This window comes from Chiloscyllium plagiosum, unplaced genomic scaffold, assembly GCF_037043375.1.
Source record: "Chiloscyllium plagiosum isolate Xiang-an unplaced genomic scaffold, Cpla_swu_hap1 HiC_scaffold_37, whole genome shotgun sequence".
In the NCBI taxonomy this organism is placed as follows: Eukaryota; Metazoa; Chordata; class Chondrichthyes; order Orectolobiformes; family Hemiscylliidae; genus Chiloscyllium; species Chiloscyllium plagiosum.
Window position 1 is genome coordinate 7,793,641 of NW_028270175.1, and position 72,089 is coordinate 7,865,729.

Consider the following 72,089-nt stretch of genomic DNA (forward strand, 5'->3'; position numbering starts at 1 on the left):
TACCTTGTGGATAATTTTGGAGTGAGCAAGCAGCAATGCTTCTCCTGTTAGTTAGCGATGTATTACTGGCCATCACTGGCAACTTTCACCCCACTTATAGACAGAACATTTTTGTGTTTATGAAGATGGAGGAGGTCATTGTTGAATTCTGGGTCTGTTTTATTCCTGTACAGTTAGAATAAATGGAAACTCCAGCTTATATTGGTTTGCATTAACCAGGAACACCAGACTGAGTCTCCACAGGACAGCAAGCCTGTCTTATCCTTCAGCAAACTCTAAAAGAGGCAAATTTTACATTTCAGAATGGCTTTAATAATCTGTTTCCTTCATTCATTTAAAATCTTATTCCAGAAGCTTTTTCTGTAAATTAACATTGTGAATTAAGCCTGGAACTGTCCTCAAAGTCACACAGCACAGAAACAGACTCTTCGGTCCAACTCGTCCATGCCAACCAATTTTCCCAAACTAAACTAAATCCAGTTGCTCACATCCCTCTAAATCTTTTCAATCCATGTACCTATCCAAATGTCTTAACTGTACCCACATCTACCGCTTCCTCTGACAGTTTATCCCACATACAAACCACCCTTATAGAATCTCTACAGGGTGGAAGCAGGCCATTTAGTCCATCACATCCACACTGACCATCCAAAAAGCATCCCTCCCTGTAACCCTGCATTTCCCATGGCTAATCCACCTAGCCTACACATCCCCTGACACCATGGGGAAATTTAGCATGGCCAATCCATCTAACCTGTAAACTTTGGACTGTGGGAGGAAACCCACACAGACACGGGGAAAATATGCAAACTCCACACAGACAGTTGTCCAAAGGTGGAATGGAACCTGGGTACCTGGCACTGTGAGACAGCAGTGTTAACCACTGTGCCTATCTTTGTGCAAAAAAGTTGTGCCTCAGGTCCCTTTTAAATCTTTCTCCACTCACATTAAAATGATGACCCGAGTTTTGAACTCCTATAGACTATGTGCAGAATGGAGCTGTGTGTCAGGATAGTTAGAAACATACATTGTGCATCAGGAATTCAGGAGAGGAATAAGATGATCCAACTGTTTGAACCTAATCAGTTGTTTCCCCGAGATCCTGACTGGCCTGTGACCTGACTTTATGTCCCCAACTTTGCCCTTTATCCCTTAATAATTGCAGCTAACAAAAGTGTACCAAGTTCAGATTTTAAAATAATAATTGATTCAGCATTTAGAGAGTCCCAAACTTTGTATGTGGAAAAGGTTGATAATTTCAATCTGGTTTTAATTTTTTGACTCACCCTTGACCTGGACTCCCCTGAACAGCAGAAACAGTTTCTCTCAATCTTCCCTCGCTGTTCCCCTTCATATTGTGAAAACTTTGATTTAGATTAGATTAGATTACTTTACAGTGTGGAAACAGGCCCTTCGGCCCAACAAGTCCACACCGACCCGCCGAAGCGCAAACCACCCATACCACTACATTTACCCCTTACCTAACATTACGGACAATTTAACATGGCCAATTCACCTAACCTGCACATCTTTGTGACTGTGGGAGGAAACCGGAGCTCCCGGAGGAAACCCACGCAGACACGGGGAGAATGTGCAAACTCCACACAGTCAGTCGCCTGAGGCGGGAATTGAACCCGGGTCTCTGGCGCTGCGAGGCAGTAGTGCTAACCACTGTGCCACCGTGCCGCCCACAAATCACCCCTTAGCTTTCTAAGTTCCAGCTGGTATGACCTAATATTTAATCTTTCCCTGTAGAACTAACCTTTGGAGCTCAGGGATCATTCAAAGTCTACCCTGAACTCTCAAGGTCAATATGCCCTTCCTTAAGCATCTGTCACGGTACTCCATTCAACCGAATCACTTCCGAATATTCAAGAAGATTAGCAAAACATTCCTCATTCCAACTTCCTTCTTCCCACATCTAATTGACTGCTCTAATTCAACTTTTGAAAGCCATAGTTAACTCCTCTCCCTATAAACCATCATCTCCATATCTCTACGGTGCTAACTAGAGATACCAGACTCCTTCCCTCCCCTTGTATCTCAACATAAATTGAAAGACACTTCACTAAGTAATGTGCCAGCACCCTCCTTCCCCATTCATATCATTCAACAAATATTTTTCAAGACAAATTATCCCCCGATAGTTAGGGTGGGGCAAGGAGTGTTCAAATTTCATTGTGCGCAGGACTCACCATAAGGTCTGATAGAAAAAGGGAAAGATGCCAATAACAAAGAAGAGATCATTCTCTTTCGTGACTGCCAGCATTTAATATATATTTTTGATTTTAATGCTACTAGTAATCTTCCTTTTACACAAACATTAATTATATTTCTTTGTACTTGCGATGCCTGTGGCAATTATTTATTAGCCAGGACTGCTGGTATCTAAAGACAAATTCTCCAGGCATCTACTCATCAACCACGAGAGCAATCTGATCAAACAACTGTCCTTATTAGATAGTCCCTCCAACCAGACTTGTTCTACACGTGGATCTTAACTCTTGCTTTGCCATTAAAAAGTTCACTAATTTATAGGCATAAAGTCATACATCATGGAAACAGACCCTTCGGTCCAACAAGTCCATGCTGGCCATAATCCCAAACTAAACTAGTCCCACCTGCCTGCGTTTGGCCCATATCCCACCAACATTTCTTATTCATGTATTTATCCAAATGTCTTTTAAACATTGTAAATGTATCTGCATCCACCACTTCCTCTGGAAGTTCGTTTCACACGTAAACCACACTCTGTGTAAAAGAATTACCTCTCATGTGCTTTTTAAATCTTTCTTCTCTCATCTTAACAATATACCCCCAGTTGTGAAATCCCCCTCCCCAGGGAAAAGACACCTACCACTCACCTTATCTATGCCCCTTATTATTTTATAAATCTCAATAGGATCGTCCCTCAACATCCTACACTCCCAAGAAAAATGCTCCAGCCTATCCAACCTCTCCTTATATCTCAAACCCTCTATTCCCCTCAACATCCTGGTAAGTCTTTTCTGAACCTTTCTCTAGCTTAATAAAATCCTTCCGATAACAGGGCAATCAGAACTGGACAGAATGCTCCAGAAGTGGTCTCACCAAAGTCTTGTAGGAGAAAGTGAGGACTGCAGATGCTGGAGATCAGAGCTGAAAATGTGTTGCTGGAAAAGCGCAGCAGGTCAGGCAGCATCCAAGGAGCAGGAGAATCGGCGTTTCGGGCATGAGCCCTTCTTCTGCCTGACCTGCTGCGCTTTTCCAGCAACACATTTTCACCAAAGTCTTGTACTACCTCAACATAACGTCTCAACTCCTATACTCAAAGATCTAAGCATCTGGAATTTCTCTTCCTGAGATCCAATTCAAATATTTAAGTTGGTTGAAAGCCTTCCCATTTGGTGCCAATATGTGATCACAATCAGACACATCTTGACATCTGATCAATTGTAAACTGATTTTTGGATTTTTTTTCTTTTTGCATTCTTGTTTCAGAACTTGAATGGGTAGTAAATTAAACTAAAAGATAATTGTAGATTCTTAAAAGCAACAAAAAGAAACACAAAGGTAGCATGGATGCCACAGAGACTATAGTTAGAAAAAAGGCAAGTTCAGATTAAAGAGACGGAGAGGTAGGAGAGGGCAAATAGGAAGGAAAATGATTGTGAAAGCACAAGTAAATTAATTAACTGTCAGATTTTAATGACAAATTCAAGTTTCAAAATTCTTAAACAACGATGCAAACAATTATAAATCAGTGCCCAGCCTGAAAAATGTTAGCTGTGTGTTTTATTGATAGTGGCACTAAATCACACAGAGAAGGAAAATGTTCTTACCTTGCCAGTCGAAGCAGTTAGAATCCAGCAAAGGATGAGTAAAGAAGAGCCAGTGTCTCTTTCAGAAATGAATCACAAATGTACTCAACTCACATCCAGAATAGGGATGAGACGAGAGAGTCCACTCCAAAATACATTGGGAGCGTGATTCACTTCAGTCAGTGGGAAGTCAAAGACCAATAATATTTAAAACTGCAGTGATCTTCCCTGTATCTTGTTGAACACAAGTCTGTCAGGTTGTTACCATGGGAGAGCATAATGAAATGAAGGGTCACCTCTGCAAAGGTCAGGAATGGCTGGCAATTGAACTTGGACGAGTTCCTGAGGATTTCATCACATGAGCTTCTCTCTTCAAATGCCCTGTCCACTCAGCCTTTTCTTCCTACCTTCAACATCTGTCCATATCTCATAGAATAATTCATAACTCATTGAATGGTGGAGCAGACTTGATGGGCTGAATGGTTTACTTCTGCTTTGACGTCTTATGGTCAAGGAAAATCAACAAAACCTCCAACATTTTACAAAGAGAATGTAAGAGCAGGGAGACTCTGGTGGAGCTGCCCCATCCAATAGTTAGGCCACACAGATGGAGTAGCTGTGTGGGCTTATGGTCATAGACAGGATGGAATCTCAGGAAAGGGGGCTCCCTTGATTTGGGATTTACCAGGACATTGCTGGATCTGGAAAAATGCAGCTATAATGGAATATTGGATAGGGTAAGGTTGTCCACTTGGAATAGAGGAAGCTGAGAAGATGTTTAGTGAAGATGTACAAAAACTAGGAAGGGCCTGGATAGATTTGAAGGGGAGGGACCATTGACCTTGGCAAAGAAGACATGGATTTGAAATGATTAGATTAGAGGATAAATGAGGAAAAAGCGGCTTCAGCCAGAGAGTGGTTGGGGTTTAGAATTCCTTGCTTGAAAGGATAGCGAAGGCGAAAGCCCTGGATTCATTCAAAAGGTGTCTGCAGATGTTTGTCAAGAGGCTGTAACCTGTAGGGCTATGAGATAGGTGCTGGATAGTGGAATTAGTCTGTGTAACTCGATTTCCAGCCGACGCAGACATCCTAAGATTCTAAGGTGAAGGTCATCAGGTCCTGAGAACTGGTCAGCCTTTCGGTCCGATAGTTTTCCCAGTACTTTTTCCCAGTGAATGCTTTACTCCTGCTCTTAATTCCTCCAGTCTTTTAACAAGAAGGCAGCTATACAATAAAAACAGAAATTGCTGTTGAAACTCAGCAAGTCCAGCAGCATCGATGGACAGAAAGCAGAGTTAACTTTTGCGACCCCTCTTCAGAATGGGTAATAGCAAGGAAAGGGTGGTATATTTTCTGAAGACAGGGAGTGAGTGGGGAGGGAGTGAATGGTTAGCTAGAGCTCAGAGAATCAGAACAACAACTAGGAGGCAGACAAAAGGATGGATAATGGATAGTCAGGGAGAAAGGAAAGCTGACAATGGAGACCATCATTAGGTGGAAGTGGGTTGGCAGGGATGGAAGCAGCTCAGATAATGATAAGGCCAGGGGCATGGCTCTGAGTGAAGGACATAGAAGAAGGTGTTCAGATTCTGAAGTATTGTATTTTATACTGTGCCCTGAAGGGTGCAGGGTTCCCAAGCAGATAATGTGATGCGGTTCTTCCACTAAAGTGCTGCAGAAAGCCTGAGACAGCGAACATTGGGGAGGCAACTGGAAACGCAAGGTCATACCTACCTGAAATATCGTATATTTGCTACATTATCACAATCTCCGTGATGCTGGAGTAATCAGTTGAGGGTGTGAGTGAGAAGGTTCTCTGTCAGTAAGTTTTACTTAAGGCAAAGCTGCATTTTTATTTAAGTGATTTATGGTGCAAATGAAGTATTACATTAATATGCATACCCCCCGCATTATGTTTCTATTACTTGGTGTGCATTTATACATTGATTATGTGGCGCTCGTGATCAACCAAATGTCCTGGTCCTTTAGGTGCTGGTTGATAAAAGGGTTGTTTTCGTATAAATGAAGCCTGAGTGTTATCCATGCCTCAGTTAGTTCCTAAGTACATAAAAACCAGGAACAGGCCATTCAGCCCCTCCAGCCTGCTGCATGATTTAATATGATGGTGGCTGAGCTCATCTTGGCTTCCATTCCACTTCCCTGCTCACTCCCCATAACCCTTCAACCCATTACTAATTAAGAATCTGTCTATCCCCTCCATAAATTTATTCAGTGTCCTTGTGTCCCCTGCACTCGGAGGAAGTGACTTCTACAGATCTATGACCCTTTGAGAAAAATAATTCCCACTCATCTCTGTTTTAAACCCATTACCCCTTATTTTAAAATTATGACCTCTTATTCTAGATTACCCCAGAGGGGGAAAACGTTCTTCCTATGTCTACTCCGTCAATCCCCTTTAGCATCTTATGTACCACGATTTGATCTCCTCTCATCCTTCTAAACTTCAGAGAATATCGTCCCAAACTGCTCACTAGGAGACAGTGAGGTCTGCAGATACTGGAGATAAGAGTTGAGAGTGTGTTGCTGGAAAAGCACAGCAGGTCAGGCAGCATCTGAGGAGCAGGAAAATCGACATTTCAGGCCAGAGCCTTCATCAGGAATCCTTCATCCTGATGAAGTGCTCTGGCCTGAAACATGTATTTTTCTGCTCCTCAGATGCTGCCTGACTTGCTAAACGACTCACTCCCTTCAGTGGTTCAATGGTTAACACTGCTGCCTCACAGCGCCAGGGACTCAGGTTTGATTCCACCCTCAGGTGACTGTCTGTTTGGAGTTTGCATGTTCTGCTGGTAGACAGACAGGCCATTTAATAGTTCCTCTGGTGGGGTCTGCATTCCTGTTTAAAAACAGTCATGATGCGGAGGTGCTGGTGTTGGATTGGGGTGGACAAAGTCAAAAGTCACACGACACCAGGTTATAGTCCAACAGGTTTATTTGAAATCACCAGCTTTCAGAGCATCCCACCCCTTAATTATGATGGTGATGAGCAGAAATCATTTCCTTTGAAAGGGGAACAGGCCTGTGGTCCTCCCTTCCTCAGAGGCAAAACTTGGTAGATTCTTGACTAAGAAGAGGGTCAAAGGTTACTAAGGGTGGGTGGAAATCTGGAATAGACATACTGAGTGGGAGAGCAGTTTGACGGCTGAATGGCCTATATCTGCATAATCTATATGATTCCCTAAAATGATTGCATGAATGGAGACCCGCAGTTGTAAGGAGACACTTGAGATTTGGGAATCTGTTTCACTGAAGTGGAGAAACTTGGGAGGAGACTGAATAAAGATATTTGAAACTGTTTTATGAATTTGTTTTTGTTGCAATGACCAGGGAAAGACTGTTCCCCTGAGCTGGATGTTAATAACAAAGCTAAAAGTGAGAAGAGAGGCTACAATTCATTTTTTTTTTAATTTATGGAACGATTGGAGTATGGAATGCATTGTCAAAGGGAATAGATTAGGCAGACACCATTGAGATTTTAAAAGGAAGAGTTTTGAGTGTCCAAATGAGAGAAAGACACAGGAACTTGAGGAGAATGTGATGGTGAGATTATTTTAGGACTGGTCTAAGCAAATAGTTGACACAAACACAAAAGGCTTTTTCAGAAAACATTTTCTGAAATTTTCTGACATTTTCAAAACCAGCATTACGTAGAGTCATAGAATCCCTACAATGTGGAAACAGGCCATTTGGCCCAACAAGCCCATGCCAACCCTCCAAGGAGTAACCCACCCAGACCCATTCCCCTACTACTCTAAGTAGATTAGATTCCCTACTGAATGGAAATGGGCCCTTCAACCCAACAAGTCCATCCCAACCTTCCGAAGAGTAACCCACCCGGACCCATTCCCATTTACCCCTGACTAATTACCTAACACTGTGGGCAATTTACCTGACCTGCACATCTTTGGACTATGGGAGGAAACCAAAGCACCTGGAAGAAACCCTCACAGACACAGGGAGAATGTGCAAACTCCACCCGAAGATGGAATCAAACCCGGGTCCCTGATGCTGTGAGGCAACAGTGCTAACCACTGAGCTACTGTGCCACCCTAAGCTAAACAGATTCTAGGTCCATTTCAGTTAAGAGTCAACCACATTGTTATGAGTTTAGAGTCACTTGTAGGTTGGACCAGATAAGGGTGGCAAATCTCCTTCCAATGGGGATATTAGTGAACCAGTTGAGTTTTTACATCAATTAGTAATGGTAGTCATGGCCACCAGATTTCAATTCCAAATTTCCTATTGAATTCTGATACTTGGGATTACTAATCCCGTGTCTTTAACACAGTGCCACCATCTCCTCTCCTGGCCTCGTTCTGTGCCTTAAATCTTGAAGACTCTGAGACTTTAGATCATGAGGAAAGTCACACAGATTTCCTGTAACCTGTCGCCATGTATAAACATAATTCCGTGCAACTCCAAGGAACTGAACTTCTCTATAAATAATATTGCTAATTTTAGTAATAAGACAAATGCTTTTGTCTAACACCTCATTAAGTACAATGTCTGTTTTACTTTCATTTCTCAGCTCCACAATATCAACGACAGATCTGAGCGTGGGCCACAGCACCCAACCCCCAAAGTGCCATCTTTCAGTCACTGATAGGAAGTGTGCAAGACTTGTTAACCTCGCTTTTAAACCTTTCCATTCTGCCCTCAGACAGGAAACAGTTTGAGGAACAAGGCAACCCGAGCAGATGTGGGGAATGCCACCTCAATCAAGCCATTGTGTCAGTCTGACGAGTGGCTGTACTTTTGGGAATCAAAGAAATTAAGACACTCACATAACACTTGCAGATGACCATATAACAACAACTTGCATTTGTGCAGTGCCTTTAACATAGAGCAGTGTCTCGATTGAACCTTGCTTCTAACAGATTTCCAGGCAGTGTATTCCAGACCCTTGATCACATTTGCAAAGATAAGAGTTTTTCGCCAGGCTTGAACACTTGACCTATCCAATCAACTCCTTGGAGATTCCATTGAGAAAAACGCTCTGTAGTGAAATTACTCTTATTTAGAAACCAGCTTTTCTGAATGGAACCAACACTTGGCATGTGAGGATATTTGTTGAAGCATCCCTACAATTTCTTAAGTGTGTACAAAACAATTTTCTGATTCACGAGAGAAGGTGCAAACCTTGACCTACTCTTGGGAAATAAGGGAGGGCAGGTGACTGAGGTGTCAGTGGGGGTGTCCTTTGGGGCCTGCGACCATAATTCTATTAGCTTTAAAATCGTAATGGAAAAGGATAGACCAGATCTAAAAGTTGAAGTTCTAAATTGGAGAAAGGCCAATTCTGACGGTATTAGGCAAGAACTTTCGAGGCAGATGTTCGCAGGTAAAGGGATGGCTGGAAAATGGGAAGCCTTCAGAAATGAGTTAACAAGAATCCAGAGAAAGTATATTCCTGTCAGGGTGAAAGGGAAGGCTGGTAGGTATAGGGAATGCTGGATGACTAAAGAAATTGAGGGTTTGGTTAAGAAAAAGAAGGAAGCATATGTCAGGTATAGACAGGATAGATCGAGTGATTCCTTAGAAGAGTATAAAGGAAGTAGGAGTATACTTAAGAGGGAAATCAGGAGGGCAAAACAGGGACATGAGATAGCTTTGGCAAATAGAATTAAGGAGATTCCAAAGGGTTTTTACAAATATATTAAGGACAAAAGGATAACTAGGGAGAGAATAGGGCCCCTCAAAGATCAGCAAGGCAGCCTTTGTGTGGAGCCACAGAAAAATGGGGGGTATACTAAATGAATATTTTGCATCAGTATTTACTGTGGAAAAGGATATGGCAGATATAGACTGTAGGGAAATCAATGGTGACATCTTGTAAAATGTCCAGATTACAGAGGAGGAAGTGCTGGCTGTCTTGAAATGATTAAAAGTGGATAAATCCCCAGGACCTGATCAGGTGTACCTGAGAACTCTGTGGGAAGCTAGAGAAGTGATTGCTGGGCCTCTTGCTGAGATATTTGTATCATCGATAGTCACAGGTGAGGTTCCGGAAGACTGGAGGTTGGCAAACGTGGTGCCACTGTTTAAGAAGGGTGGTAAGGACAAGCCAGGGAACTATAGACCAGTGAGCCTGACCTCGGTGGTGGGCAAGTTGTTGGAGGGAATCCTGAGGGACAGGATGTATATGTATTTGGAAAGGCAAGGACTGATTAGGGATAATCAACATGGATTTGTGCCTGGGAAATCATGTCTCACAAACTTGACTGAGTTTTTTGAAGAAGTAACAAAGAGGATTGATGTGTAGTAGATGTGATCTATATGGACTTCAGTAAGGCATTCGACAAGGTTCCCCATGGGAGATTGATTAGCAAGGTTACATCTCATGGAATACAGGGAGAACTAACCATTTGGATACAGAACTGGCTCAAAGGTAGAAGACAGAGGGTGGTGGTGGAGGGTTGTTTTTCAGACTGGAGGCTGTGACCAGTGGAGTACCACAAGGATCGGTGCTGGGTCCTCTACTTTTTGTCATTTACATAAATGATTTGGATGCAAGCATAAGAGGTACAGTTAGTAAGTTTGCAGATGACACCAAAATTGGAGGTGTAGTGGACAGCAAAGAGGGTTACCTCAGATTACAACAGGATCTGGACCAGATGGACCAATGGGCTGAGAAGTGGCAGATGGCATTTAATTCAGATAAATGTGAGGTGCTGCATTTTGGGAAAGCAAATCTTAGCAGGACTTATACACTTAACGGTAAGGTCCGAGGGAGTGTTGCTGAACAAAGAGACCTTGGAGTGCAGGTTCATAGCTCCTTGAAAGTGGAGTCACAGGTAGATAGGAAGTGAAGAAGGCATTTGGTATACTTTCCTTTATTGGTCAGAGTATTGAGTACAGGAGTTGGGAGGTCATGTTGCTGCTGTGCAGGACATTGGTTAGGCCACTGTTGGGATATTGCGTGTAATTCTCGTCTCCTTCCTACCGGAAAGATGTTGTGAAACTTGAAAGGGTTCAGAAAGGATTTACAAGGATGTTGCCAGGGTTGGTGGATTTGAGCTACAGGGAGAGGCTGAACAGGCTGGGGCTGTTTTCCCTGGAGCATCGGAGGCTGAGGGTGACCTTAAAGAGGTTTACAAAATTATGAGGGGCATGGATAGGATAAATAGACAAAGTCTTTTCCCTGGGGTCGTGGAGTCCAGAACTAGAGGGCATAGGTTTAGGGTGAGAGGGGAAAGATATAAAAGAGACCTAAGGGGCAACTTTTTCACGCAGAGGGTGGTATGTGTATGGAATGAGCTGCCAGAGGATGTGTTGGAGGCTGGTACAATTGCAACATTTAAGAGACATTTGGATGGTTATATGAATAGGAAGGGTTTGGAGGGATATGGGCCGGGTGCTGGCAGGTGAGACTAGATTGGGTTGGGATATCTGGTCAGCATGGACGGGTTGGACTGAAGGGTCTGTTTCCATGCTGTACATCTCTATGATTCTATGACTCTAAGTGTTGATACCATTCAGAAAAGCTGGTTTCCAAATCAGCGTGATTTCACTACGGAGCGTTTGTCTCAATGGAATGTCCATGGCGTTGATTGGATAAGTCAAGTGTTCAAGCCTGTCTGAAAACACTTTTAAGGAAGGGGACCTGGAAATGTCCATGAAATACAAGAAATAAATTGTTTTAAATGAACAGTGTGAACTTCATATGACGTCTGACAGGCCCCTCAAGGGAAATAGTCAGCCTGAGATGAGAGAGGTGCAAGATGAAATAATCTAAATCTGACCTTTTAAAAGCAGATTAAACACATTCAGAATTTCATTGTGCAGCTATGGGACATGGTACAGAAAAGAAAAGGACACAAGGTTACTATTAACCCAGAGGCAAATTGTAAAAGTTTGTTTCCAGCCCAGCAGGTCTGGCAGCATCTGTGGAGAGAAATCAGAGTTAACATTTCAGGTCCAGTGACCCTTCTTCAGAACTGGGTATTGTCTGCATACAATCTCCCAGTTTCTCAGGTGTACCACCATGTTCAGTATCAATTTGAAACAGAAAAACGCTTTCAGGAATTAAATATTTATAAGATCAGTTTGTGCAAAGGGGATATATTTATTCAATTGAACAGTTTCATAGAGTCATACAGCACGGAAACAGACCCTTCAGCCCAACCAGTGCATGCTGACCATAATCCCAAACTAAACTCATCCCTCGTGAATGCTCCTGGCCCATACCCCTCCAAACCTTTCCTATTCATGTACTTATCCAAATAAACATTGTAACTGTACCCACATCCACCACTTCCTCAGGAAGTTCATTCCACACGTGAACCACCCACTGTGTAAAGAAAATTGCCCCTCGTGTCTCTCTTCTCACCTTAAGAATATGCCCCCAGTCTTAAAATCCCTCATAATCGGGGAAAGACACCCATTAATTGTATCTATACCCCCATGATTTTATAAACCTCTATAAGGTCACCTCTCAGCCTCCTACGCTCCTCTGAAAAAAGTCCCAGCCTATCCATCTTCTCTTTATAATTCCTTATGGATACTTACCACAGTAACACACACACAGTGTTCTGTAATGCATACTATGCAGGCAATGTCCCTAGTGTCTTAGAGATGTACAGCATGGAAACAGACCCTTCAGTCCAACTCGTCCTTGCTGACCAGATATCCTAATCCCATTTGCCAATACTTGGCCTATATCCATCTAAACCCTTCCTATTCATATCCCCATCCAGATGTCTTTTAAATGTTGTAATTGTACCAGCCTCCACCATTTCCTCTGGCAGGTCATTCCATACATGCACTACCCTCTCAGTGAAAAAGTTACCCCTTAGGTTCCTTTTCAATCTTTCCCCTCTCACCTTAAAAGTATGCCCTCTAGTTCTGGACTCCCCCAGCCCAGGGAAAAAGACCTTGTCTATCTAGCCTATCTATGCCCCTCATGATTTTATAAAGCTTTATAAGGTCATCCCCTCAGCCTCCAACGCTCCATTGTTTCGATAAATGGACAGAGATTGAATGCTTTCACATTCATCGCAAGATAATTTTTGCAAATCCAGTGACAGTCCGCCCAGTACACATCTACTAACATTGACTTCTCTGTCCATCAGGCTTACTGATGCAGGAAGCTGCTTCCAACTGCAGTCAGTAGGGCCATATTAAACCAGAAGCACATGGACCTCCCAGACCAATTGACAATTCATTCTGAAGAAGCTGAACATGATTATTTAACAGTCGCTGGGATTTTGTGGTCAAGAATGGATTTAATTTTATTTCGACTGGGACAACACATCTATCCTGGGACAGGCTAAGCAAAGACATGCCAAAGAATTCCTAGAGGCCTGGCACTCCAACCCCAACGCCATAAACAAACACATAGATCTAGATACCATCTATCAACCCCTCAGAAAACGAACAGGAAATGACATCACCACAAACCCCAGGAACCCCATCTAGGACAAACATATAAATAGAAAGAAGGAGACAACAGCTTCGCTTCACTTGGAGGTAGCCACTGATGAAGTTACCTAGCCAGGTAATGAAACGTCTGGATATCAAACCTACAGCTCAGTCAGCAAACCTACACCCTAAACCTCAACCTGAGCTACAAACCTTCACAAACCTTGCAGAATGGATGCTGTCTACTTTGCAGAAGACTGGATGGTGCATTAATTACTCCATTCCCCCCGGAACATCTGAACGTAAGCAACAACACAAGAACATGTATTGAGCATTAAGCCTTTAAGCTTGCTCACTGTTCAATGAGATCTTTGCAGATTGATTTTTCAACACCTCCTTTACACATGCACACACCCTAGACCTTGTCATGACATGAGCTGCTTTCAGCATCAGCAACCCGGTTTCCTCCCATAGTCTAAAGATGTACAGCTGAGGTGGATTAGCGATGCTAAATTACCCATAGTGTCCAGGGATGTGTAGACCACGTGAAGTTATGGAGATGGGGTGGGTGGGATACTCTCTGGAGGGTCGCACTGTAGGGATTCTATGATTCACCTCCCTAGAACTAGGATTTAATTAAACTATAATTAAAGGTGTTGCACACTCATGCCCATGAATGTCCTGTTTACAAAGAAGTAGAAAAGCAAATTCTCACCTATTTCATCATCCCCATGATCAGCTTTTCTCCTTCCCTAGCTTACTCTCAACTATGCTTTTGTGTGCATAACTTTCTTTTCTGTCTGTCTGGGCTGTGTCTCCAACTATTCACTCACTCCTTTCTTACCTCCATCCCCTGTCATCGGTGTAAATGCCACCCTTTCCCATCTACCATCCGTTTTGAAGAAGGGTCACTGGACTTGAAACGTTGACTCTGATTCTCTCTCCACAGAAAATGCCAGACCTGCTGAGATTCTCCAGCTCTTTCCGTTTTTGTTTCAGATCTTCGGCTTTTTATATTTCAGCACCGTTGACCGAATAACTTGGGAGAACTTCACAAATATCTGTCAAGTTCAGTCTTGAAAATGTCAATTTACAACACAGTCCACACTCTTTACGGAGGGCGAATTCCACCTTGCTGACAGTGCTGCTGAACAGAAGCCGAGCTCTAATTCTAAGAATGCAGCTCCTTATTCCACTTTCAGACACCAGAGGAAATGTGCAGTGAAGGTAATATTTTCCTTTGCTCAAGTTAAATATGGCAGTAGATCCACACAGCTTCACTGAGGGGTTTAGGGAGAGTCATTAGAAATCTATCAGCAGTGGAGACACATAGTTTGGAAAGGAATAATCGTTATAAAAAAAGGACATAAGAAATAGGAGCAAGAGGAGATTTTCCACTCTTCCTGCCTGACAACTACAGTGAAATGTTGGAAAAACTCAGCAGGTCTGGCAGGATCTGTGAGGAGTTGGAGCTAACCTTTCAAGTCCAGTATGGCTTCTTCAGCTCTATAGAGGAGCCATCCCAGACTGGAAACATTGACTCGGTTTATCTCTTCATTGATGCTGCAAGACCTGCTGGGTTACTCCAGCAATTTTTGTTCCTGTTTTCACACCTCCAGTATTCACAGTGTTTATATGATGACTTCAACTCCACTTTCCTACCTGACCCCCTGACCCTTGACGCTGTCATAGAATTAAAAAAAAATGTCGAAGTCAACTGTGAACACAATGAATGGCCAAGCCTCCATCACTTCCTGGGGAAGAGCCATTACAAACAGTGGCACGGTGGCTCAGTGCTTAGCACTGCTGCCTCACAGCACCAGGGACCCGCATTCAATTCCAAGCTCAGATTACTGGCTGTGTGGAATTTGCACAGTCTCCCTGTGTTGGTGCAGGTTTCCTCTGGGTGCTCTGGTTTCCTCCCACAGTCCAAAGATGTACAGCTTAGGTGAATTAGCCATGCTAAGTTACCCATAGTGTCCAAGGATGTATAGACCACGTTAAGTTATGGAGATGGGGTGGGTGGGATGCTCTTTGAAGGGTCACACTGTAGGGATTCTATGATTCACCCCTCCCCCCCAGAAGTGGGAACTAATTAATCTAGCATTAATGTGTTGCACATTCACACCCATGAATGCCCTTTTTACAAGGAAGTAGAAAAGCAATTTGCTGCTGCAACTAAAATCAACAACATCATTCAGTCAACGTCGAATCCCTCCAGCACAGGAAGAGACCATTTGGCCCATCTGAAGACCAGCCCACAACCTTGCATGTAATCCACCTCGCCTACACATCTTTCAGAAAAATGAGTGACTTTGTTATGGCGGGCATACCTGACCATTCAACTGAGGCATTCAAGATGGTATCGGATGGTTATTTGGATAAAAACAATGTGTAAGAATTTGAGGGAAAAGGCAGGAGATTGGCACTGGGTAATGGCGTTCATTCAGAGACCCAGCAGGCATGCTGGGCTCAATGGCCTCCCTCTTCACCATAACAACTCTGTGATGTTGGGTATCAGCTATTATTAGCAAATTTAATATGTAAGTATCACACTTTACTCACCATTGGACTGAGAAATGAGATCGCTTTAACACATGGACTACAGACCAGACCATCATTTGTCCATATCATATTATTGAACGTTTATTACAAGTTGGAGTTTTAGGAATTAACACACTCTCGTTTTATGTAATATATTCTTTCTTTATGTAAGATCTTATGGAGTTACTTAATCATGAACAAGACAAACTACAAAGAATATTTTAAAAATTGTAAATGCACAACAGCAAATATCAGATGTGGATTTCTTTTTAATGCTAGCATTCATTTTAACAAGACAGACAGAGTGCTGGTGCCAAACATCCTTCATCAAGTTCAACCCTGTAAAGGTTCAACAGCTTTGAGGAGCTGGAGGTGTTAGTATCACTCATAAACCTGCCAGTAACTCTTCAATGATAAGGAAACACAGGACAGCTATTCTTGGCATCGCTTGCACTGGAAGTGAAGACAACCCTCAGCTGCAGTGTGCAATTTGTGAACAAGTACCTTATCAGCTCCCTTGATAGCTCAACAACTTCAATAAGATCAACCCTTAACTTTCTAAATTACAGGAAACACACTCCTAGTTTGTGTGTAATCTCTCATTGTAATTTCATCCCTAGCTAGAGATCAGGTATCATTGCCAAAATACAAACAAGAAACAACAGGAGGCCATTCAGCCCTGTGAATCCACCGATGAATCCCCCCACTACCAACATCCTTGGGGTTAACATGGACCAGAAACTCGACAGGACTCATCATATTAACACAGTGGCTATAAGAGTAGGAATACTGTAGCAAATAACTCACTTGCTGATTCCCAAAAGCCGCCATCTACAAGGTAAAATTCAAGAGTGTGATGGAATACTCCTCAATTCTCTGGATGAATGCAGCTCCAACAACACTCAAGCAACTTGACACCATCCAGGACAAGCAGCTTGCTTGACTTGGCACTACATTCACAAGCATCCACTACTGATGCACAGTAGCAGCAGTGTGGACCATCTACAAGATGCACTACAGAAATTCACCAAGGATCCTTAGATAACACTTTCCAAACCATGATCACTTTCATCTAGAAGGACAAGGGCAGCAGATACATGGGAAGACCACCAGCTGTAAGCCACTGTCCAAGTCACTCACCATCCTGACTTGGAAATATATCATCGATCCTTCAAAATCCTCGCCCTCAGGACATTGTTGGTCAACCCACAGCATATTGACTGCAGCGGTTCAAGAAGGCAGCTCATTACCACTTTGTGAAAAGACAGCGAGATGCTGGCCAGTCAGGGACAGCCACATCCCACGAATAATATTTATAAAACCTATCGATACGGTCCAGTTGTTTGTTTTTAATGAAAAGTCCAAGACAGTAAAATCCTACCATTCTCATGGGATACATTTCAAGACAACGTCACAATTAGTGATTTTTGCAAACACTGAATGTGACTGAATGCACATGCACATTATGTGATGGATGCATTTTTACACCAGGAAATACGTAGTTTTTTTCATTTAAAACCATGGGGAGGTGACATTTAGATTCACTGTTGGCAAATAGCACATGGACAGCAGCGGTTCACCACCACCCTCTCAAGGGTATGTAGGGCTAGGCAATAAATGCTGGCCCAGCCAGTGACACTCAGCCTCTAGTCCATATAAAAAAAGGTGATGTGGAGGTGCCGCTGTTGGACTGGGTGGACAAAGTTAAAAATCACACAACACTGGGTTATAGTACCTGTTGGACTATAACTAATAACAAAAAGGTGTACAGTCAGAAATGTGTGGACACACAGATCTGTGCAGGGTGAACACAGATATTTACTTTGCACTGTTAAATGGTGGCTCAGTGGTTAGCCCTGCTGCCTCACAAGGACCCAGGTTCACTTCCAGCCTCGAATGACTGTCTGTGTGGAGTTTGCACATTCACCCTCTGTCTGTATGGGTTTCCTCCCACAGTCCAAAGATGTGTAGGTTACTTGAATTAGCAATGCTAAATTGCCCATAGTGTTCAGGGACATGTAGGTTAGGGGAATTGGTCAGGGGTAAATGTAGGACGACAGGGTAAGGGAATGGAGCTGGGTGGGTTACTCTTTGGAGGGTCGGTGTGGACTTGTTGGGCTGAAGGGCCTGTTTCCACTCTAGGGATTCTAATTCTCAAAAAAATGGTGAGGCTTTACTGTAATTTGCATTGTTAGAAAGTGCAACATTTATCGTGCAAAATGTTACCTAACGATTCTAATTAGACTGTAATATTGCAGACATAATCGGTTCAAATCTATGACTGATTGGAGTTTGCAGCAGTTCACTGTTTACCCAGCTGATTAGTAGCTTAGCTATAGCAGTGAGGCTTTTACTTGTATTAAAGGCTTTTTATATCTTATGATCTTTCTTGTGGGTAGGAGAGAGAAAAAAAGTTGAACAAACCCTATTTCCATCAACTACCCTTCTGTGAAATTCTAGTCTGGCACAGTCTACACAGTTCAGGAAGTGGGATAGTCTAGACAGACATGGTTAATGCTTTAGTTCAGACTCTGATTATTACCTCCAGCTTTATAGGAACCAATTTTGATATTCGTGGCTACCAAAAAAGGCAATGCTGGAGTCTCTAACCTTACACAGCTTTCCTCGGTTTAGTGAGACAATTGCACAGCCACGTAAAAACAGAGTATGACAGTAAGTGCTAATTTTACAAGTTGTACATTGAGCAACCTGAGGCCAACAGAGGATGTGGGAAAAGGCCTTGACCAGTTTATCAAAACCAACACAAGCCCACAGACACCGCCTGGTATATCGAACAAAAAAAACTTGTGAAAACAAAATGCAGCTCACGTCCCAGTTTGCAGAAAAGTTAGCACAACATGGATGCTCATTAAAGCAAGAAATCTGACCTTTTTGTTGGTTTTGGAGCAGCATTTAATTAATTTGCATACCGGAATTCACCAGTGACGTTCTGAGTCTGCACAAAAGGCAAACAATTCCTTCCCAAATCCTAAGCATTCATTGAAACAAAGCTTTTCCTCATATTGCCTGTGCTTCTTTCACCTGGCACTTTGTATCTCTGGTTACCCTCTCTTCATTCACTGGAATCAGTTTTATTTTATTCACTCAACCTAAGCCCGTCATGATTTTAAACTTTTGTTTCTCATCAGTAATTCCTTCAGGTGCTGCCTCTTTAATTGTCCGTTGCAATTCCGCTGCTCATGTCTGAACTAACACCAAGTTTTGAGAGACTAGGAATACTGTGGCAAATATCTCACCTCCTGACTCCCCAAAACCTGTCTGCCATCTACAAGGCACGAGTCAGGAGTGTGATGGAATACTCAGAGTCATAGAGATGTACAACATGGAAACAGACTCTTTGGTCCAACCTGTCCATGCTTTACAAGCCATGCTTTACATGTCCCTCCCTACCTCCAGGAAGTGGTCCACTCCCACAAGCCTCTGAGATCATGGCTGTCCTCCAACCCCAGCCTCTTATCACTCACTCTTCAGTGCTGTGCCCTCCCTGCAACTCTCCAACTCTCTGCCCCACTTTCCTCCTTTTAAAAACACTTTAAAGCTGAAACAAAAACAGGAAATGCTGGAGAAACTCAGCAGGTCTGGCAGCATCTGTGGAGAGGGAAACAGAGTAAAGAGTTCGAGTCCATTGACTCTTCTTCAGATTCTGGCTCTCAGATTCTGAAGAAATGCCGTCAGACTTGAAATATTAACTCTGTGTTTCTATCTCTGCAGATGCTGCCAGATCTGCTGAGTTTCTCCATCAATTTCTGTTTTGTTTCAGATTTCCAGCTTTCCAGTATTCTTAAAAACTATCTCTTTGTCCCAATATCGCCTGATTTGGCTTGGTGCCTGTTTTAGATTTATAATGCTCCTATGAAACACCTTAGAATATTAGCTATGTAGATAAAAATACTTCTGTTGCTGTTGCAAATGCAAGCACAAAGCAATTGTTCCTCATGATGTTTTTAATGTTTCACTGTAAATTCTATGAGAAGTTTAATTGGCACAAACTGCATCTCAGTGCTAATAACAAAAATTGTTGCAAATAAACGTTAAATTAATATAGACAGACAAATGCTTGCAGCTGTAACCAGCTAATGCTTCTGAAATGGTCCATATTTTGCAGCCATGTAGTTTGTGAAAACGTAGCAGCATTTGCTGTGTCACATGTGATTTGTTGAACACATCAGGACAGGAATGGAAGATTTCACGGTGAATAGTTCTTGGAGTAGCCTCATTTTGAACCACAAATGCTTTACCAATTGTGCAAGGGTGTATCCAGAGATGACTCTTGTGTTTAAAATGTGCAGCTCTCTATAATCACAGTGAATCACAACGATGGGAATTTAATGCTTTTTGTACAGCTCCTCCTTGGTCTTCTGACAAGTCATCCAGGATTTTAAAATGACACATCTCAGATTGTAAAATAATCATTGATATCTTGTAAAGTTAGTTGAAAGTTGTATGCTAGCATATAAAATACAGAAATACGGTTCCCATTCACAAAGTGACAGTATACCATCCAACTCAGTGCATGCAAACACATTTGAATTAAAAATATGTAAATACTGTGCACAAACACACAAACACAAGCATATATTAATGGTTTATTATAGTTATACGGAATAAATGCTATTGCACAGTATTAATTTTGCTAATAGGCTAAGTTAAGCCCTCAAGACTGAAACTTGGAAAATGAATCATTCACTTCTATAAAATGTGGATTATGAGATAGGTTCTGCCTTGCAAATTTTCTCAAACAGTTTTGGCACAGACCAGTTCCTGTCTGTCCCAAGATTCAAAACGTATTCTAAAGAGGCTTTGTTTCGGCAGGATTCCTGGAGAGAGCCACCCGTGACTCCTACTGTTTACATTTCTCAACCCGTCTCTTCCATTCCAGTTGGTTTCTGTGATTTAAAGTCTACTTTATGGTTAAAATGATGTAAGCAAGTGTAAACCACGAGGAACAGAAAAACTCACAACACTTATTGATCAGAAGGGTCATTTGATCCATGCAAATTGATCCTAACACTAACCTCTGCTCACTGTGCAGAATTACATGGAACTGTGGTGCAAACACAGACCATTTGGCCCATTTAGCTCAGCAAGTCTCTTCCAAGCCTTCCACATTTAACCCAAAATGCATAATCCTTCTAGACAAATGCTCTGCCACTGAGATACACTTCCAAGCAGGTGTATAGTATCCGTTGCTGGGTCAATAATTCGATCGGACTCTGTGTATTCAAGCTAGCTGGTGAAATAACTCCACAGAGGCTGATATCCCATTATCAAGCCACCCTTTATTCACACAAGTATTGTACATGACATTTACCCAGCTGCTTAGAGCTGGCTCCTGGAGTGGGTAGAACCCCTAACACTCCTGTTTATTTTTATTATTTTTTTCCCCTTCCCCACACTATCATCAGATAGCAGTAGTGCTTGTTTTTCCCCAGCGCCCATGTTGAGTGCGTGTAGGTGACGGACACAGTGAAAAACAATAAGTGTGTAAATCTTTATTTATATTCCACCACCAGGCAGAAAGGAAACACCCGAGTGGCCAGTGACAAGCAATGCCCTTCACATGAAAGGGCAATGCTGTGTGATCAAACAGTCAAGGGGAGGGCAGAGATTACATCAAAATAGAGTTGGAGGGGGAAATAGGACACTCCATTCCCTGCAGTGCCCACCTTTCCTTGAAAATCTTGAGGATTTGGTGGACACCGCATGCTCCTTATCCAGAGAACACTCCTGTTTATTTTTTTTTTAACCTGTTTTTTTTTCTTTTATAATTTAACCCCCACACTACCACCTAAGTGCGGTAGTGCTTATTTTATCCCCAGCACCCATGGTGTGTGTGTGCAGGTGTGGGACACAGTGAAAGACACAAAGTGCACGAATCTTTATTCAATTTCCACCACCAGGAAGATAGGAAAACACCCGGGTGGCCAGTGACAAACACTGCCCTTCACATCAAGGGGCAGTGCTGTGTGATCAAAACAGTGAAGAGGAGGGTAGGGACTAAATCAAAATAGAGTTGGAGGGAGAAATGATGCACTCCACTCCCTGCGGCGCCCACCTCTCCCTGAACAACTCCAGGGTGTTGGTGGACACCGCGTGCTCCTTCTCCAAGGACACCCGGGCTCTAACGTAACCGCGGAAGAGGGGCAGGCAGTCGGCCCTAATGACCCCCTCCACGGCCCGCTGCCTCGACCTGTTGATGGCCAGTTTGGCCAGGCCCAGGAGCAGACCCACGAGGAGGTCTTCAGACCTGCCCTTCCTCCTCCGTATCGGGTGCCCAAAGATCAGGAGCGTGGGACTGAAGTGCAACCAAAAACAGAGGAGAAGGTTTTTCAGAAAATCGAAAAGGGAGTGCAAACGCCCACACCCAATATATACATGGTCCACGGACTCCACAGCGCCACAGAACAAGCAGTTGGGCTGGGAGTCCGTGAACCACCGCAATCTGCGGTTGCAGGGGACTGCTGTGTGCAGCACCCTCCACCCCAGATCCCCGAGAGAAAGGGGGAGGACCCCCGCGTACAGAGCCCTCCACTGGGGATCCCCACCGCCCGGTGGCAAATGGGCACGCCAAGGCGTGTCCGGACGGTGGATGAGGGAGAAGAGGTGGACGGTGTGCAGCAGCAGTCTATACAGGGCTTTCCTTTTTACATCCCTAAATGAGACAAAATTAAAATTTCGGAGGCGGCTCAGGTTGTGGGGCACAGGCTCCCGCGGGAAGTAGGGGACCTTGGGGCCAATGTGAAATTCCGTCCGGGCTGGGGTGAGCGCGGACGGGATCCCACCACACACCTGAGCGTCCTCCAACTGGTGCACTACGTTGGGTCCGAGCACCGCCGTTTTAACACTCCTGTTTATTTTTATTTTTTTTTTCTTCTTTTTTTCTTTTTTTTTCCTATTTATTTATTTATTTATTTTTTTTTTCTTTTAACCCCCACACTACCACCTAAGTGCGGTAGTGCTTATTTTTTCCCCAGCACCCATGGTGTGTGTGTGCAGGTGTGAGACACAGTGAAAGACACAAAGTGCACCAATCTTCTATTCAATTTCCACCACCAGGAAGATAGGAAAACACCCGGGTGGCCAGTGACAAACACTGCCCTTCACAGCAAGGGACAGTGCTGTGTGATCAAAACAGTGAAAGGGAGGGTAGGGACTAAATCAAAATAGAGTTGGAGGGAGAAATGATGGACACTCCTGTCTTTTTTTTTGGAAAACACCCGGGTGGCCAGTGACAAACACTGCCCTTCACAGCAAGGGACAGTGCTGTGTGATCAAAACAGTGAAAGGGAGGGTAGGGACTAAATCAAAATAGAGTTGGAGGGAGAAATGATGGACACTCCTGTCTTTTTTTTTTTCTTTTCTTTTTTTTCTTTTCTTTTTTTTTCCCCACACTACCGCCTAAGTGCGGTAGTGCTTATTTTATCCCCAGCACCCATGGTGTGTGTGTGTGCAGGTGTGAGACACAGTGAAAGACACAAAGTGCACCAATCTTCTATTCAATTTCCACCACCAGGAAGATAGGAAAACACCCGGGTGGCCAGTGACAAACACTGCCCTTCACAGCAAGGGACAGTGCTGTGTGATCAAAACAGTGAAAGGGAGGGTAGGGACTAAATCAAAATAGAGTTGGAGGGAGAAATGATGGACACTCCTGTCTTTTTTTTTGGAAAACACCCGGGTGGCCAGTGACAAACACTGCCCTTCACAGCAAGGGACAGTGCTGTGTGATCAAAACAGTGAAAGGGAGGGTAGGGACTAAATCAAAATAGAGTTGGAGGGAGAAATGATGGACACTCCTGTCTTTTTTTTTTTCTTTTCTTTTTTTTCTTTTCTTTTTTTTTTCCCCACACTACCGCCTAAGTGCGGTAGTGCTTATTTTATCCCCAGCACCCATGGTGTGTGTGTGTGCAGGTGTGAGACACAGTGAAAGACACAAAGTGCACCAATCTTTATTCAATTTCCACCACCAGGAAGATAGAAAAACACCCGGGTGGCCAGTGACAAACACTGCCCTTCGCATCAAAGGGCAGTGCTGTGTGATCAAAACAGTGAAGAGGAGGGTAGGGACTAAATCAAAATAGAGTTGGAGGGAGAAATGATGCACTCCACTCCCTGCGGCGCCCACCTCTCCCTGAACAACTCCAGGGTGTTGGTGGACACCGCGTGCTCCTTCTCCAAGGACACCCGGGCTCTAACGTAACCACGGAAGAGGGGCAGGCAGTCGGCCCTAACGACCCCCTCCACGGCCCGCTGCCTCGACCTGTTGATGGCCAGTTTGGCCAGGCCCAGGAGCAGACCCACGAGGAGGTCTTCAGACCTGCCCTTCCTCCTCCGTATCGGGTGCCCAAAGATCAGGAGCGTGGGACTGAAGTGCAACCAAAAACAGAGGAGAAGGTTTTTCAGAAAATCGAAAAGGGAGTGCAAACGCCCACACCCAATATATACATGGTCCACGGACTCCACAGCGCCACAGAACAAGCAGTTGGGCTGGGAGTCCGTGAACCACCGCAATCTGCGGTTGCAGGGGACTGCTGTGTGCAGCACCCTCCACCCTAGATCCCCGAGAGAAAGGGGGAGGACCCCCGCGTACAGAGCCCTCCACTGGGGATCCCCACCGCCCGGTGGCAAATGGGCACGCCAAGGCGTGTCCGGACGGTGGATGAGGGAGAAGAGGTGGACGGTGTGCAGCAGCAGTCTATACAGGGCTTTCCTTTTTACATCCCTAAATGAGACAAAATTAAAATTTCGGAGGCGGCTCAGGTTGTGGGGCACAGGCTCCCGCGGGAAGTAGGGGACCTTGGGGCCAATGTGAAATTCCGTCCGGGCTGGGGTGAGCGCGGACGGGATCCCACCACACACCTGAGCGTCCTCCAACTGGTGCACTACGTTGGGTCCGAGCACCGCCATTTTAACACTCCTGTTTATATCTGTCATCCAGGGCTCCCAGATTGGACCAGATTAACAGCCCCAATTAGCCAACTGATACTCTATGAGATCCATCTGGCTTACCTTGTTACAATCACTCCACATAGGTTTATTCCACATATTCCCGTTTTGAGGATTTTACAAATACCAGTTTAAAGGCTCCCCTCCTCTATTTTGAACCCAGGTCCCTTTGCTTCACTCCCACAGTTTACCTTCACGCAACATTCGACATTTACTTTCTACATATCCTTAATAATGTTGGGATACCTCCAGAAAACCATCTCTTAGAGTCTTCCACTCAAGGCTCAGATTCTCCAGTCTATCCTCACAACTCATATCCTAATACAGACGGACCCCAATTTACAAATAGAAAAACAAAAAACAGAAATTGCTGGAAAAGCTCAGCAGGTCTGGCAGCGTCTGTGAAGAGAAATCAGAGTTAATGTTTCGGGTCATGTGACCCTTGCTCAGAATTCCAATTGTTCCCAGTTTACGAATGTCTGACTTACAAAGGCTCGCAATTGCAAATATGATCCCATACAGGGGTCTAACTTGAAAGATCTGATAGACAGTACTTACAAATAGCTGATTCTATTGTCCTGCATTGCTTTCCAACAAACCGACTTGCATATGGACTCAGGAATGGAACCCATTTGTAACCCAGGAACTGCTTCTATCAACCTGGTGACACTTCTCCAGAAAGCCTTGAGTTTTGAATTGCCTCTTGCGTTTTTGCCTGATCAAATTGGACACTAATTTGCATATCACCAATTAGATTAGATTACTTACAGTGTGGAAACAGGCCCTTCTGCCCAACAAGGCCACACCGACCTGCCGAAGCACAACCCTCCCAGACACATTCCCCTACGCCTAACACTACAGGCAATTTAGCATGGCCAATTCATGTAACCGGCACATTTTTGGACTGTGGGAGGAAACCGGAGCACCAAGAGGAAACCCACGCAGACACGGGGAGAATGTGCAAACTCCACACAGAGTCCCTGAGGCGGGAATTGAACCCGGGTCTCTAGCGCTGTGAGGCAGCAGTGCTAACCACTGTGCCACCGTGCTGCCCATTCTGTCTTTGTTGTTGCTATTTCCATTGTGTAATTTAACTTCGAACTGATCCCATCACTTGCTACTCTGAATTAGTTGTATGTGTTGATGGTAGTAAGGGGTGTTGTGATTGGAACCAGGCCCAGGTGGATCTCATTGACTCTGAGATGCTTGTTTGGGGTTGTTAACATTGGGCCAAAAAGGGAGCCCTGGCTGACAGATATAAACGAGCGATTGGGGCTTCCCCCTGCACCCCTCCTACCTCCACTAACTCTGTTCTGGGTTCAGTGATGTCCTGGTGCTGTGAAGAAGGCTGGGCCAAGAGTTCAGCAAACAAGAGGGTCACTATCAATTTCCTAATACCTGGAGTGACATTGTCATAGCAGCATCAAACTAAATCACACTGCTGGAAATATGAGGCGTGCAGTCTTGGGGGAAGGACCTCCTGCCTATGCTTGAAGTGGTTGCAGTGTGTATGAAGAAGAAAATGATAAATTAACGGAAGGCCTTTGAGAAAAAGTGACTGCATTAAAAACCCTTTCCATTGATATCGGAACTGAAATGAAATAAGCTCCTGGATGAAATGGATACGGGATTTGAATCTACAGGTGGACTATTGGGAGCAACCATGGGTAGACTCAAATACCTATCCCGTGGAAGCCAAACAAAACTGTTATGCTACATGATGCTCTTTGCCTTTTTTCTATTCTTTGTACGTTATTGGGTTATTAAGTTAAGGTGAAATAAATTTGTGCAACTCCAAAAAAAAATAAATGAGAGATTCAGGTCACCTCACTCTGGAGACTGGCTCTGAGCTAGCTGGTCAGAGCACATGAACAGTGCAGGTGTAAATAAAGGGTGACTTGGAAACTGGCACCAGTTAATTCAGGGGAAAGAGCAAAATCCAAAGAAAATGTGTTATGTTGTGTTTGTACCCCACTCCTGTCTTTCAAATCAATTTACACCATTAATTACACATTTCAGAACTGAAATCTTTTAAAATTAGAAGCTTTAAAAATAGAATTCTGCTCCCCCCCCCCCCCCCCCCTCCCCCCCCCCCCCCCCCCGCCAGCTCCCAATAAGCATTCACATCCCTCATATTTCAAACAAAGCAACATAAATATACTTTAAAATTCCCATGACCTTGCCCTCTGGAAGTGTTGAGAAAGAATAGCCATAGAGTCATAGAGATGTACAGCATGGAAACAGACGCTTCGGTCCAACCCATCCATGCCGACCACATATCCCAACCCAATCTAGTCCCACCTGCCAGCACCCGATCCTATCCCTCCAAACCCTTCCTATTCATATAGCCATCCAAATGCCTTCTAAATGTTGCAATTGTACTAGCCTCCACCACTTCCTCTGGCAGCTCATTCCATACACGTACCACCCTCTGTGTGAAAAGTTGTCCCTTAGGTCTCTTTTATATCTTTCCACTCTCACCCTAAACCTATGCCCTTTACTACTGGACTCCCCGACCCCAGGGAAAAGACTTTGTCTATTTATCCTATCCATGCCTCTCATAATTTTGTAAACCTCTATAAGATCACCCCTCAGCCTCCAACACACCAGGGAAAACAGCCCCAGCCTGTTCAGCCTCTCCCTATAGCTCAAATCCTCCAACCCTGGCAACATCCTTGTACATCTTTTCTGAACCCTTTCAAGTTTCACAACGTCTTTCCGATAGGAAGGAGACCAGAATTGCGCGCAATATTCCAACAGTGGCCTATCTATTCATCTCATTATTTTGTACACAGGTATGATTTTTCTAAAATCAGTTGTTAAGAAGAGTCATATCAGACTGGAAACATGGACTCTGTTTCTCTCTCCACAGATGTGGCCAGGCCTGCTGAGTTTCTCCAGCGTTTAATGGGTATGCAGAATATTGTCTTGTACAGCTGCAACATGACCTCCCAATTCCTGTACTCAATACTCTGACCAATAAAGGAAAGCATATCAAACACCTTCTTCACTATCCTATAGGAGCAGGTTTACAATTAAGGTGCAGGTAGGAGTCTTTAAAATGTAGCGGATAAACACACAGATTAATCTAGAGCAATTTAACACTGCTACCCGAAGGAGATGTGTAGTTTTCAAGATGCACACTCTTACTACAGACAGACACATTTCGTCTTCTTGCAGAATTTCATACTTTCTTGCTGGGAGTCACGTCCATAACTGTAACACAGAATTCACTCCACAGTGTTATTTTGCAGCCTGTTAATGACAGGGGGATCTCATGTGTACAAGACAATATTCTGCATACCCATGAAACGCTGGAGAAACTCAGCAGATCTGGCCATTCAAAGTTTGTGCGAAGATTTGTAGCTCGGGTGCTCGTTGTTGTGGTTCTGTTCGCCGAGCTGGAAGTTTTTGTTGCAAACGTTTCGTCCCCTGGCTAGGCGACATCATCAGTGCTTGGGAGCCTCCTGCGAAGCGCTTCTTTGATGTTTCCTCCGGTGTTTATAGTGGTCTGTCCCTGCCGCTTCCGGTTGTCAGTTTCAGCTGTCCGCTGTAGTGGTTGGTATATTGGGTCCAGGTCGATGTGTTTGTTGATGGAGTTTGTGGATGAATGCCATGCCTCTAGGAATTCCCTGGCTGTTCTCTGTCTGGCTTGCCCTATGATAGTAGTGTTGTCCCAGTCGAATTCATGTTGCTTGTTGTCTGCGTGTGTGGCTACTAAGGATAGCTGGTCGTGTCGTTTCGTGGCTAGTTGATGTTCATGTATGCGGATTGTTAGCTGTCTTCCTGTTTGTCCTATATAGTGTTTTGTGCAGTCCTTGCATGGTATTTTGTACACTACATTAGTTTTGCTCATGTTGGGTATCGGGTCCTTCGTTCTGGTGAGTTGTTGTCTGAGCGTGGCTGTTGGTTTGTGTGCCGTTATGAGTCCTAGGGGTCGCAGTAGTCTGGCTGTCAGTTCCGAGATGCTCCTGATGTATGGTAGTGTGGCTAGTCCTTTTGGTTGTGTTATGTCCTCGTTCTGTGGTCTGGCTATATATGTGGAGAGAGAAACAGAGTCCATGCTTCCAGTCTGATATGACTGTTCTTAACAACTGATTGTAGAAGAATCATACCTGTGTACAAAATAATGAGAGGAATAGATAGAATCAATAGCCAGAGACTTTTCCCCAGGGCAGGATTGACTGGTACGAGAAGTCATAGTTTGAAGATATTAGGAGGAAGGTATAAAGGAGACGTCAGAGGTAGGTTCTTTACACAGAGAGTTGTGAATGCATGGAATGCGTTACCAGCCGTGGCGGTGGAAGCAGAGTCATTGGGGACATTTAAGCGACTGCTGGACATGCACATGGATAGCAGTGAGTTGAGGGGTGCGTAGGTTGTTACTATATTTGACATTAGGATTAAATCTCGGTATAACATCGTGGGCCAAAGGACCTGTTCTGTGCTGTACTTTTCTACGTTCTATGTTCTATGACTCAAAACTCTGGGATCTCCACGGATACTGTCAGACTTGCTGAGTTTCTCCAGTAATTTCTAAGTTTATCTCAAAGTTTGTGCGAAGATTTGTAGCTCGGGTGCTCGTTGTTGTGGTTCTGTTCGCCGAGCTGGAAGTTTTTGTTGCAAACGTTTCGTCCCCTGGCTAGGCGACATCATCAGTGCTTGGGAGCCTCCTGCGAAGCGCTTCTTTGATGTTTCCTCCGGTGTTTATAGTGGTCTGTCCCTCCTAGAGGCATGGCATTCAGCCACAAACTCCATCAACAAACACATCTGGGGGATCCAAGATGGCGGCGACCCAGTAAGACTGAGTCTATAGTGCTCCTCCCAAGACCTGGGCACAGTGGGTCACCTACCCCCTACCAATCTCACCAAATCATTTATAAATCATTTATAATAGTTTAGTAACTGAATTAGTGGTTTAATATTACATTTAAGCAACTTTATCCTAAGTTAAAATGACTAAAGGGAAGGGAGCCCGCAGCTCTCAGCATGCAGGAACCCCTCCCCCACACTCTCCAGCTGCAGCAGAGGCGTCCACAGCCGCCCCGGGGGACTTACCTGCAGTAGCAAGCCTTACAGAAATGATTTCCAAGCTTGACTCGAAGATCGATGCTTTTATCGTCGAATCCAGGAACCGTTGGGAGTCGTTGTCGGCCGCGCTGAAGAAGCACGACCGTGAAATTGAAGAAATTCAACGCCGAGTCGGAGGGGCGGAGCTAAAGGCCGCGACCTCGGAGACAACCGCTCAATCGGCCGTGGATCAGGTCCGGACTCTCGAGCAGCGAGTCCGGACCTTGGAAAATCATATTGACGACCTCGATAATCGAGGTCGTCGAAAAAATATTCGTTTGCTGGGCCTTCCCGAGCAGGAAGAGGAAGGCCAGCTTACAGCATTCCTGGAGCAGTGGCTGCCACAACTTTTAAATCTGGAAGCTGGATCAGGCCAGGTAAGGGTGGAATGGGCCTACCGGGTCGCAATACGCGGGCCCGGCTCGAACCAGCGCCCACGCCCGGTCCTGTTCCGGCTGCAGAGCTACAGAGAGAGGCAGATACTCCTGGAAGCCTCTAGAAATCTCGGAAAAGACCCCCAAGCTATGATCTACAAAGGATCCAAGATCATGCTATTTCAGGACTTTTCCCCGGCTCTGGTTCGAAAGAGGAAAGCATTCGACGAGGCGAAGAAGCGTTTAAGGGACTTAAATGTACAGTACTCCTTACGCTACCCAGCGATGTTACGCTTTAACCATGAAGGTTCTGTATATAACTTTGGATCACCAGAAAAGGCTAAGGAATTCTTGGACTCTCTTAGATAAACTGTAGGACATAATGGATGTTGGTCTGCCTTCCCCCCCGTTTTGGTTTATATCCCCTCCCTTTTTTTTTCTTACCTTATTGCTTAATATTATTATGGGGGGTGGGGAGAGGGATTTGATTTTCTCCCCCCCCCCCCCCTTGGAGTTGTTTTCTGTTATTATTTTATGTATATATGAGGGGTGTATGTACATGTGTGTGTATGTATGTATATATATATATATGTATGTGTATGTATATATATGTATATATAAGTTGGGGGATTTGGTTAATGTTGGTGGGGGGAGGTGGTTACCTTATTCGATTTTACCTCTGTCTTTAGGAGCGGGGTTGTTTTTCCCTTCGTTATTTTGTATTATCATATTTAATTATTATTTGTTGAACTGGTAATTTTATAGTTATATGTTTATATATGGTATTAACATTACCAAATATACCCAGGTGTTGGTAGGGGTGGGGGTGGGGTGCTCACTGTTAACTCTAGCTTTGTATTATATTTGAATTTTCCTCACTTTATTGAGGAGTGCCTGGGTCAAGGGTGGGGCATTGGTTGGGAGAGGATATGAGGGATTTTTGGAGAGGAAGTGATGCCCCCTGGGAACAAGGGGGAAAGTCTCCACTTAGACACGTTTTATATTTTTTTTATTTAGAAATAGTTTTTTACTGTATTGTTGTGGGTGTATTAAAGAGGGTTTATTTTTGTAAATTTTACATGTTCCATGCTCGGGATGTTCTGGATAGGGTTCCCCCTCCCGAGGGGTCTCGGATTGGCCCAGAGGATTATGGTTGATCAATCGGTTAAGTGGTGCACCTGGAATGTCAAAGGGAGTAATTCGCCACTTAAAAGGAAGAAAATATTATCAAATCTTAAGAAGGAAAGAGTTGATATAGCTCTCCTACAGGAGACGCATCTGTCAGATAAAGAACACTTGAAATTACGACAGGGCGGATTTGATCAGGCCTTTTTTTCTTCTTTTAGCTCAAAAAGCAGGGGAGTTGTTATTCTTGTTCGGAAGAATTTCCCTTTCAAAATCCTAAAGCAGATAAAAGACGAATCTGGACGATATATCTTGATTAAAGCTCTCATAAATGGAGAGGAATATGGGATTTTAAATTTGTACTGCCCCCCGGCACACCCCTTTAAATTTATAACAGAAGCCTTCTCAAAATTGATGGCTTTTAATGCCCGTCATATAATTATAGGGGGAGACTTTAATTGTATTATGGATCCGGAAATAGACAGGATTCCCAAGAGTACTGCAGGAGTATCTCCCAGATCTAGACAATTGATGGATCTGAACAAAGAATTAGGATTAGTAGATGTATGGAGATGTCTTCATCCACAGGGTAGAGATTTTTCTTTCTACTCTAATCCACATAAATGTCATACCAGAATTGATATGTTTTTTGCCCCCTCAATTTTTTTAAATTCCATATCATCCTGTAAAATAGGTAATATAGCAATTTCTGACCACGCTGCTGTATATATGGAAACTAAGGCGAGGAACAGTGGGACATCCCCTCGGCATTGGCGTATGGACCCCTTCTTAATGAAAGATAGTAAATTTGTAAAGTACTTCTCTCAAGAATTTAAAACTTTTTTAGAAATTAATTCAGGTACAGCTAGCAACCCGTCAATGATGTGGGAGACCATCAAAGCTTACACGCGAGGCTTGATCATCTCCTACTCAGCGACCCAGAAGAAATTAAAAGGAGAACAACAGCGTTTGCTTGAAGCCCGCTTAAAAGCGGCTGAAACAGCATACACTGATAGACCCTCTATTATTAAATTGCAAAGGATTACAGCTCTTAGGACAGCTCTAAATACTACACTTACTCAAACGGCTAAGAGGGAAATATTATTTGCAAAGCAAAGATTATATGAATATGGCGACAAACCGGGTAGATACTTAGCATTTCTTGCAAAGAAAAAAAAGGCCCCTCAGACGATTATGTCTATTAAGGAAAGTACGGGTATTTTGACTCATGATCATAAAAAGATTAATGCGACCTTTAGAAAATTCTATTCTGAGTTATATAAATCACAGGATTGTGAAGATAGGGCGAAGAGGATGCAGTCATTTTTTAAAAATTTGACTTTTCCAGACCTAACTCCGGAACAAGTATCGGTCCTAAATGCTCCTCTTACACCCCAAGAAATAGTTGATGCAATTAGGCACCTTCAAAATGGTAAGGCGCCGGGCCCAGATGGCTTTCAAGCTGAATTCTATAAAGAATTTACAGAAATACTGGTTGGTCCACTTATGGACATGTATAACTATGCATATAGTCAGGGCTGTCTCCCGCCTTCGCTGAAAGAGGCAAATATCTCTCTTATCCTCAAAAAAGGAAAGGACCCAGAAGATTGTACATCATACAGACCAATATCCTTGCTAAATGTAGATTTTAAAATCCTCTCTAAAATGTTAGCACTGAGATTAGAAAGGATACTGCCACATATTATAAAGGAGGATCAGACGGGGTTTATTAAGGGCCGTAGATCATCTAATAATGTTAGAAGGGCTCTGAATATGATTCAAGCTTGTCATCAGGGAAAGATACCAGGAGTAGTGGTTTCATTAGACGCGGAAAAGGCATTTGATAGGGTCGAATGGTCATATTTGTTTTACACATTGGAGAGGTTTGGTGTTGGACAGGTGTTTACCAAATGGATCTCAACATTGTATAGTGATCCCAAAGCAGTTGTGGTTACCAATGGATTAGGCTCGGATAGCTTCAGTGTGGGTAGGGGCTGCCGTCAGGGATGTCCCCTCTCGCCATTGTTATTCACGCTAATAATTGAACCACTAGCAGAAGCTATACGAGCTGATCCTAACATAGTGGCCCCAAGGATTGGTACAGGTAAACATAAAATTACCCTTTATGCAGATGATGTTCTTCTATTCCTCAGTAACCCTTTGATGTCCATACCTCGCTTAATCCAAGTTATTAATACATTTAGTGCATTCTCAGGCTATAAAATTAATTTTTCAAAATCGGAAGCTATGCCAATGGGTGGCCTTGCTGTGATACCCCGCTTAGCGGACGGTTCCCTTTTTCCCTTTCGCTGGTCCCTGGAGGGTTTCTTATATTTAGGCATTTTTATTACTCCAGTATTTGGTCAGTTGTATAAGGCTAATTTTGTGTATTTATTGGAAAGGATAAGGCAGGACCTCCAGCGATGGGGAGACCTGCCAATTTCCTGGCTGGGTCGAATAGCATTAATCAAAATGAATATCCTGCCCCGTCTCCTATATCCTATGAGAATGCTTCCGGTGATGCTGCCGAGGACAGCTTTATGTAAATTATACGGCTGGCTGAGTTCCTTTATCTGGAACCATAGGCGACCCCTCATTAAGCTGAAGAAGCTACAGCTTCCACAGGCAAGGGGTGGATTGGACTTCCCAGATTTTAGGAAATATCAATTAAGTTCCCTATTAAGTTATATAGCTGATTGGGCCTTGTCTGATCCACAATCAATCTGGTTGGACATCGAGGCTTCTCAAGTAAAATACCCACTTATTAACCTTTTATTCTCAGACAAGAGGAAAATCATTACAGATCACTGTAAAAACCCTATAATACTGAATACAATCAAGGCTTGGAATATAATGCGGCAAAATGAGGGTAATTCACATAAAACATCCCCCTATGCACCGATAGTGGGAGCATGGGGATTCCAACCGGGATTAACAGATGCCACTTTTAAACTCTGGAGAGCCAGGGGTATCTCATGTCTTGGGGATTTATTTAAAGATGGGGTCCTGATGTCTTTCGGACAGCTGCGTCAGAAATTCGGATTACCCAATGGAGACCTCTTTCGATACTTCCAAATTCGAGATTTTATACAGAAGAAGACTACGTTATTAGATAGTCTTTATAAATCCGATAGAGAATGTAGTGTCCTACGACCAGTGGGGGTATCTTCCGTCAGTAATATTTATCATTTGCTACATGATGAAGTATCGGGAGATATGGATAATCTGCTTAAAACATGGGATCAGGATCTGGGACTAGAAATCTCCACAGAAACGTGGAATGATATCTGGGAAAATGCTAGAAGAATTACTATTTGTAACAGAACCCAGGCTATCCAGCTGAAGATACTTCATAGGGCCCATATAGCACCGGTCCGATTGGCAAAATTTAAGGCAGGAGCATCTCCAATGTGTCCTAAATGCAAAATAGAGGTGGGCACTCTTGTACATTGCTTATGGACCTGTCATAAGATCCGTGGATATTGGACTAAAGTAGCAAGTACCCTGACAGAAATTTTAGGAACGGAAATAAAAGTGGACCCCGTATCTCTCCTCTTGGGCTTTTCGAACTTTCCCTCCCTGGACACGTACGGGAAGAGACTATTTTCTATTCTTTCTTTCTGTGCAAGGAAAAATATTTTGATGAACTGGGTGGCGGAGGGCCCCCCTGGACTTTCAAATTGGCACAGACTAATTATGGAATGTATTCCCCTTGACTTCCTTACAAATATGGTGCACCGAAAGACCGAATTATTTTATAAAATATGGCAGCCCTTTTTGAATTACATAAATACAGATATTTCGGCTATCCTAACAAGGGCTTTTATTTAATTGAGACCACGAACCTGGCTGGTCCGCGGCCCCTCGGGGGAGGAATCCCGCACGAATACGGGTTTTATCATATCTGATGTTAACACATCCCGAGCATGTAAGAGACTTAAATATACACCCTGATTAGTTGTAGGTTAGATTAGTAGATAGTTGAGTTTTGTCTGTTTGTTTTTTTTTTGTTGTTTTTTTTTGGGGTTTTTTTTTGTTGTTTTGTTTTGTTTTGTTTTTTTTTGTTGTCAAATTTTGGCTATTGTATATTTGAGCTAATTGTATATCAATGTTTATATCTGAGAGTTTTGTTTATTTTTGTAAACTTGTAAAAATGTTAAATTTCTAATAAAAATATCTATAAAAAAAAAAAAAAAAAAAAACAAACACATCGACCTGGACCCAATATACCAACCACTACAGCGGACAGCTGAAACTGACAACCGGAAGCAGCAGGGACAGACCACTATAAACACTGGAGGAAACATCAAAGAAGCGCTTCGCAGGAGGCTCCCAAGCACTGAGGATGTCGCCTAGCCAGGGGACGAAACGTTTGCAACAAAAACTTCCAGCTCGGCGAACAGAACCACAGCAAGTTTATCTCAGATGCCTTTTATTGAAGATCACTGGTCTGACAAACAGCCACCCGCAGTAATGTAGCAAAATTAAAACAGAAAGCATTGCAAGATGTGCACATTGGAATTAAAACCCAGATCAGAGGGACAATGGAGTGTACACAGAACTATGTCAGACAGGGAAAGACCTTTCTTGGGAACTGGGTTATTAAGGGAATATCTTTCAAACTGAACAGACACGTGTAGATTGCCAATGGGGAGGGAGATCAGGGTGGACCATTGTTCACTGATAGTGGGGTGAGACAAAAAAACTGCAGATGCTGGAATCCAAAGTAGACAAACAGGAGGCTGGAAGAACACAGCAAGCCAGGCAGCACCAGGAGGTGGAAAAGTAAATGTTTCGGGTGTAACCCTTCTTCAGGACTGGGGGGTGGGTATAGGGGGAGCTGCAAATAGCGGGGGGTGGGGAGGGGGTTTTGGATGGCCAGAGGCACTGAGTGGCAAAGTAGGGATAGATGATCACAGGTGTAGAGTCAGCCTGGTAGGTGGATGGGAGGAATGAATCCGGTTAGTAACTGGAAGGAAGGGTCAATGGAAGGGAGGGGGAAGGGCTGGGAAGGGAGTCGGTGGGAAGATTATTTGAAAGTGAAGAACTCAAATTTGAGTCCACTGGGCTGTAGGCCTGCCGAGGCAGAAGATAAGGTATTGTTCCTCCAATACTCAGTCTGATGGCAATGGAAGAGGCCAAGAATGGACATGTCAGAGAGGGAGTGGGAAGGGGGATTGAAATGGGAAGTGACTGGGAGGTCTGGTCGGTCCCTGTGGGCCAGGCTGAGATGCTCAGTGAAATATTCGCTTCACCTACGTTCAGTCTCATCGATTTCGAGAAGATCACATTGGGAGCTCCGGATACTGTAAACTGGGTTGGAGGAGAGGCAGGTGAACCTCTGATAGTGGAGTGAAGTAGGGTGTGGGGGAGCAGTGGATTGGACAGAAGGCCAGAGCTGGTGAAGCAACGTGGAAAATAAATTCCAAATTAAAATCTCATGCTGCATGAAACTGCCTCATTCCCATGCTGCAGCCCTTGGCCCTCCTCCAGCTGGGACTGGAATCTTCTGCATCAGGACCTGATGAGCTTACAGATGGGAAGGTTATTTAATTAGGCAGCCTGTTGATGGAGCCAAACCCTGGGTTCTCCCCAGCTCCACAGGAATCAGGTTCAAGCCCACCCCTAGCAATCTGCTGCCACTTCTGGCACTAAAAGGGAAATTGTGTCTGACTAATTTATAGGAGATTTTCAAGGAAGTCTCAACCAAAGTGGATCAAGGGGAACAAGTAGATGTGTTGTATTTGGAGTTCCAATTGGCATTAGACAGGGTACCTCCACAGAAGATTAAGTCATAAAATAAGAGCCCACGGTGTTGCATGTGGTACATCCTGGTTGGAGGCAAAAGAACTGCAGATGCTGGAATCCAAGGTAGACAAGCAGGAGGCTGGCAGAACACAGCAAGCCAGGCAGCACCAGGAGGTGGAGAAGTCAATGTTTCGGGTGTAACCCTTCTTCAGAACTCCTGTTGTATATCAGCAAGGATGGAAAATTGGCTCATGGGCGAGAAATGGTGAGTGGGGTGTGAATAGTTCTTTCTTAGGTTGGTGACCTGTCACAAGTTGGGTTCCACAAGGATCAGTGCTGGGACCACAACTATTGGCAATATGTAATAATGACTTGGAGGGAGGAAGCAAATGTACTGTCGCCAAATTTACAGATGGCCTGAAAACAAGCAGGTGGCTAGAGGGACACAAACAGAGAGGTTTGCAGGAATGTTCCGGAACAAAGTTCTGGTCAAGATTGATTGGGAGCTGAGGTTGGCCGTGCAGCAACATGCCAGTGAAGTTCCGTGGAGTTGGGGTGAGTGGACAGCTGTGGAGATCGAGTGAAATGATGTGGAACACAAAGATTTAGCCTTTGAATAGCTAAACAGAGCGAGTACAATGATGAAGGATAGGTTTGAGTGAAGGCGGGAGAGTTGGGGAGGTGTGGGGGGAGGGGGAGGAGTACAACCTTGTTGCTAGATGTCCACAACTGGAATCACAGAGAATAGAAACTCAGTCACAAGCTCCTTTCATGTCATAAACGTTCATGTTTTTCTAAAATTGCTGAGTTGTGGTGTTCTACCCTGAGTTACTGCAAGCGATTCAAACAATAGAACTAACATTCGGGAAGTAAGCTGTACATTTTATTTGGAGTTGAAAAGCATCCAAATTATTGAGAATACATGAAATGCAACAGGTTTGAAACATACACAAGAAAATTATTCATTTTCATTAAACCCTTTTGCCTAAGAACTCAGAGTAATTATTTGCTACTAATAAGGTTAATTGCTTGCTGTCAGTCTGCTAACAATGTACAGAATTGAAGTTCACAGTTAGTGATGGAAGAGGATTTGTAGATATTTTTAAATTAACCCGTTCAGACATGTTATGACAAACCCCCCCAGGACAGCTGGGACTTGAACTTGGAGCTTCAGGGTGAAGTGGTAAGAACACTGTCATGGCTCCACAAGACACTTGGAACAGGCTTGTTGCGTTTAGCTGTTTCTACTTTTCCCTTGGTGATTACTTTTGTGAAGCAGTCCCATCCTCATTAAAAAGTCAAGTGCAGACATCACTAGAGCCAAATACTGGTTCAGAGTTCAACCGTTACAGGTCACTGACCCACCACTGCAGACGTAGCAGTGGATTTTGCCAGCTGTCTACTCAGCCTTCGGATACTCAACGGCTTGACAGATTCATGTTTGTTTACCATTTTCAAATCCAAGTTTACAGTGCCATCCCACAATGCTAGGCTGTACTCGTTGCTCCACTGGTCAGACTGATTTCAAATTCTGCAGCCCCCTTTAGGCTTTCAGGAAGTTCTCTATATTGTCATTGGCAGATAAACTGCGCTGAGACGTATTTTAAAATGTTTCCTTCTCTCAGTCTTCTCTGAGGAATTGTTTGCTCATCCCTATCCAAATTGAGGTAGCCAAAAATAACAGACAGTTGGCCTCTATAGATTATAAGACCCGAAGACATAAGAACAGGAAAAGGCCATTCAGCCCTTTAAAATAGTTCTGCCATTCAATTCATGGCTGATTTGATCGCAATTTTAACTCTGCTTTCCAGCCTTCCCCCTGCCACAATTCCCTTGTCAATCAAAAATCTGTCTAACTCACCTATAAATATATTTACTGACCAAGTCTCCAGAAAAATATTCCAAACCCTTTGAGTGTTCAATGAAATTCCTTCCCATCTCTGCCATAAAGGGCAGCACGGTGGCTCCGTGGTGAGTACTGCTGCCTGACAGCACCAGGGACCTGGGTTTGATTCCAGCCTTGGGCAACTGTCTGTATGGAGCTTGTACATTCTCCCTGTGTCTGTGTGGATTTCCTCCGGGTGCTCTGGTTTCCTCCCACACTCCAAACATGGGCGGCACGGTGGCACAGTGGTTAGCACTGCTGCCTCGCAGCGCCAGAGACCCGGGTTCAATTCCCGACTCAGGCGACTGACTGTGTGGAGTTTGCACGTTCTCCCCGTGTCTGCGTGGGTTTCCTCCGGGTGCTCCGGTTTCCTCCCACAGTCCAAAGATGTGCAGGTCAGGTGAATTGGCCATACTAAATTTCCCGTAGTGTTAGATAAGGGGTAAATGTAGGGGTATAGGTGGGTTTCGCTTCGGCGGGTCGGTGTGGACTTGTTGGGCCGAAGGGCCTGTTTCCACACTGTGATCTAATCTAAAAAAAAAAATGTGCAGGTTAGGTGAACTTTTCATGTTAAATTGCCCATAGTGTTAGATGCATTAGGGAAGAAAGTGAGGTCTGCAGATGCTGGAGATCAGAACTGAAAATGTGTTGCTGGAAAAGCCCTTCTTCAGGAAGGGCTTATGCCCGAAACGTCGATTCTCCTGTTCCCTGGATGCTGCCTGACCTGCTGCGCTTTTCCAGCAACACATTGTTAGATGCATTAGTCAGGGGTAAATGTAAGGTGGGGTGGGTTATTCTTCAGAGGGTCAGTGTGGACTGGTTGGGCCGGCGGGCCTGTTTCCACACTGTAGGGAATCGAATCTAACTGGAAGAAGATCTTTCCTGAGACTGTGCCTCTTAGTTCTAGATGCCCCTAAGAGAAGGAAGCATCCTCTCAGCATTACCTGACCAAGCCTCTTCAAGATCTTCCACGCTTCAGTAAGGACACCTCTCAATCAACCAATCCTCCTCAGTCCCTTGAGGAAAGCAATCAGCTACAACCAATAAGCCACAAATAAGTACTTTCTTCATTGACACAAAATCAGTCAAAAGTACATGATATCTCACAACCCCGACGCTGTAATTGTGGCCAGCACGTTTCTATATCTGGTTAGTAAAGCTGTCATATCAACAGTTACTTCTGTGTCCACGTGTCCAATGTGAGAAAGACTGTAGCAAAGAGAAAAGCTTTTGAAAAATCATTTGCAGGATGTGGGCATTATTGACGAGCCAGCATTTGTTACCCAGCTGTAGGTAACCCAGGGAAGCTGATGGTGAGCCCCTTTCTTGAACTTCTGTAATTTGTTTTATTCAATCATGGGATGTGGATGTCGCTGGGTGGGCCAGCATTTATTGCCCATCCCTAGTTGCCCTTTGAGAAGGCGGTGATGAGTTGCCTCTTGAACCACTGCTGTCGGAGACCTCCAATGCCCTTAGGGAGGGAATGCCAGGATTTTGACCCAGCAACAGTGTATGAACAGCAATATATTTCCATGTCAGGATGCCGAGTGGTTAGAAGTGGAACTCCCAGGGGGTGGTGTTCTCATCTGTCTGCTGCATTTGTCCTTCTCGTTGAAAGCGGTCATGAATTTGGAAGGTGCTGTCTGAGAATCTTTGGTGAATTTCTGCAGTGTGTCTTGTACATAGTACACACTGTTGCTTCTGAGTGTTGGTGGTGGGTTCTTGTGGATGCTCTGTGGATGTGGTGCCAATCAAGTGGACTGCTTTGTCCTGGATAGTGTCAAGCTTCTTCAGTGTTGTTGGGGCTCCACTCATCCAGGCAAGTGGGGGGTATTCCATCACAGTCTTACTTATTCCTTGTAGATGGTGGACAGGCTTTGGGGAGTTAGGAAGTGAGTATTCTGCATCTCTGACTTTCTCTTTTAGGTATTGTATTTATGTGCTGAGTCCAGTTGAGATTCTAATCAATGGTAATCACCATGCTGTTGACTGGGGAGCTATTTAGCGATGATAACACCATTGAATGTCAAAGGGTGGTGGTTAGGTTGTTTCTTACTGGAGATGGTCATTGCTTGTGTGGTGTAACTATCACTTGTCACTCGTCAGCCCAAGCCTGAATATTATCCAGATCTTGTTGTATTTGGAAATGCACCACTGCAGTATCTGTGTAGTTGTGAATGGAGCTGAACATTGCACAATCTAGTTACATCCATATGCTGTTAGGGAGAGAGATGCAGGATTTTAACCCAGTGACACTGAAGGAACGGTGATATATTACCAAAGTCAAGATGGAGCGTGACATGTGAAGGAACTTGGAGGATCTGGGATCCCCAACCATATGCTCCCCACTGTCCTTGTAAATGCATTTATAAACTATTTTTCATGGGTTCAGTACCCCCCAAAGCACTTTGTAGGCAATGAAGCACATCTCAAAGTGTAGTCCCTGCTGCAATGGAAAGATTAATTTACACTTAGCAATTCCTACATCAAGAGATGCATGAGGCAGACAACGCACTCCACCCTCTCCCACCCACAGCCAATATTCACACATCATTCCAATATCCGCTAACCAACTGGAGGGCTCTGCTGCCAGCCTAATGCCACTTCAACTTAGGTCATCATCATCTGTGCCCACCAGGAGCTGACTGAATGACATCTCTAAGGACAGGGGGCAAGTGACATGTCCAATATGGATGGCGGATGAAACTAGAAGGTGCTCTGCGTGCTTTGTTTCTCTAATTCCAGCGTTGGGAATAAAATCCTGCCAGCATCTGCCCATAATCCTGCAAAGAATATCTGGCATCAAAGGTATCCCATTTCCCTCCCTGGCAGGTTCTAAGTTTCACGAACATATCAGGGAATGGTGAACACATTCTCACTGTCGAGCCCTGTGCTTATGGAAGCCTGTTTACCGTTTAGCACCAGGATACTGTTCCAAGCAATGATAAAGGTTACAGAGCAAACTTACACCGAGCAAGCCCCCCACAACCAGCAATGTGGCAATATGAACAGGAGGAGGCCATTCAGCCCCTCGATCCTGTTCCACCATTCAATGAGGTGATGGCTGGTCTGTGGCCTAACTCCCGATAGCTGTCTTTGGTCCATATTCCTCAATACTGCTACTTAACAAAAATGTATTCCCCTCAGATTCAAAACTAACAAACAATCTAGAATCTACTGTAAATTGTGGAAGAGAGTTCCAAACATTTCCCTGTGTGTAGAAGTGCTTCCTAACATCTCTCCTGAATGGAGACATTCCCCCCCCAGTGCATCTCCTCCACTTCACACACTGCCACCCTTGAACCCCAACCTTCCCAAGGACAGGATGCCCCCCCACCTTCCACCCCACCAACCTCCGCATAAAATGCATCATCCTCTGCCACTTTCGCCACCTCCAAAGGGACCCCACGGGAGATATATTTCCCTCCCCCGCTCTATCAGTGTTCCGGAGAGGCCATTCCCTCTGCGACTCCCTCGTCAGGTCCACACCCCCCCACCAGCCCACACCCCACTCCTGGCACCTGTCCCTGCCACCTGCGCCCACACCACTCCCCTCACCTCCGTCCACATCCATCAGAAATTTACCTGCACCTTTCCCAATGTCATCTACTGCATTCGTTACACGCGGTGTGGTCTCCTCTACATCGGGGAGACAGGACACCTTCTTGCGGATTGTTTCAAAGAACATCTCTGGGACACCAACACCCACCAACCCCACCGCCCCGTGGCTCAACACTTCAACTCCCCTTTCCACTCCGTCAAGGACATGTAGATCCTGGGCCTCATCCACCAGCCAAACCGTTACCACCCGACGGCTGGAGGAGGAATGCCTCATATTCCGCCTTGGGACCCTGCAACCACACGGGATTAATGTGGATTTCAACAGCTTCCTCATTTCGCCCCTACCCCTCCCCCATTATCCCAGTCTAAGCCTCCAACTTGGCACCACCCTCCGGACCAGTCCATCACTCCCCTCCTGACCTATCACCTGCTCCATCACCTTCATCCACCTATCGCTTTCCCAGCTATCTCCTCCCCAACCCTACATCCTCCCATTTATCTCTCAGCCCCGACCCACAAGCCTCATTCCTGAGAAAGGGCTTATGCCCGAAATATCGATTCTCCTGCTCCTCAGATGCTACCTGATCTGCTGCGCTTTTCCAGCACCACACTCTCGACACTCATCTCTACTGAATAGTCTGGTCCAAATCCTCAGATGATGACCCCTAGTTCTACAATCCCCAGCAAGTGAAAATAGTTTATCTACCTTATCTTTACCTGTTAATATCTTGAAGGATCCTTAACCTTCTAAACGCTAGAGAAAACAGGCCCAGTTTGTACAATGTCTCTTCATAACTTAACTGCTGAAATCCACGCACCATCCATGTAAACTGGGTAACATTGACCATCAGAGTCAAGATTAGGGTGTTGCTGGAAAAGCACAGCAGGTCGGGCAGCATCCGAGGAGCAGGAAAATCGACGTTTTGGGCAGGAGCCCTTCATCAGGAATCAACATTGACCAACAGTTCAAGAGGGGAAAACACACCAGGGACAGCACCCTGCTGTTATTTGGAAACATGTTGAGGATTATTTTCTGTCCAAGTGCATCAGGAGAAGACTTAACATCTTAGTGATAAACTAGGCAAAAGTAAGGACTGCAGATGCTAGAAACCAGAGTTTTGGTTACAGTTGTGCTGGAAAAGCACAGCAGGTCAGGCAGCATCCGAGGAGCAGGAAAATCGACGTTTCAGGCAAAATCCCTTCATCAGGAATCTTTTGATCAATCAGAAATCTTCCTGATGAAGGGCTTTTGCTCAAAACATCGGTTTTTCTGCTCCTCAGATGCTGCCTGACCTGCTGTGCTTTTCCAGCACCACTCTAATCTAAAATCTTAGTGATAAAGACACACCAGGGACAGTGAGAGAGTACATCATTCCTACATGGCACTGTCAGCCCAGATCTTGTCAAGTCCCTGCAGCTTAAAGCACAAACCATTTGACTTGAAGTATCTATCTACTGAGGTCAAAATTGTTTTGAAGGTTAAGACCATGAGAGAGAAAAAGTGGGATGGGCTGAAATGGAAAGAGGAAGAAATGAAAAATGCAAAAACATAGATACAAGGAAAGACAGGATTTTTTGTTTAACTGTGTTCAGTAGCTTGCCTTTAGCTAGGGTTAGTGAATTGCTTTCATGAAAAAATGTTTGATTCCAGTGGTAGTGTCCATCATTCTAAGCCAGGAAGCCTGGATTCAAATCCTACCTGCTGCCGTGGTACAAGTCGGGTACAAAAGTGATTTACTGAACAATGAAAAACAGAATATTTTAAGATTTATTGTCAAGGCTAACTGTGTGTGAATGAGCCATGAATACACTAGGGCTTAAAAAGTTTAAAAGTAAAATGTAATTTTTCACTGAGATTTTTTTTCTAACATGAGGAGAGAGAAATTGTTTCAGTGCATATGAGGAACTGGCTCCCAGTTAAAATAGTGAATGCAGTGTCACAAGATCACAGGACAGATTGAGGTTAGGGAATGGTGTGGTTCACTGTTAGTCAGCTATGCCGAGGGATGACCTCGGATCAGGTTCCAATGTCAAGATCTTTCTTACACGTTTTCAGCTGATTGCCTCAGTAATAGCAGTATTCCTGTTTGCGAATAAGGAATTATTGGATCAGTTGTAAGTTTGGAAGTGGGATGGAGTGAGGAGGAGTGTGTGGGCATACAGACCCCCACAGACTGAGCAGAGCCAATTCACAACATTGGGCCCATTTAAGGCCAATAGAAGGAAGGCCATTGGGTTTTTTCAGTTGGTCTCTGGGCTCCTGCATTGGCCAACTCCCTGCAGACGGTCTACTAGCAACAGACTGGGGCGCGTCGGAGAGGGTGCAGGCAGTGGGGATGAGAAATTTGTGGTGGGGGGAGCCAATAAGGGGGAGATAGTAGGGGGAGGCAGTGAGGGGAAGTTGGAGGGGAAGGCAGTGAGGGGGAGATGGGGGGAGGCAGTGAGGGGGAGATGGGGGGGAGGCAGTGAGGGGGAGATGGAGGGGGAGGCAGTGAGGGGGAGATGGAGGGGGAGGCAGTGAAGGGGAGATGGAGGGGGAGGCAGTGTGGGAGAGATGGAGGGGGAGGCAGTGAGGTGGAGATGGGAGGAGGCAGTGAGGGGGAGATGGAGGGGGGCAGTGAGGGGAAGAGGCAGTGTGGGGGAGATGGAGGGGGAGGCAGTGAGGGGGAGATGGAGGGGGAGGCAGTGAGGGGGAAATGGTAGGGTGAAGGTAGTGAGGGGGAGGTTGTGGGGGTAGATGGTGGGGTAGACATTGGGGAGTAGAGTGTGTGGTGATTGTAACAAGGTCAATTTGGGGACTCATATTCTATGATGTCTACCAGGCCGACCTTGTTACAATCACTGCAGAGAAGATAGTAGGGGGGAGAAAATAGGTGGGGAGGATGCTGTGGGGGGGGGGGGGGGAAGGAGTGGGGAGAAGGCAAATGGGCACAGGGGCCTGGAGACATTGGGGAAGAATAGAAGAGGAGGTGGAGGGAGGCAGTGAGGATAAGCATTGGCAGTGAAGCAAGTGGCCGGAGGGAGGGTGGGAAACAGCAGTGGGGATGAATGGGGGGAGGCAGGGTGGGGAGCAAATGGGGGCATTGTGGGTGTGTGGGCACTGAAATCACTATAGAATCACAGTTTGGGCTCCTGTGGTAGCGTCCCTCCATCTGAGCCAGAAGGCCCAGGTTCAACTCTGAACACGCTGATTAATAACATGTAAAACTCTCTCAGGTTATTCTTGGCCAGTTTTCGTAACTCTGATGAGAAGAGAAACCTGCTAAGTCAGTCAGGCCGTGGTCAATTGCTGTGTAATTGAGGAAGTGAATCAGTGCTCTAACTCGGTGTGCTGGGAATGTAAAGCTGGATGTGCAATGTCATTTCATTTGTGGTTTCTTTGTTCCTACCTCCGCTCCCATTCTCACCCAAAGAAGTTGAATCATCCTTGTCCTGTACACACCAGCAGCTCTCTGGCATACAACCATCCTAGAAATGGCAGGCCATTCAGCCCCTCAGACCTGCTTTGGCATCCAGTCAAACCATGGCTGATCTTACACACTCCACTTCTCACAATCTCAGTGACTGCTAGAACAGTTTTGAGGGAGACAGAAAACACTGCAGATGCAAAGTGGACAAGCAGGATGCTGGAAGAACACAGCAAGCCAGGCAGCGTCAGGAGGTGGAGAGGGCAACAGTCCTGAAGAAGGGTTATACCCAAAACGTTGACTTCTCCACCTCCAGCTGCTGCCTGGCTTGCTGTAGAACAGTCATGAGGGGCAGAATGGACTGCTGCCTTTCCTACTTTCCTCATCCAGGCAGTTTGGTGTTACATTTGGATGACTATCTCCCAAAAAGATGACAGAGCGAGCCAGATGCAGCCATTCTGAGCAGACCCTCTGCTTTTTACATGTCCCCATTATCACCGCAAGCACGTCCTACTACCAAGAATGTAACTACTCTGTGCTGCAGCAACAGATAGACCTTTGAGAGACTGACTGAACGCAAAATCCCAAGGTCCCATCCAGCAGGTGGGAATATGCATCTCATGATGGGACATGAGACACCATAAGACATGAAATAGACACACCATGGACAGTTGATTCCTTGACACCGAAATAACCTCAACACAGACAAAGTGCAAGGGGCGGGTGTGACAGGCCAGTACAGCTGTGTGCGCTCAGTGCTAGTTTCAATTCCCCGCAGTTGCTAAGAACAAATGCCAACACAGACAGCATCATGAATAGGCAGAGTGTGCCAGGAAGCTATGGGGGATTTTAGACCTTTATGATGACTCACCCCACAGGCACTATGTGGAGACTAATCACGTCCCAGGCTGCCAGTTAAATGCTGGTTCTAGTCTGTTCAGAGACCAGGCTTCTCTGTGTCAAGAAATTACAATGAAATTTGAATTTTAAAACAAGGCTGAGTCATATGTAGGGAACATCCTGAATTGTTTGCCAAGGTTCTGTCAAGGAGAAATGAGCTGGGCACCATAAACAACCCAGGATCAGACAGAAGTGGGTATAACAACCCAGTTCCTTTCTCCTAAGAAGTACCTTAAAGAATAATTGATTCCAAGCAGCAAGTTCTTACTCTAATCTTGGTCATCCAACAGAGTAAATGTGGAGGGCAGCTCGAGAGACAGACGGGATGGAAGGTGAGGGTCTGTGGGGGTGGGGAGAGGGTGGTTTTATAAGTGCATAATGGATCCAAGTTGCTGTTGCACGCCAGATACTAACCAATGCATCCATATCTACACACACTGAAACAACTCCTACATTGACAGGAGAACACACACTGACAAATTCACAAGTGTACACACAAACACACAATTGCACACATTTGGCCATTAACACACAAAGACGCTATTACGATCACCTCTTTAATGTGGAGATGCCGATGTTGGACTCGGGTGAGCAACATCAAAAACTCACACAACACCAGGTTACAGTCCAACAGGTTTATTTGGAAGCACTCGCTTTCGGGGCACTGTTACTTTGTCAGGTAGGTAGTGGGACAGGATCAATTCGGTGTCCTATGACGCTTCCCCATTAGCTACCTGATGAAGGAGCAGTACTCTGAAAGTTAGTGCTTCCAAATAAACCTGTTAGACTATAACCTGGTGCTGTGTGATTTTTGAGGAGAAAGTGAGGGCTGCAGATGCTGGAGATCAGAGCTGAAAATGTGTTGCTGGAAAAGTTCAGCAGGCCAGGCAGCATCCAAGGAACAGGAGAATCGACGTTTCGGGCACAAGCCCTTCTTCAGGAATGAGGAAAGTGTGTCCAGCAAGCTAAGATAAAAGGTAGGGAGGAGGGACTTGGGGGAGGGGCGTTGGAAATGCGATAGGTGGAGGGAGGTCAAGGTGAGGGTGATAGGCCGGAGTGGGGTGGGGGCGGAGAGGCCAGGAAGAAGATTGCAGGTTAGGAAGGCGGTGCTGAGTTCAAGGGATTTGACTGAGACAAGGTGGAGGGAGGGGAAATGAGGAAACTGGAGAAATCTGAGTTCATCCCTTGTGGTTGGAGGGTTCCCAGGCAGAAGATGAGGTGCTCTTCCTCCAACCATCGTGTTGCCATGGTCTGGCAATGGAGGAGTTAGTTGGAGGAGTCCAAGGACCTGCATGTCCTTGGTGGAGTGGGAGGGGGAGTTAAAGTGTTGGGCTACGAGGTGGTTGGGTTGGTTGGTCCGGGTGTCCCAGAGGTGTTCTCTGAAACGTTCCGCAAGTAGGCGGCCTGTCTCCCCAATATAGAGGAGGCCACATCGGGTGCAGCGGATGCAATAGATGTGGAGGTGCAGGTGAATTTGTGGCGGATATGGAAGTGTCCCTTTGGGCCTTGGAGGGAAGTAAGGGGGGAGGTGTGGGCGCAAGTTTTGCATTTCTTGCGGTTGCAGGGGGAGGTGCCGGGAGTGGAGGTTGGGTTGGTGGGGGGTGTGGACCTGACGAGGGAGTCACAGAGGGAGTGGTCTTTACGGAACGCTGATAGGGGAGGGGAGGGAAATATATCCCTCCCCTCCCCTCACCTGCACCTCCACACACATCATCTATTGTATCCGCTGCACCCGATGTGGCCTCCTCTATATTGGGGAGACAGGCCGCCTACTTGCGGAATGTTTCAGGGAACATCTCTGGGACACCCGGACCAACCAACCCAACCACCCCGTAGCCCAACACTTTAACTCCCCCTCCCACTCCACCAAGGACATGCAGGTCCTTGGACTCCTCCAACTAACTCCTCTATCACCAGACCATGGCAACACGACGGTTGGAGGAAGAGCGCCTCATCTTCTGCCTGGGAACCCTCCAACCACAAGGGATGAACTCAGATTTCTCCAATTTCCTCCCACCTTGTCTCAGTCAAATCCCTCAAACTCAGCACTGCCTTCCTAACCTGCAATCTTCTTCCTGGCCTCTCCGCCCCCACCCCACTCCGGCCTATCACCCTCACCTTGACCTCCTTCCACCTATCGCATTTCCAACGCCCCTCCCCCAAGTCCCTCCTCCCTACCTTTTATCTTAGCCTGCTGGACACACTTTCCTCATTCCTGAAGAAGGGCTTGTGCCCGAAACGTCGATTCTCCTGTTCCTTGGATGCTGCCTGACCTGCTGCGCTTTTCCAGCAACACATTTTCAGCTGTGTGATTTTTAACTCAGTTAAAGAAGGCAGCTTACCACTGCCCTCTCAAGAGGAATTAGGGAAGGATAAGAAATGTTGGCCCAGCCAGTGATGCCTACATCCCCTGAACAAATCAATAAAACACTTTCCATGTGTTTAACAAATCACCTATATCAGTGTTGTCCTCTCCACAACACCAACAGCTTTTCTTTATCTGTCCTGTACAAACCCACTCCTCATGGTTTTTAATGTGAGCACATTTACCATTTACACTGCGACCTTTGTATTTTGTGACCCTTCAAAAAAATAATGTCACATAAGATTTGCCAGAATATCTGTGGTACAGCTGCTGGGGCTGGTTTAAGTGATCTGTACTTTATGGCCCACTGACAGTGAACAGGGAAAAAGGTCAGTTAGTAAAGTCAAAGTAGCACAAAACTGACTTTTGCATCATAAAGAGAACAGAATAGGGAATTGGCCTGGTGCTGAGGGAACAAACTGGGGGAAAAATAGAAAGATTGAGTAAAAACACAACCTCCTTAACCTTTTTTCACTTAATAAATATCCAATTGCACTGCTCAATTATTCAAACTCACATATTAGTCTGAAAAAATAACTTGGTCTAAAATTCCACTTATAAGGAAAAACAGAAATGCCAGTCATTAATATTCTGCCAACGAACCTATAACAGCATATAACTGCAATGTGTTATTTTGAAGAATATGATCTAATTGTTGCTCATTAATTGTGCAACAAAAACATGTATTCCTAATTTATTTTCTGGAAGGGGGGCTGTGTCATTTCTGTTACAAACCATATTTGCAAAATGGCAGACATTATTCCAAATTCTCAAACTTTGCTTCGGCCTCTCTTATGTTACTGTACATAGAGTCCACTTGCTTTTGATTAAAATTCCTGATATCTGTTAGAACTTGACAAATAGAAAATGAACCACAATGTGATCACTGGAGCACCAATTCTGTGCGTCATTTCCAAATTAAATAAAAAGCACAGCAGGAAAGAAATGATAATGATTTTGTATTCCTCAAGAAAGCCCAGCAGAATGTATACCACCGTCTGCTTCCTCAACCTGTCAGAGACACTGGGAGGAAATCTAGTATGCAATGAAAGAATGCTACATTATGAAGAAATGGAAAACGGAAAGGAGAGAAATAAAGAGAACAAAATAGATTAAAAAAAGAGAAAGAACAAAGTCAGGATAAATAAAGCAGTAGAAAAAGAGATAATTCATAGGAATGCAGTGGGAAGTTTTCTCAGTCATCATGCAAGTAGGAATGTTATAAAAGCTCTTCAAACATCACCTTAATTTACTGCAAAACATCCAGTAAGTTATAATGAAGATAGTTAACTTGATATTTCTGACAACTGGCCAGCTATGTTTTTCTAATTGAAATACAAATAATTTTTCACTTGATCATGGTATATGTGGAAAGTCTTATGGTTTTAGAGCCCAAGCGTCTACTCCCTCCACCACTGACACTCAGTAGCAGCAGTATGTCCCATCTACAAGATGCACTGCAGAAAGTCACCAAATTTCCTCAGACAGTACCTTCCAAAAACACAAACACTTCCATCTAGAAAGACAAGTGTTACGGGTACATGGAAAAACCATCACATGCACATTCCCTGTCAAGCCACGAATCATCCTGACTTGGAAATATATTGCCATTCCTTCCATGTCACTGAGTCAAAATCCTGGAATTCCCTCCTGGGCAGCATCATGGATCTAGGTAAAAACAATGACTGCAGATGCTGGAAACCAGACTCTGAATCAGTGGTGCTGGAAGAGCACAGCAATTCAGGCAGCATCCGAGGAGCAGCAAAATCGACGTTTCGAGCAAAAGCCCTTCATCAGGAATAAAGATGAAGGACTTTTGCCCGAAACGTCGATTTTGCTGCTCGTCGGATGCTGCCTGAATTGCTATGCTCTTCCAGCACCACTGATCCAGAATCTGGTTTCCAGCATCTGCAGTCATTGTTTTTACCTAGTTAATTTTAACCCGACTGCGAATCCTGTTGCAAGGATGCCTGCCTTGAAGAAGTTTTCCTCCTCTCTCTACAAGAATCTCAGGGAGTCCCTCTCCCACTGCAGCTCCCAGGTCATTTCCTCTGCCCTGAAGTTCTTCAACCGAAGTATCATGGATCTGCCTGCAGCACATGGACTGCAGCGGTTCAAGAAAACAGCTCAGCACCACCTTCTCAAGGGGCAATTAGGGATGGGCAATAAATGCTGGGCCCAGCCAGCAACGAGTGATCAAAAGAAGCACTGATGTTGGAACACTCAGCTTGGAGGTACAGAGAGAAAGCAAAGTGTGAAGTATCCATTTCCCATGTTATAACAAGGAGTAGTCTTCTAGAAGAACCTCATTTGCTGCAACGTTCTTTGAGGTATCCAATGTTAGTGAGAAGAGCTACTAAAGCCATCTGACTGGCCTGTGCCTTCTATGAATCTCAAAATCATACATCTGCCCTAAAGTCATACAACTACTAATGTCTTTCTTTTCATTTTTCAATTTAAACGAATAGGAAAAGATTTGATTTGAAATAGACTCCGGTAACTTGCTGTTCTTTCAAATTGAATTTTGTGTACAGCTAGTATTTGTGGCTGTTTTTGAGGTAACACGACAGTCTCAGTCCTATTCTGCCTTTATATGAATCAAGTATACTGACAGACTGGGACTGCAATCAATAGCCACTGTCTTGGCTTTATTATCAGTCCTTATGAAATCAACAACAGATTGAAGGGGACAAGCGAATTGTGACAAGCCACGTCGAGCAGATATCCAAAATGTTGCAGATTTAAATAGAATCTTTTGCCTCAGAAAGCTGTCTCAGTGCTGTGAACTATAATAACTTTCAGCGAAAAAACACAGACCTATTGCCGGCACGAAAACATACCTCCTGTACAAAGAATGTTAAATACCTTATTTTTCGTGGACTGTGTAAATGTAATCGAGGGTGATGGCGGTAATTCTATAAATAAAAAATGCAACCTCCTTCTTCAAACGTGTTATCTGGAATGCTGGCAAGTGATAAAAGTTAACTTTGATTTGTGGCAGCTTTGAAGACTGGTCTTTGTAGCTTAAAAGTGAGCTCATTAAAGAAAAAAAATCAAGAATTCTGCTCTTTTAAATAAACCTACCCCATTAAAAATAAGCCAGCTGAAGGTCAACTGCAGGAGTAAGGAATAATTCAGACAGGAATGCAGTGGGAAGTGTAGTCAGTCATCATTCAAGTAGGAATGTTATAAATGCTCTTGAAAATCACCTGATTTACTGCAAAACATACAGTAAGTTGTAATGAAGATAATTAACTTGATATTTCTAACAACTGGCTAGCAGTGTTGAAATACAAATTATTTTTCACTTGTTTATGGTGATGGCGGTGATGGTGATGGCAGATGTATGATTTTGAGATACATAGAAGGCACAGGCCAGTCAGATGGCATAGCAGACTCTAAGGGCTGAATGGCCTATTCTTGCTCCTACAATTCTAGTGCCTTTGTTTCTCCTGTCATTGGTAAACACGTTTTAAAGGTGAGTTGGAGAACCTCAGCTCCGTGTTGCATTACCGTCTTCATTGTGACAGTTAGCAGACCCTATTCTTACTCACCAGTACGGGAAGTCAGTAGAATTAAGGAAGTAAATATACCTGCAAATCTGCTCACCTGGCACTCAGTGGGACAGGCACAAGAGCATCAAATGGCAAACAGACTCACCCAAACACTGCCAGTGTTCAGCCACTGGTGGGTAGGGCACACACCACAGGGGAAGCCTGAGAAACAGGCCCTCTCAGAGGAAAGGGATTTGTCCCTCGCTCAGCGCTTGGTGGTGGGACGGGAATGAGAAGACAGCATGCTGTTGAGGGCCGGTGCTCCTGTTACCCACTTCTGCAGCCAGAACTGGGGATCACAAGCAAGGGTATGGGGGTGGTGCTGGAAAAGCACAGCAGGTCAGGCAGCATCCAAGGAGCAGAAAAATCGGCGTTTCAGGCATAAGCCCTTCATCAGTTCCTTAGATGCTGCCTGACCTGCTGTGCTTTTCCAGCACCACTCTAATCTTGACTCTGATCTCCAGCATCTGTAGTCCTCACTTTTGCCTAGGGTATGGGGTAGGCCATTGAAGACTGAAATTAAGACAAATTTATTCACCAGGTGGATAGTGAGCCTGTGGAATTCTCTGCCACAGAAAGCGGTTAAGAACAAAACACTGAATGTTTTAAAAACAGAGTAAGATATAGATCTTGGGGCTAATGGGATCAACAGGTTTGGGGAGAAAACGGAAACAGGGAACTAAGTTGGATGATCATCCATGGTCATATCGAATAGGGGAACAGGCTCAAAGGGCCGTATTGCCTACTCTAGCTCCTGTTTTCTATGTTTCTATGGCCTCAGTCTCCTGTAGCTTGAATCCTTCCCAAGGCTTTGATGGGTAAATGGGGATCATGAGGACTACAGATGCCGGAAAATCCGAGTCGATAGAATGTGGAGCTGGGAAAAGTACATCATGTCAAGCAGCATCAGAGGAGCAGGAGAGTCGACATTTCAGCCAGGACCCTCCATCAGGGCTGCTTGACCGACTGTGCTTTTTCCAGCTCCACATTTTATCGCCTCTGGTGGGTACACGGTCAACAGTTAGCTCCGTCTGGCACTGCCTGCAATTCGCAGGTACCAGGGTCTGACCAGCCAGCTCATTAAGGAACCAGCTGGTGAATCAAATCAGTGTCACCTTGGGTGACATTATGCCTGAACTTTCTACCTATACCATGCTTTGGGAATCGAGTAATACTTCCTTCTAACCTTGGCTTCAACTTACTCCTCCCTATTTTGTAACCCCCTTCTACCCTCCAACCCTCTCAATCTCTGTATTCGTCCAACTCTAAACCCACTACCCTCACTCCATGGGATTAGCAACTTGGTCTGAAATCTCCAGAATCCCTTCCCTAGATCTCTCTGCTTCACAGCTCTCTGTTCCTTTAAGATAGACTCAGATGGAGATCCAAGTTGGCGGCGACACAGCAAGTCTGAGTCTACAGTGCTCCTCCCAAGACCTAGGCAAAGTGGGCCACCCTCCTCCACCACACTTACCAAATCATTTAAAATAGGTTTTACTTAATGTAATTAGTGGTTCAGTACTAAATTTAAACAGTTCAGTCTCCTGTAAAAATGACTAAAGGGAAGGGAGCCCGCAGCTCTCAGCAGGCAGGAACCCCTCCCCTCCCCTCTCCAGCTGCAGCTGAGGTGTCCGCAGCTGCCTCGGGGGACTTACCTATGGTGGCGAGCCTTGTGGAAATAATCTCCAAACTCACTGCGAAGATCGACGCCTTCATTGAAGAGTCCCGGAGCCGATGGGACTCACTCTCGGCCACGCTGCAAAAGCACGACTGAGACATCGAAGAAATTGAATGCCAAGTCGGAGGGACAGAGCTAAAGGCCGCGACCTCCGAGGCCATTACAGAATTGGCCGTGGATTGGTCCGGACTCTCGAGCAGCAAGTCCGGACCTTAGAGAATCACATTGAAGACCTCGAGAATCAAGGTCGTCGAAAAAATATCCGTTTGCTGGACCTTCCCAAACGGGAAAAAGAAGGCCAGCTTGCAAGGTTCCTTGCAAAGTGGCTTCCACAGCTGTTAAATCTGGAGGCTGGATCAGGCCAGGTAAGGGTGGAATGGGCCTACCGGGTTGCAATAGGCGGGCCCGGCTTGAACCAGCGCCCCCGCCCAGTCCTGTTCCAGCTGCAGAGCTATAAGGTGAGGCAGATGCTCTTGGAAGCCTCCAGAAATCTTGGGAAAGATCCCCAAGCCATGACTTATAAAGGATCCAAGATTATGTTATTTCAGGACTTTTCCCCAGCTCTGGTCCAAAAGAGGAAGGTGTTTGATGAAGCGAAGAAGCATTTAAGGGATTTAAACATTCAGTACTCCTTGCGCTACCCAGCTATACTACGCTTCAGCTATGAAGGGTCCGTGTATAACTTCGGATCACCAGAGAAGGCCAAGGAACTTTTGGACTCTCTTAGATAAATTATAAGAGTTAGTTGATGTTGTCTTGCCCTACCCCCACCCCGGTTTACCCCCATTTTTTATCCTTTCATTACCTTACTGTTTAACATTATCTCCAGGGGGTGGGAAGAAGGGTTTATTTATTCATTCTTTACTTCGCGATTTTCTTTCCCCCCCTTTTTATATATATATATATATCGCCAGGGGGTCTAGTTAATGTAGATGGGGGGGAAGGTGGCTACCTTATCCTATTTTATCTTTGTCCTTGCGAGCGGGGTTGTTTTCCTCTGTTATTTTGTATTGCTATATTTAATTATTATTTGCTGAGACTGTAACTTTGTAGTCATATGTGTTCATATATGGTATTAACATTACCAAATATATCCAGGTGTTGGTGTGGGTGGGGGTGGTGGGGGATAGGGTACTCACTGTTAGTTCTAGTTAAGTAGTATACTTGAATTTTCTTTATCCCATGCCTGGGTCAAGGGTGGGGCACTGGTTGGGAGAGGTTATGATGGGTTTTTTTGGAAAAGAAGTGATGCCCCCTGGGAATAAGGGGGAAGATCGCCATTTAAATACGTTTTATACTTTTTTTTATTATTTAGAAATAATTTTTTATTATATTCATCTGAATGTATTAAAGAGCTTTTATTTTTGTGAATTTTATATGCTCTATGCTCGGGATGTTTTGGATTGGGTTTCTTCTCCCGGGGGGGGGTTCGGACTTGCCAGGTGATTATGGATGATCGGTCGATTAAATGGTGCACCTGGAATGTCTAGGGGAGTCATTCACCAATCAAAAGGAGGAGAATATTATCAAACCTCAAGAAAGAGATAGCTCTCCTATAGGAGACACACTTATTGGATAAAGAACACCTGAAATTACGACAGGGAAGAGATTGTTTTCCATTCTCTCTTTCTGTGCAGGGAAAAACATTTTGGTAAACTGGGTGGCTGAGGGCCCCCATGGACTTTCGAGTTGGCACAGAATAATTATGGAATATTTGAACCCCTGACTTCCTTACAAATATGGTGCACCAGGAGAAAAACCAAATTATTCCATAAAAATATGGCAGCCCTTCTTGAATTACACAAATACCGATATCTCGGTCATCCTACAAGGGCTTTTATTTAATTGAGAGGGTGAACCTGGCTGATCCGGGCTCCCTGGGAGAGGAATCCCGCACGAATACGGGTTTTGTTGTGATCTGATGTTAACACATTCCGAGCATGTATATCACTGCTCAATTTATGTATTATCCGTTGGGTTTTTTTTCTCTTGAATAATGTAAGAATTTTAATGATACACTCTGGTTAGTTGTAAGTTAGATGAGTAGTTAGTTGAGTTTTGTCTTTTTTTTCTCTTGGTATTTCTGTTTTCTTGTTTGACAGACTTTAGTTATCATTTATTTAAGATTTAACTGTAGATCAATGTTTATACTTGGGTTTTTTTTAGTTTTCTTTTGTAAACTTGTAAAAGTATGTTAAATTTTCAATAAAAATATCTATATAAAGATAGACTCAGAACCTATTTCCTTCACTACGTTTTTGTTCACCCTTTCTAGCATCTCCTTTATTGATACGTTGTCTGATCACACCCCAGCAATGCTTCCCAGAAACTGTCCCTTTGTTGTAAAGTCACTTGTCGTTGCCTGTTGGATAGTGCCACACTGTTCCTTGCATGCAAAGGGAGGCAGTTCTGAGGCAAAAATGTTGCATTACAATCAAAATGCAATGTAATTTGCAAAGCAGTCTTGAGAGTTGAATGACCTACGCCCGCTCCAAGTTCTTAAGTTCCTAATTCTCATGTAGTTGGATTCTCCCACTGTATGTTTGAGCTTGGCCATGAACCATTGAATTCATGTACTTTAATTTGGGGAATATGTTTTAAAACAGGTTATAGATTAAAATCTCTGCAGTTCAGAAAATAGGTGCAAAAAATAGAATTGAATTAACTTGAATAGAATAGAATAGAACCAGCTTTATTATTGTGTGAACTGGAAGGGATACAGAGAAAACTTAATAAGTCACCATTGACAGGACCATCTTAAGTAGAAAGGTATCTAGCAACAGCTTCTTCAGTTACAAAATCTTAGAAAAGTGGAAACGTAAAAAGTTCAGCATTGTAGAAAGAGAGTTCAGAACAGGGTTATTCCAACACAGACCACGCTGGCACCTTGTCTTCTGGACCAGTCTTCACCTCAAGGTTCATGATCTGGGAGATCTCTCCGGAATTACCTTGAGACTGAGTCCATGCTGAGGTCATGCCAGGCTGAGAGACAACCAAGGACCACCAGAAGACCGCCCCGCTGGGTCGAAAGGACGCCACACCAAGCTGGGAGGCCATTACACCAAATCGGTAGGCCATTACGCCAAGCTGGGAGGCCTTTATGCCATGGCAAAAGTGAGGACTGCAGATGCTGGAAATCAGAGCCTAGATTAGAGTGGTGCTGGAAAAGCACAGCAGGTCAGGCAGCATCCGAAGAGCAGGAAAATTGACGTTTTGGGCAAAAGCCCTTCATCAGGACTGAAGGCAGGGAGCCTCCAGGGTGGAGAGATAAATGAGAGGGGTGTGGGAGTGGGAGAAGGTAGCAAAGAGTACAATAGGTGGATAGGGGTGGGGATGAAGGTAATAGGTCAGAGAGGAGGATGGAGTGGAAATGTGGGAAGGTAGATTGGCAGGTAGGACAGGACATGAGGATGGTGCTGAGCTGGAAGGTTGTAACTGGTGTAAGGTAGGGGGAGGAGAAATGAGGAAACTGGTGAAGTCCACATTGATGCCCTGGGTTGAAGTGTTCCGAGGCGGAAGATGAGGCATTCTCTCCAGCCTGGAGACTCCCTGCCTTCAGTCCTGAAGAAGGGCTTTTGCCCGAAACAAGAATTTTCCTAGTCCTCAGATGCTGCCTGACCTGCTGTGCTTTTCCAGCACTACTCTAATCTAGGCCATTACGCCAAGCTAGATGTCACATTGCGAAATACCAATCGCCTTCTTGCTCTCCTTCCCTCCCTGAAAAATCTAAGTAGGTTAGGAAACAGTAAAGCAAACCTCTCGTAAATACATAACTGACTTCCACTAGATACCTTAGAAATGGGAACCTTGGCTGAAATTTCAAGCTGTGATCGTTTAAAATAGCTAAAGTGTTCAGCCAATCAGCCCCTGCCAAAGCAGCTACTGCTCTTAAAAAGACTTCACTGTGTGAAAAGCCTGGAGCCATCATTGGTGAGGTGTTACATAAATGCAAACTGTGTCAGTTCTTTACAACTGGGTAGATCAGACTTGTTGCTGTCTCAAAGTTTGATTGAGTGAAGAAGATTTAGGGACAGTTGAAATGACAGCAAATGGCAAAGGGAACCTTGTTTGCTCATCTCCATCCAATGCACTTGTGGATTTCCAGTTGATAAAACAGTTATATAACAACAATAACATTCATGCATATACAAAGCGCCTTTACTAAAGAACAAGGAGCATGAGTGGGCAGCTCAGTGCCTTAAGTCTGTCTGCTTTGATGTTTTTCTTTTCTTGGTTTTAGACCATAACACTGCACTTTTAATTTTATTTCTTTTGTTTTCTAACTTAAACCTAAGATGTTGTACCTGGGCACTTTGTGTCTCAGGTGTAGCTGGAAATGACACCTTTGTACATTTCTCACTGTACTCCTATATCCCTGCACTTGAGTACATGTGACAATAACACCTCATTCTAATTCTCATTATTTATCTTGCAGTTGACACAAAAACAGCTAATCAGATTATTATCGTCAATGGTGTTTGTGTGAATTGGGCTGTGTACAAACTGCCAAGTTGCAGAGCAGTGACTACAGTATGAAAGAGGCTGAACTGACTCAGTGCACTTTGGAAATGAAAGGTGTTATATTAGTGTAAGTTTTTTTTTAAAAAAGGAGTTTCAGAACCCCTGCAGATAGATACAGGCAATGGGCGGATCAACCACGTTTTAAGAAAACACAGAAGGTACTGAATGTCCTACTCCTGTGAGTAAAGTTACCACAGTCTTACCTGACCATATAGTTTCTCTCTCCTAGAGTGATGACTGGTGGTGATTCAACCTGAGGGTCATTATGCCTCTGGCAAGGGGAAGGGTTTAAAAATGTGTTGCTGGAAAAGCGCAGCAGGTCGGGCAGTATCAAAGGAGAAGGAGAATCGACGTTTCGGGCATAAGCCCTTCTTCGTCGATTCTCCTTCTCCTTGGATGCTGCCTGACCTGCTGCGCTTTTCCAGCAACACATTTTTATGCTCTGATCCCCAGCATCTGCAGTCCTCACTTTCTCCAAGGGGCAGGGTTGGTAAGGAGAGTCCATTATAACCTCAGTCACTGCAGGAATTCAACCCACGCTGTTGACATGATTTTGCATTGCAAACTAGCTGTCTGGCCAACTGAGCTAACTGATCCCCTAGTTCCAATGAGTGGCCACAATGGGGGAACGCATTTGGGTGGTGTGGCATGGTGGCTCAGTGGTTAGCACTGCTGCCTTACAACAACTAAGGACCACGGTTTGATCCTACCCTTGGGCGACTGTCTGTGTGGAGTTTGTACCTTCTCCCTGAGTCTGCGTGGGTTTCCTCCAGGTGCTCCATTTTTCCTCCCACAGTCCAAAGATTTGCAGGTTGGTGGATTGGCCATGCTAAATTGCCCATAGTGTTCGGGGTTGTGCAGGTGGACTTGCCAAGGGAAATGCAGGCTTCGGATAGGGGATTGAGTCTGGGTGGGTTGCTCTTTGGAGGGTGAGTGTGGACTCGAAGGGCTGAAAGGCCTCTCCCCACACTGTAGGGATTCTATGAGTGAATGATATTGTATGAAGAAAAAAAATTAGTAATCATATTCTGAACAGTAAAATGCTGCCTTTGAGCCAAATACTATGTTTGTTTGATTCATACAATGTGGGCATCATTGGCCAGAACATCATTCAAGATCCATCCCTCATTGCCTGAGGGCTGTTTAAGAATCAACGACATTGCTGCGAGTTTGGAGTCATGCCTAAGCCGGAAGTTTCCTTCCCTAAGGGCACCAGATGGGTTTTTCTCCGATTATCATTTCACAGTAATCAGATTGGGTCAGCATGGATGAGTTGGACCGAAGGGTCTGTTTCCGTGCTGTACATCTCTATGACTATGGCTCTATTAGACTCTGAATTCCAGAGTTATATTGAATTCAAATCCCATTCTTTGCCAGGATGGTATTCAAACCCAACTCTTTGGAATGTTACCTGGGTCTTCGGAGTCGTAGGAGAAAGTGAGGACTGCAGATGCTGGAGATCAGAGCTGAAAATGTGTTGCTGGAAAAGCGCAGCAGGTCAGGCAGCATCCAAGGAGCAGGAGAATCGACGTTTCGGGCATAAGCCCTTCTTCAGGAATGAGGAAAGTGTGTCCAGCAGGCTAAGATAAAAGGTAGGGAGGAGGGACTTGGGGGAGGGGCGTTGAAATGCGATAGGTGGAAGGAGGTCAAGGTGAGGGTGATAGGCCGGAGTGGGGTGGGGGCAGAGAGGTCAGGAAGAAGATTGCAGGAACTCTATGAGTGAATGATATTGTATGATATTGCCTTCCTAACCTGCAAAGAGAAAGGGGTGTGTAACGCATCAATGAATCAAACAAGGGCTTAGTTCAATGTGGCTCCATCAAAGAGAGATGCAGGAAGCCAATTCTGGGGTGAAATCCCTTCACGATCCTTTATTCAGCTTTAAGCTGTAAGTCCGAGTAGAGGTAAATGATTGATTGCCAGCGAAATGCAAGAGGTTCTGTTTTTCTGTTGAGCAAGGAATCAAGCAGAGTTATTTGACTTTTATTGCTGGGGGTGAAAAGCAAACTGAGTTTAATTTATTACAATGTCAAAGTGCCTGACCACGTCTAGACAGCTGGTAATACTACTTATAGCTGAAGTAGATTCTTGAAATCAGTCTTTTTTTATAGCAACATAGTGTGAGAAGGAACAGCTCGTAAAATGGAAAGCCACAATCTGACAGTTCGAAACTGAAAAATTAGAGAATAGTATTTACTTGCGTGATATTCCTTTTCTGTACAGGATGTTATTACAAGCAACTAATACCACTTAAAAGTGAGTTTTCTGGGTAAATTTGCTGTTGGATATCTGTGGATTAATCTCTGGATTGACCTACAATAATTTTCTAAAATTCTGTTCAGATGTGAGGTTGGAAGGAACAAGGGAAAGAATAACCTGCTTTTGTCTCATTTCCTTCTGTTAATTTAGTTGGATCCTTCAATAACTGGGCAAGATATGGTGTTTTGGGGGGGCTTTGCATATTCTTGTCAGATTTTCTTTGTCACTCCCCCTCCCTCCCCAATCCTGACTTATTTCACTTCCGACAGTCTCGATAATCCATTTGGGATCAATGATCGCTGACCCCACTCATTCCAATACAGAGCGTCCCAAATGGCTTCCCACCATGATTCCACTTCTTGAGAATGGTCATGACCCCCTCAGTGACATCGGGGGGAGAGGCACGGAGGGGTAAGATGCGTGGGAGTGGGAGTGGGGAAAGGCCTGTGGGAGTTGGAGTGGGAGTAGAGGAAGGGAGAGACCTGTGGAAGGGGGTTGGAGGTGGTGGACAAATGCCTATGGGAGTGGGGGTGGGGAAAGGCCAGTGGGAGTTGGGTTGGGAATGGGGGAGGGGGGGGAGTCGGGGTAGGGAAAAGTCTGTGACAGTGGGCGTGGGAATGGGGAGAGGAAAGGCCTGTAGGAGTTGGGGTAGGGAAGACCGGTGGGAGTGTGGGTGGGGTTAGGGAAAGGCCTTTTTGGAGTTGGGGTGGGGATAGAGGTGGGGAAATGCCTTTGGGAGTGGGGATGGAATGGGGTGGGCAGAGACTTGGGGTGGGGGTGAGTTGCTCTGAAGTTGGGGGATTAATAGAGAGGGAGCACAGCTTTTGTAACTCAGATGGAGACCCTTGGAATGTTGATCGAGGGGACTCAGTGATGGTAATACCGCTGAATGTCAAGGGTGATGGTTAGAGTCTCTCTTGTTGGAGATGATCATTGCCTGGCACTTGTCAACACAAGCCTGGATGTTGTTTTTGGTTTTGCTGTATCTAGTCACGGGGCTGCTTGAATATCTGGAGAGTGGCAAATGTTGCTGAACATTGAGTAATGGTCAGCAAACAGCCCAACTTTGACTTTGCAATGGAGAGAATGTCCTATCTCAGAAGCATATCAAAGTGCTCCACAGTAAGTAAAGGTAAAGCTGCCATAGTCCCAGAGGACGACAGAGGGAGACACAACTCAGGCAAGGCCAAGAATGCGGGGTGTTCATGGTGAGATCAGCATGTCCAGGAATTGAACCTGCACTGTTGGCAGTACTCTGCATGACAAACCAACTGTCCAACAAAGACGATTACATCAAAATGCATTTACAGTTGTTTCATAGGCAAACCGAGGCATTGTAGTGTTCCTGTTTTCCAGGCAGATATGACATGGCATGCTCTCTCTGTCCCAATACTGCATGGTGTGTTAACGGCACATTTTGCCTCGATAGTGAAAGGGATGTCTGAGGCTAATTACCACTCCCAAGGGTGAAGCCTAACATCTAGTGCATCACTCCCGTACAGTGTTGACGGAGTGCTGCACTGTCTTTCTATCACAGCACCTTGTATGTGATCATTGGTGAATGTAAACATTACACTACATTCTTCTGGCGATCTGGAACTATATCTTCAGTATGCTGGCCATCCACAAACCAATAAACGTTATCTGCTCATTTTGGGGAGGATGCTGGGTAGAAATAGGCTGCAGAGTTTGCAACAGTGACTGTACTGTTGAACACCCATCTTGACTACTCACACACACTGACAGACCCCTGTGAACAGGACCCATTCTCAGGGCACTCCCTAGAAATATTAGCATTGACGAGGGAAAAGGAGGAAGTTGGATCCTGTCTGAGCAGAATGCCTCATCATCAGATCTTTCTAACAAGCACCAAGCCATCGCTTGGCTGGTGGGGAGAAGGGCACTGCCTGTGAGATCCTTCCTGTATGCCCGGTCTGTCTGCACCACCACGCGCTGCCCTTGAAGCGGATGTGGGAGGGGGTGGGGATGTCCTACAGACTGTCACATATCTCCTTTGCAAAGGAAGGCTGCAGGAAAATGTAGTGGTCTGTGTCAAGATTTGTCCAAGCAGCTCCATGACGTGGGACTCTGCTACACGGCCTGTTCTCCAGGACGCACACGGAGACAAAGATCGACTGCACCTGGAGGACCACCAACTTGGTGAAGGATGCTCTTTGGTCTGCCCAAAGCCTGTCGATCTTTCAGAACAAGGGGTTGACACTGGCCGAGTTTTGCAGACTGACACATTCCAAGGTTCAGGACTGCGTTCTGAGGGACGCACTAAAGCCTGGGGTAGCTGCCGCCAAGGCACAGTGGGGAGAGAGCACCGTCTGAGGGCTTTCTGCTGAAGGTAAATTGGGGTCCATTCAGTTATTTGACTCTCCTGGTGCCTCAAATATATCTAAATATAATCTTTTACAAGTGATGCCTGGGTTGATAGAGTCAAACTTCAATGTTTGTTTCTTTTCTTCATTTGCTACCATCCAAAAGCAACCCTCTTCAGTGACTGTGTGCATATATTTTTTATGAATAAAGTATGTTTCTGAAATTTTAAAAAGATGTTTGGAGGGATATGGGTCAGGAGCAGGCAGGTGGCACTAGTTTAGTTTGGAATTTTGTTTGGCATGGACTGGTTAGACCAAGGGCTCTTGTATAACTTCTGGACTCAATGACTGTATGTGCAGGTTAGGTGGATTGGCCATGGGAAATGCAAGGTTATGGAGATGGAATGGGTCTGGGTCAGATACTCTTCAGAGGGTCGTTGTGGACTGGATGGGCCAAGTGGCCTGCTTCTCACTGTAGGGTTTCTATGATTCTATGAAAAATGGACTATTGCAGACTGAAGAATCCTAGCGACATGCAGAGGTATAAACTGGGAGCAAGAGTAGACCAATTGGTCCTCTGAACATGTTCTACCATTTGTTTAGACTGGAGGATTTGGGGATACGATTTGGAAGTGTCTGGTTGAATCCCCTCGTGACCTAACGTCGGTGCCAGCATTGGAGGTTTTGTGCATTGCTCACTTTGCCAGCTATAAATCTGAGATGGTGGCATCCAGAGGTGGATTCTGATCCCACTGTGACAAGTGGGGGAACTAGGATTCAATTGATCGACAAATCTGAAATATAAGGCTCGCCTCAGTAAGGGTGACCATGAAACCATCATTAATCGTTGTGCAAACACATCTGGCTTCACTAATGTCCTGACCTGGCCTCACCTACACATGTGGGGGGAGGTGGGGTCGGGGAAGGGGTGATATTAGTGAATCAGATAGGTTTTCGCAACAGTTGGCAGCTGTAGAGGATATTAGATAGGGCACTTTTCGAGTATTGTGTGCAATTCTGGTCTCCTTCCTATCAGCAGTTTGTTGTGAAACTTGAAAGGGTTCAGAAAAGATTTACAAGGATGTTGCCAGGGTTGGAGGGTTTGAACTAGATGGAGAGGCTGAACAGGCTAGGGCTGTTTTCCCTGGAGTGTCAGAGGCTGAGGGGTGACCTTATAGAGGTTTATAAAACCATGAGGGGCATGGATAGGGTAAATAGACAAAGTCTTTTCCCTGGGGTCAGGGGAGTCCACAACTAGACGGCATAGGTTTATGTTGAGAGGAGAAAGATATAAAAGGGACCTAAGGGCAACGCTTTCACACAGAGGATGGTGCGTGTATGGGATGAGCTACCAGAGGATGTGGTGGAGACTGGTACAATTGCAACATTTAAAAGGCATCAGGATGAATAGGAAGGGTTTAGAGGGATATGGGCCAAGTGCTGGCAAATGGGACTAGATTAAGTTAGAATATCTGGTTGGCATGAACGAGTTGGACTGAAGGGCCTGTTTCTGTGCTGTACCTGTCTATGACATATGACTCCAGGCCTACAGCAACATGGCTGCCTCTTAACCATCCTCTGAAAGATCTGAGCAAGCCAAACCAGAGCCAATTTAGCGTTGTCAGTCAGGCTTGTTGTGTGGCACACTTGTGTGTACCTGTTCTATTAATGCACAGAGCCCTCTTCTTTGCTGCTCCTGTTTCAACTCAGCAAAGTAATTGACTGTCACTTGCTGGTTTATTTCTCAGGGAAATGATCATACCAATTAGAGTCAAATCTGCATTGATTAAAATTTAAAACAAGTCCTGCCTGATCACTGTCAATCAGCATTATTGGTACATTCTCCACGACAACACAGCGACCAATCAACGTCCACTTGCTCATCAATCAGCACACTCCTCTCATTCAGCATAAGTGTTTATTTTCTCCTTGAATTTGTGTTCTTGCAAAATGTCCTGATGAGTGCAAAACAAAGAGCTTTCACAAAATGTATCCTTTTGCCGCAATGCCCACTTCTGTCCTAGCCAATGACTACTCAACTGCCATGAATGTGAGGGTTCAGATGTTGTTTTGTCTCTAGGTTAGAAAATTAGGGGTCAACACCAAAATCATCACAACAGCACATAATTCAAACTGTCACTGTGTGCGACACTGAAGGGTGCTCCACTAATGGATATCCCTCTGATCCAATGTCAAACTGAGACACTTTGACTGATGCAGATGGCACTTCATGGGGAAGAGTTTAAGAACTGAGAGCAATTCAGCCCCTCAAGCCAGCTCCTCCAATTTATATAACCATGGCCTGATCTTACTTTAGCCTCAATCCAACTTACAAGCCCACCTTCCATAACCCTTTCTAAGCCCCGCTCTCCATAACCCTTTAACTTGCTGCTAATTAAATATCTGTCCATCTCCTCCTAAAATTTATTCAATGTCCTAGCATCCACTGCACTCTGGGGCAGTGAATTCTAGAGATTCTTGATCCTTTGACAGAAGTCATTCCTCCTCATCTTTGTTTGAAACTTGCTGCCAATTACACAAGCATTTATTACTCACCCAATACTGCTGGATAAAAAAACATTGGTCACTTATTCTCACTACTTTGGCCGCTCCTTTTAAGTTTACTTGTGGATGTGGGTGTCACTGGCTGAACCAACATTTATTGCCCGTCCCTAGTTGCCCCTTGAGAAGGCAAGGGTGAACTGCCTTCTTGAACTGCTGCAGTGCGTGTGCGATAGATACACCCTTGGGGAGGGAATTCCAGGATTTTGAAACAGTAAACAGTGCAGAATAGTATTTGCACTCAAAGAGTAATTTAATGTATTATCTAATGGAATAAAGTATACAACTCAATGAAATTTCAGCTGTATACATACATGTATCCCACTTTAAATGGACATATCGTAATGTGTACTTGTACAATGACAACCTGAACAATCTCAGATTGAAATCAAACAGACGCTGGCGCTTTCAATCCAATCAGAAACTCTCGCTCCTCTTTGAAACTGACGAGTTGGACCATTTTTAGATGTTGGTGAAGTTCCATGAGTTTGAGAATCCTTTCCAAGTCCAATTTCATGTTCTCTGAATGGACATCACCTCATCCTAATCTGAATCACTGACAGAGCAACTTTGAGAAGTTTCTCTGCACTGCAGTCATCCAACACTCACCTCACCTTCAGTGATTCACCTAGGAGAAAGTGAGGACTGCAGATGCTGGAGATCAGAGCTGAAAATGTGTTGCTGGAAAAGCGCAGCAGGTCAGGCAGCATCCAAGGAGCTGGACAATCGACGTTTCGGGCATGAGCCCTGAAGAAGGGCTCATGCCCGAAACGTCGATTCTCCTGCTCCTTGGATGCTGCCTGACCTGCTGCGCTTTTCCAGCAACACATTTTCAGTTCAGTGATTCACCACCAAACACATTTCCTTCTTGAAGATACCAGTTACCTGGCACCAAATTTGCAAAGGGAGAAAGTGAGGACTGGAGATGCTGGAGATCAGAGTCGAAAAGTGTGGTGCTGGAAAAGCACAGCAGGTCAGGCAGCATCCGAGGGGCAGGAGTGTCGACGTTTCAAGCATAAGCTCTTCATCCTCATTCCTGATGAAGCGCTTATGATCAAAATGTTGACTCTCCTGATTCTCAGATGCTGCCTGACCGGCTGTGCTTTTCCAGCACCACGTGTTTCGACAAAATCTGCAAAACGAAACAAGGAAGTCAATAGTCAGTAGTTCCTTCTCTCAAATCTCCCAATACACTTTGCCTACAAATTCATGATGACAGATATATGAATGTGGCAACCATGTTATGCGCAGCAAGATCACACAAAGAATAAGGAACCAGTTGACCTATTTTTAGTCACGTTGATTAACAGAGGAAAGTTGGCTGAGCCATCCCAGAGAATTGTACCAAGTATAACCCAGTTGGAGTCCATTAGCCCTACATCATTTCTGCTCCACTGTCCCATTCCTCTCTGAATACTGTCGTAGGATCTTTTATCAAGAACCAAGATTTTCTTTGGAAATGTGTCCCACAAAATACTTTAAGAAGCAGCCTTTCCAACCCTGGGTCGACCAAGGATTCCCCACATTATAAAGTCAGCAGAAACTGTGCCCAAGTGGCTCCTTTCCAGTTCACTTGCTCCTGTTATTATTCGGATGACTAACCTCCCAAGCGGAAGATTTGCTAGTGGCTTCTCAGTAAATTATGGATTGCCTGTGCCTTGTAATGCAAATAAACCTGACCACCCACTAAGTAGGAAATCTGGTCAATGACGTGATTTATGTGATGTCTCCAAGGGCAGTTGAAGATTACAGCAAGGATACATTAAGATCAAAGGAGCTCACATCCAATCAGCCATATAGCTCTGTGGTGTGCTCCTTTTAAGATCCTTATTCAATGATCTACAACAATTACTCTGTGCTTCCTAAACATTTCACTGCAATATGATTCAAATGTTTGCATTTAGTCGGAGTTGAATGAACTTAGCTTCTCCAACATGTAGAATCACGGAAATGTTATAATAGGGTCACAGCTAGAGGATATATCATTTGCTTTGTCTGTAAGGAGCTCAGAACTAATTAGCAAAGAACAAATCGTGTGTGTAAGTGTTCCAGGTGATCATGTTCACAGTTGCACTGTCAGCTTAGCTATATCAGGATATTGACCTAATGCAGTTTGATTAGATTAGATTAGATTCCCTACAGTGTGGAAACAGGCCCTTCAGCCCAACAAGTCCACACCGACCCTCCGAAGAGCAACCCACCCAGACCCATTCCCCTACATTTACCCCTTCACCTAACACTACGGGCAATTTAGCCTGGCCAATTCACCTAACCTGCACATCTTTGGACTGTGGAGGAAACCAAAGCACCTGGAGGAAATCCACGCAGAAACGGGGAGAATGTGCAAACTCCACACAGACAGTTGCCCAAGGCAGAATCGAACCCGAGTCCCTGGCGCTGTCATGCGGCAGTGCTAACCACTGAGCCACCATTACGCCCCAGTTTGCCTGGCACATTGGATTAAAATCAATGAGCTTTAACCCTTTCACGGTTAAAATTTAATTATTTATAATCTTGGACCAATGAAAGACAACCAGTGGCCATTTGGCTTGTCATGTCTGTGCTAGCACTCTGTATGTCTAACTCATTTGGTTCCACTTCCCAACCATTAGCACACTCCCCACACTTTTTACCTTTAAATAATTATCCAGTTCTCTTTGAAAGTCATGATTTAATGTGCCTCCACCACTCTTGCAGGTGCTGCATATCAGATGCTAATTTACAGCGTACAATAGGGTGTCCCCATGTTGGTCTTGTTTCATTTGACAATCATCTTAAATCTGTGTCCTCTAGTTCTCATCCCTTCCTGTCAGTGAGAACATTTCTAAATTCAAAGCATGGTAGAGGTTCAGAACTCTTGACCACAAATAGCTGAGCAGTTGTCTGCAATAGATACATTTTTGTTAAGCAGAGGTATTAAGGGATAGGGGTCAAATGCAGGTCTATGGAGATAGGCCACAGATCAGTCACGATCTCATTTGATGGTGGAGCAGGCTCAAGGGGCTGAATGGCCTCCTCACGTCCCTGTGTTCCTATCTACTCTGTCCAGATCCCCAATCTCTCAGAAAACCTCAGTCAAATCTTCCCTTAACTTTCTCTCCCAGGGGAACAGCCGCAATATCTTCAATCTATCCTCAAACTGAGCTCCCTCAGTACTCAGTACTGGAATCCTGCTTCAGTCTCCCTTATGCCTTAACACATCCTTACTGCGCAGTCCCCGGAAATGGACAACAAACATCAGTTGAGGGCAAACCAGCGTTTTCTAGAACTCCAGATCCAACAGGAATGAAAGAAAGACTTGCATTCACTTGCCACCTTTCACAACCTTTCCCAAATGTTAATTTTGATCTCTCTCTCTTTCTCTGCACCTTCTCTGTGGCTGTGACACTGTATTCTGCTCTCTGATCTGTTACCCTGATGCAGTTTATATGGTACAAACTGCCTGGATAGCACACAAAACGGCACTTTTCACTGTATCTCAGTACATATGACAACAATAAAACAATCAACCAACAACCGCGGGACTTCCCAATTTACGGCCAGTTAAGGCATTTTCGAGTATTGTCACTATTGTAATGTAAGGAACCTGACAGCTAATTTGTTCACCACAAGCTTGCTGTATTCTTTGGCTGCAACATACAGTTAAGAATCCTTCCCTTAAGAGTCGATGGAGCAATCATAGAGCTGTCGGCACTTGCTATCTGCCAGCGCTGGCCTTCTCTTCTACAAAGGGAAGCCTGAAAGCATTTGAGGTAATTGACTTCGTAAGAAATTACGGTCAGGGCAAAGGAATTAAACATACATCCACAGGACACTAGAAGTAGGACACCAGGAGGAAATGCATATTAGTGAACCTCCTATTGTTCTGCTCCCTGTCATTTCAGATGTTGCTCTCATTCCTAAAGGCAGGACATTGCAACATGCCAGCACAATGCAGGCTGGTACCTCATTCATGCTGTAAGATTCTGCACACAGTAGGGTCTGGAACAGGTCACCTTGCAGAGGGAAAATATCCTTCAGCCTCTACACTGCAAAGTGCTCCCAGAATCTTCAAGTACTTTCAATTCGACTCAGCAATAAAAATGTTTCAATTATCCAGACATTTTAATTTTCTTTATTTCATTCAAGGGATGTGACCATCACTGGCTGGGCCAGCATCTATTGCCCATCCCTAACTGCCCCCAAAAAGGTGCTGGTGAACAGCTGCAGTCTTTGGGCTATAGGAACACCCACATTGATGGTTAGGGAGGGATTTCTAAGGTTGTTGACCCAGTGACACTGAAGGAATGACAATATATTTCCAAGTCAGGATAGTGAGTGGCATAGAGGAGAACTTCATAGTGTAGGTTTGGAAGGTGCTGTCTAAGGAACTTTATTGAGTCACAGAATCTAGAGTTCAGGTTTGCTCGCTGAGCTGTAGGTTTGATATCCAGATGTTTCATTACCTGGCTAGGTAACATCACCAGTGGCGACCTCCAAGTGAAGCGAAGCTGTTGTCTCCTGCTTTCTATTTATATCTTTCTCCTGGATGGGGTTCCTGGGGTTTGTGGTGATGTCATTTCCTGTTCATTTTCTGAGGGGTTGATAGATGGCATCTAGATCTATGTGTCACAGAGTCATCCAGCACAGAAACAGACCCTTCAGTCTAACCAGTCCATGCCGACCATAATCCCTTGGTATATTAAACAACAGAAGTAACACAGCAAAACCTGGTATGGCAACTGTACTATTCAAGATCGGAGACGATTACAGAGAGTAATGAACTCAGCCCGGACAATCACAAAGGCCAACCTCCCATCTATAGAATCCATCTACCATTCCCGCTGTCAAGGAAAGGCCGTCAGCATTCTCAAAGACCCATCCCACCCTGGCAACGTTTTTCTACAACCTCTACCATCGGGGAGAAGGTACAGAAGCCTGAACACACGCACCAGCCGGTTTCGAAACAGTTTCTACCCTATTGTTGTTAGAATACTGAATGGACTCACAAACTCTTAACATTCACCTGTACCTGTGTTTTTGTTTTTGCTGCTGTTTACCTATTACTTATCTATGCTACTCTGCGATCTGCCTGTATTGCTCGCAAGACAAAGCATTTCACTTTGCCTTGGTACACGTGGCAATAAATTCAATTCGATTCAAAGTGGGAATGTTTTAAAAAACAATGGAATGAGCAGGAATTAGAATGAAATAATAAAACAAAGAACAGTGGATGCTGGAGTCCTGAAACAAATGAAAGCTGTAAGTGCTGGAGAGACTCAGCAGGGCTGGCAGCTTCTGTGGAAGGAGAAACAAGGTTAATTTTGCGAGTCCAGTGACCAGGGTCTCTTCTCAGCTGCTGCCAGCACTGCTGTGTTTCTGTTGGAACTAAGTAATGTTGAATCAAGGGGCATGAGCTGTATGCCAGTATCGTCACCAGCAATTGCCCTTCTGATCAGCCAAGAATTGAACGTTGAATAGCAGAACAGGAACGGAAGGCTGAATGGCCTTTTCTGGTGCTTTTGGTCACTGAATGATTGCTCCACCCTGCCTCTGGTCAGAAAATAATACTCAGTGCACAACCAATAATTTTAAAAAAGAATACCTGCTGCAGAGATCCAGCAATAGGGCAGTTCACACAGGGGTCAGGACTATTGCCAGTGAGCTACTTGACCAGCCAACCTGGATGCCAGCCTGGAGAGAAGCTGCAGCTGAAATGAGGGCTGTTTGTTCCGTCTCTATATTCAAACTGACACTTCCAACATCCTCATCTGGGAAAGAGATGACACTTTCTACAGGTGAGAATTCAGTTCTCTCCTGATGGGGTTGATGTAATAAAGCCCTGCTCAAATTATTTAAACATTTGTTATGTTTCAGCGTGTGGAGACATTCGCAACATCGAGCCAGTCCTCCCAACCCACTCAGCTTCAGTCTTCCATTTCAGTCGAATAATACTGCATGAACTTTGTACCCAAACAGGGTCTAGATTAGAGTGGTGCTGGAAAAGCACAGCAGGTCAGGCAGCATCCGAGGAACAGGAAAATCGACGTTTCGGGCAAAAGCCCTTCATCAGGAATAGAGGCCT

At 44.7% G+C, this 72,089-nt stretch overlaps 1 pseudogene; it reads left to right on the forward strand.

Annotated features, from left to right (window-relative positions):
• The first annotated feature begins 26,141 nt into the window (after positions 1-26,141).
• On the forward strand, positions 26,142-26,469 carry LOC148139755 (BET1 homolog pseudogene; annotated as a pseudogene).
• The last annotated feature ends 45,620 nt before the right edge of the window (positions 26,470-72,089 follow it).